This window comes from Narcine bancroftii, chromosome 10 (genome assembly GCF_036971445.1).
Source record: "Narcine bancroftii isolate sNarBan1 chromosome 10, sNarBan1.hap1, whole genome shotgun sequence".
Taxonomy (NCBI): domain Eukaryota; kingdom Metazoa; phylum Chordata; class Chondrichthyes; order Torpediniformes; family Narcinidae; genus Narcine; species Narcine bancroftii.
This window is the reverse complement of record NC_091478.1, coordinates 10,348,108-10,409,791: the sequence shown is the minus strand read 5'-3', so window position 1 is coordinate 10,409,791 and position 61,684 is coordinate 10,348,108. Positions and strand designations below refer to the sequence as shown.

Here is a 61,684-nt window from a genome sequence, read left to right as displayed (position 1 = left end):
AATATTTTATACTTTTTAAATGACGTGCTTTGTGCCATTAATCATGTGCAACTGAGTTTTGCTCATTTACCTTTCTAACCTAATCTAAAAGAGCTCCACTCTGGAAGTAACGTTTAATATGTGCGGTTCTAATAGCAGCAAGAATAATTTGTATTTATGAGGTGGTTCTAACGAAACATAAATGCTCCCAAGTGGTTCTGGGCGTAATCAAACGGCATTTGACACTGAACTATATGAGAAATCTGAAGGGAAATGACCAAAATTTGGAAGTTCATATGATTTTTGAGATGCAGAACAGAGGGTTTAGGCAAGGACTTTACAAGTTTAGGATATTTGCTGCTATAGACACAACTACTTTTGCTCAAGCCATTAAATGTGTGCATGACCAAAAGGCCAGAATTGGAGTGGAGTCAATATGCTGGGTATTATCGAGATGGAGGAGAATAAGGAGATAGGGTCCAGGGAGCCCATAAATTGATTTTAAGCAATTAACATATGAAGATTGCTTAATTGGAAATTAATATGGGCTAACGAGTGAAGGGATGAGGGGTGAGTAGGGATGTCTTTATTTCATATTTCCTTGTAGCAAAGAAAGGCTATTTCAGTCCATTTAAACCATTCCAGCTCATGGAGCAACCCTCCCCCTATTTTTCTATCTGACCTAGTTTTATGTTAACTCTGCCCAGATTGTACATCTGGGGACAATTTATAAGGCCAATTAAATAATCACCTTGTATATCTTTTGAAGAAGGAGAAGTGGAACAGAACATATTGGCAAAGCCTCTGCAGCCACTGCACGTGGATGGCAATGGCAGTCATGATGAGCCTGAAGTGTTGCAGCTATGAGGCTATATTATCTGCATTCCGACACTAGGATACAGGCAGATTTGGATGAACTAAGATTTACAGAGGGTGTAGCATCTTGGGTGTGATATTTCCAGTCAATAATCTTCCCTCAGTGTAGTCAAGAGGTAACAAAGTTTTTGCTGGTGATTTCAGTAACAGAAGAGCTGAGCTGTGAACAAACTAGCTGAGTTTCAAATAGCAGATAAGAGGAATAATAAAATGAGGAATTAGCCAACAGCATTTCTGATTTTAAAAAATGGATTCAATATTCATGATGTTGAGTTGAAGGAAATTTCTGCCTCTCCCATTCTAGATGTGAGATGAGCATTCTGATGGTTTGGAGATAGTGACTGGATCCAGGACGGTAATGGTGAGGTAGAACTTTCCCCTCAAATCCCCTTTAAAACTCATAGATCATTGTAAAAAGAGTGGATCAGAAGAAAATCTAACGCAATTGATTCTTTACCTGTGACTGGAGCCAGCCATTTGGATGACAGGGAAATGATGTCTGAGGAAGGCAGTGGGATCAATGGCTACAAATAGGTCAAGAAAACTGTAGACACCATGGTTGAAGAAAAAACTTTTACTTTTGACACCATTTCATATGATCTCATTAGTGACTTTGATGAAATATTTTGATACAGAGCCAGATCTGTAATCAAACTGGAGACAGGAAAAGGCATGTATGGATTTAAGAGTCTACAATACATTTAAAGTCTTTGGATAGAAAATAAAAATCACATTGCTTGATGTGTCTCTGATGTGGAATTCTAATTCTGTTTCTCTTTCCATAAATATTGCCTGATTTACTGAGTATTTCCAGCAATTTCTGACTTTTATATCACATTGCGTGGTTTGGTTTTTGAGGAGCTTCAATGGCAGAGTTGAAGAAGATAGGGAACAGAGTCTAAAGAAAGAAACTTGTTAACATTATCAATCAGAAAAGAAGTTAAGTAGCAAGCAAATGCTGGGATCTTGAGCAAATAAAGAACTGCTGGAGAAACTCTATGGGCCAGTGAGCATCCATGGGTAAAAGCAGTCACTCAACACTTTGAGGCAAGAACTTTTACTGAGATTTAGTCTCAATATAGAATCTCAACCCTAAACATTGACTGACCATTTCTACCCGTGCATGCTGTCTGGCACGTTGAGTTCCTCCAACAGCTGATTGTTTGCTTTAGTAGAAGGCAAGTTTGGTCGAACATGCCAGACAACTTCTAATAGAAAGATGAACTAGCAAGATAGGGTCGGGACTTGAGGAAGACATAAATTTACATCAAGCAGCGAAGGATCTTGGAAGTTTAGTTTGGTGGTCTGTATAAAGAGAGAAAAATAGCAGTAGAAAGCTGAAGCCTCAACCTCAATGAAGTTTGTGAACTCTTCACACAAGATAGAGGCAGAAGAGACAGCAGAGAGGGGAGTATTTGTGATAGAGAAAAAAAAATAGTTCCACTATGGGCCTTCTGACAGTACCATTGGGTGCAGTTTGTGTGTGTGTGTGTGTGTGTGTGTGTGTGTGTGTGTGTGTGTGTGTGTGTGTGTGTGTGTGTGTGTGTGTGTGGTAGTGATTTGGTCAACTGGACCTAATTGTAAACTGGAGATCCACTGTATCCATCCATGCCTTATATCTCCTTTGGACTTGAGGGGTGGGAGATGTTAACCAATCTAAATGAAGCTGCAAGGGTAAGATGATTTTTTCCATATATATAGAAATGTGTGTATTTAAGGTAGCATACATCTGAACAGATCAAGTATTTGGAGAAATTTTGTGGTGATTCGAGGACTGAATTTGAAAGTGAGTGTTTAATGGAATTCAGAACAAATGCTTTCCAGGAAAAGCACCAAAAGAAGTCGGGGGGTGGGGGGGGGGGGGGGAGTTGATGTGTTCAGACACCAAGAAGGGATTAAATGAATCATATATATTTATGACATGGAATTCAGCCTTAAGTCCAGTCATCTGAAAATGGGGCCATTCCAGTTTCTCCCACTTCTCATCTATTCAGTGACTACCCTTGTCATGCATGTGTTTTTCAAATGTTCATCTATCCAGACACCTTTGAAATCTTTTCAGGACTTCTGACTCAACCATGCCTTTAGGGAATGACAGCCCAGTCACTTTTTGTATGTAAAGATATTTCCTCATCTCTTCTCTAACCAAGTCAAATCTGTTTCCTAGTTCCTTTGGCAAGGGAAATAGAATGTTACTGTTCATCCTGTGCAGGCAGCTCAGAATGCAGTTCATCTCAAATCAGTCTGCTGTATTCCAATGAAAACAACCACCACTAAGCAAGCTCTCCTCATAACTGTAATTCTTCAATTTTGGCAACGTCCTCACAAGGTCAAAGGGATGGCCTTGAGATGGGAATGGGTTTGATACATAGGACTAGGTGTTACAATCCCTGACGTTTCAGTATTGGTTAGAATGATCCTCTGGAAATTCGCACCTCCTATTATGATATTGATTGGGAATCAGCATTTAATGCTGATTGGTGACGTTCAATCTTTCACACACCCCAGTCACAATAATGATTATCTTCCCAATCATTTACTCAGCCAGTTTTACATCACACTACAACATCACATTAGATGTATGCCGCAGTGAACGGATAATGTGAATTTATATATACAGGGTTCAAAAGAGTCAGATCTTTATTGTCTATTTGCATTTTAAAAAGATCCATTAAAGAGATTCATTAATACGTGTCCCTGGTATCGGGTCATTGGGTACAGGACTAACCTTTCGATTTGGGGAATTGAGGCCAGAACAGGGTCTGGTTTGATTTCTCATTAAGAGTGAAGCAGGCGAGTAAGGTATTAATGACACGTGCTGAGTGTTTGGCCAAATGCCTGGGTAACGAATAGGGTATCTGTTTCTTTTCCTTCTGATCGAGCAATATGAGGAGGTAGGGTGTGCGAGCGTTTGGAACGATGGCAGAAGCCATATTCCTTCCTCCTGTGGTCCTCCTTCAACGTCTTTTTCTTTCCAAAACATAACCAAACTTTAAACTCATACTTTGAGATAAATTCAAAAGTGGAAATATTCCAAATTCAAATCCTATGTACCATAAGCGAGAGACTAAATAGCGAATAAGGTTCCACCATAAATACTATGGGTTTTTTTAAAATTGCAAACTAACTACACCAGTTAGTTATACGCTGAAGAAATAACTCAACAATCGATGTCACGCACTATGTATGTACGCACTGTTCACCATAGTGTTTGGGAGAATGTCTTCAGGCCATCAATAAACAAGCCTCGTCAACGTCATTTCATAGAACTAATCTTTCACAGCCAAGTTCGCCTTGTTTGCGTTTTGGTGCGAAATACACCACGAGAACAAGAGGAGAACCCGTCTTCTGTCAAGTGTTTGATGATTGAGCTTGACAAATAATATCGATGTTAACATTTTTCCTCTATGCATTCTCCTACTTATTCAAGGCTCTCATTCTGACCATTCATCGTGGCTGAGGAACATAATGAAATAATATTTAATAATTCACAGGGAATGAAATTGTTTCGGTCGGATATTGGCTTTTGCGGATAAAGGAATGATGACATTGCTATCGCAAGCATTTTGAACCTTCCCTAATAATGATTATGGTTATTATAAACTTGGAATTATGCACAGTTAATTGTGAATAATTATCCACTATTATTGACAAAATATGTCATCTTATTTCTGCCTTGACTGCCAAGACTGGTAATCACCATATCAGCCATACTGCGCTTTATTCCCCACCCCCACCCCCATCGCGGATAATCAGGAGACATCAAGATTTCTATCACTGTGGCTTTAACAGAACGCTCACGCCTGTATAGATGGCTTAATATTAACATAACCGCTGAAATTATTGAATAGGTTATCTCAAATCCATTTAGAAAACTACTTAAATGTCGCCGCATAATCATTCCGAGTGAGAGCTGATGTGCAAAGCCATGGGATTATTGCCTTTCCGATGCCAGGTTGGCCTACAAACGTATATTGCACTTCCGAAACGTTTAGATCTGAAATTTTAAGGGGAATAACGACTAAATCTAAAATAGAAAGCTCATCGGAGTATAAATATATCCAGCGGTTAAGATGGACACAACATGGTATCTGCCACAATTAGATTAGATTGCTTGCTGTTCTCTTCCAATATTTCATGGCTTTATTTAAGACCTCCATTTTTTTCTTGCCTTCTCTAACATCAATTATAGTTTAATTTGCTATAATTTCATCAAACTGACACAAAGGGAGGAGTCGGCTGACCTTTTCTCTCTCCACCAGCCATCTCCAACTTGGGCAAGTAAACACACCTCTGCTATAGATTCCTTTTATAAAAAGGTTGGTTCAAACAAAAACCTTCTGAAGTCTGGGTTTTGATACTGCCTTATTCATTCTACACAAACCAGATAAACTTCCAACGTAGATTGCAATTCAATCGTTTGATGTTTTAAGATGTGATTTGCATTTCCGACATTATCTTGAACAATGAGTCAAGGTTTCCAGTGTTAAAATAAGATGCAACGCGATTTTTCTCAATATTTTTTTCAGGCATCTGCTGAGAAGCCATATATCTCGATTGCAAGACAGCTCATTTAAAGAATTAGAAGGATAATTTATTCCTTCCCTCTTTTAATTCTAATTTTTAATTAGTCTTGTAATAATTCACAAGTTTAATAATACCGACCTCATTTTCGTCGATCTATAATATTGAGTTGGGAAGCAGAATTCCAATTTCCCTCATGATCTTCTCCAAGTGCTTTAATTGTTATCGTCAACTCGCATATATTGCGTTAATAATCTATTAGAATTTAGTTCTCTTTCTACATCAGTCTTGAACGCTGAGAGCTGGCTTGGTTTGGAGTTTCGACATTTACTCAAAAGTGGTGTAAACTTTTTAATTTCATCCCAAATTTAGGAGTTGGAGAGCCCTTCCATACAAGAAATATAATAGGCTCTGGTTTGATTTTTTTTAAGCCATCGTAGCAATGCATGAACTTGTTTTGATGTTCCGATATTATTCTGAGTACTCCGTGGGAAAACTTTTCGTCCCTATTGCACGCAATGTCAGATAAAGTAAAAGACAGGGAAGTACGCGTTGGTAACTTACAATTGAAGAGATGGCGATACAATAAACATATATCGACAGGGGGTGCTGTATAAAAACCATGGTTTTTATAAAAACATCCGGAGTTAGTTCTGAATGAATTTTACTCCGTCCCAAAGTAGAATTATTTTTCGGTTGCTGCATTCAGCAACTTGCTGTTCAAGAACAATGTGTTCACTAAAATTAATAGAGAAGTTAAGTGTTTACCATTTGCAAACTTTAACTTTGAAAACTATTAACCTTTTCCCAACCCGCGATTTTGCCAACCAATGTGTGACTGCCGAATCATCGTAGATTGAATAGGCCGAAGGAGGAGGGTGCGGTGAGACAACTAAACAGTAAAGAAAAATGAACTTCCTGGGTACGGTTTCAAACTCTCACTGCGGCAGGCAAAAGGTTAATTGCCATTGGCTTCGGTTTCTGTGTCTGTTCAGGGACGCGGCGTCATCTCTTTAAAGGGAAACATTAAAAAAAAGAGGGATAAAGAATCATTCCCTAAAACGATATAAGTCTTCAACATTCAGTGACAACACCTAAAGTATCAAGCAGCTCGTTTATCTCTTGTTGCAAGACTTCATATTACAAAGGAGCTCCCCGATGATAAGCATCTGCCGTCAGAGAGATTGACTGCCCTGATGGACATGTTCGCGGTTTCTGATGTCTTCTCCTCAGGGGTTGTTTTATGACCTCGAAATGTGTACCTCTCTGATCTGTCTTCTTATAACCTAAAGGGGAATAATTAGCAAAAAGAAAATCAGTTTGTAACACAGGAGAGGGAGAACCTGATCTCCAAGCGATATCAGAGCGACATTGCATTCCTTTAGTGAAAGTCATGTAACTAATAAGATATTCGCTGTTTGAGGGGGAAAAAAACTATATTGTTCCATTTGGACAAGTCGCAGTATTTTTAGGTGCTCATTGCCACACTCGAAGAAATCAAATCAAAGTCATCCAGTTGTGCATTTTAACGGAGTTGTTCCATTTATGTTAGGGGGTTTCTATGGAATTTGCGTAACATTTAAAAAATATATGGTTCAACTCAACATTTTATATCCGAAATTAAATTAAAGTTCTCACACAACGAACGTAACTTGTATTTCCTTTAATGGCGAGTGCAAGATTGTGGCGAACGTTAAGCTGGACGTCTGAATCCGCGTTTTCGAAGAGAATGATTCAGGTGATTTGAGAATTTTGCATTGGGTGTCTACCAATATAAATCGTTGGGGTGACGTTAAACAGCATATAAGCATACAAATGAACCATTAAAATGAGCCAATGAGTATCGGTGACTTAAAAGTAACAAGTTCTTCTCAGTGGTCATTTAGCAACAATTGTTTCATCAATAAATAGTCACTGAAGATCGCTTGATAAGTTATGTAAATTATTACAAAACTTAAACAATACACCCGTTTAGGGTCAAGGAGTTACACCAGTTGAAAGCATAAGTATACGTTAATTAGAATCTAAAATAAACTGTACGTCTGAGAAAATAACACTTTGAGAGCAACTTGAATCGAAACTCTAGGGTAGATTTTTCCGCTAATATGTTTCCAAAATAATCTGTTTCATAGCATTCATTAAATCATAGATTACTCCCTTCGGTATTGTCCGAGATGCTACATTAAAACAATTGTTCATTCCAATAATTCTCAGCACAAATACGTTAATGCTGATAAAAACATATTTTCTTCTTAACATAACAATGATTTATTCGCCCAAAATATAGATTATGGAGAAGTTACCAAATGTAAGTAATAACCAAACTATTCCCAAACCAATCCATGTGTGTCTTTGCAAATTGAGTAATATTTTGAAGTTAGTTATTTTCGCTATTTCTATCACGAACGTACATAAAACGATGAAATTCCTTGCTTTCAACAGTTCTTTCTGGCTTGCAGCTTTGGATAAATAATGGGAAGAGAACGTCAATATTTCAGATTTGAAACTTGTTGGATATTTTTTATCGGTAAGTTCGTGGCCTTTTTCTTTAAAGTGAAAACAATTCAAAATGAACTGAATCCATTTTTTTTTCATTTTGTCCATTAGTGCCTATTGCATATTTCTCTATTCATTCAGCGACGACTGGCTTTAAATAACTGACTGAAGCCTGGTGTTCTCTTTTTTCTCCCTGCATGTAATCTCATGAACGGAACCCATCCTCTTTCAGTTCGGCAGGCAAATTTGTGCAACTGTAGAACAAAAGAGCGTTATAGTGTTACAGTAATGGAACCTGAACTTTAGAAGCACGTCCACTCCCTTTTAAAATGAGTATAAATACGACATTGTCCTCTGTGCGTGTAGGTGATTCTCTTTATGAAAGACAAATTAATTACAGATGCAAATCATGAATTATTCCGGAACCTGTAGGGAAGTGAATTGTAGTTGGAATTATCGTTGCAGTGGCTACCTTTTACTGCCCTGTGCATCGTTAACTTGTATGTTTATATCTAAAGTTATGTACCTATGACTCATTCCCCCCCCCCCCCCCAACATATATGAAAAAATGTTATTTTTCTCTCGGATGTCATACCACGTAGTATTGTTTCATTTGAGTCGATTAGAATGGGCAATAAAGAATTTGTAATACGTGCTGAAAGATATTACGTAACCCGTTATTGATATATGGACCCAGTAATCATCTTGTTAAACCGGTCAATAGATACCTGGCTCATGAGGCTGGTCACTAACACTAAGACAGACGAAGGTGGAGTGTTGTCATTGAATTGAATGAAACGGACGGTAACAATGGATAAACAGCGAAGGTCAGAGGTAAAAAAAAATGTACAGGGAAATAAAGATGGGTGGTTCAATGTCCACGCACCCTCATCCAATTGTGTTAATAGTTCTTAGTGGGATAAATTATCCGTATTATAGAGAAGAGCTGGGCGGTTGCAATCATTGCCTATTATATTTTGAAGGACCAAACAGCCAATTTGACGACTTCAGTCTGATTAAATAACTAAACATGGTGCAATGAATTCAGTTTTGAACTACACTAACAGAGTGAAAATAAAGGTAAACTGACTTGAAGCCTTAATTAAATCTTCCTAAACCAAATTTGCTCAAAGTTCCCTTAACCATCTGGTGAGACGTTTACTAAAATGGGCCGGCGAGTCCATGGAATAAGCGGGTTGTTTTGAGATTGCTGCAGTGTCGAGGGAGGGAGGAGGAAGAAAAATGTCAGTCCTTCGACTCTCATTTGCCGAAGTGATATAAAAGTATACAAGTACATCCAAAGTGTTCGTGCAACATTTAGAGGGTTTTGGTTTGCAGTCTGATTTTCTCCTCTTCCTGAATCGTGGTTCTTCTAAATTAACTCTAACATTTGCAAGTGTTTAAATTGCAATTTTTCTATTATTGAGGACGGTATATAAAATCACATTTCAATATATTCGGTGTGTTTGTGTTTTCTGTCATAAATGGTAAGAGCTCCAAAGCTTCACGACTTTCGTTGGGGGGGGGGGGGGGAAGGGGGTGTCGAGGAGGATGGAATGGGGTAATGACGGTTAAATCCCATCAGGCAATAAGTGAGAATGGTTCGTCGCTATTAAACGAACTCATGAGAAATACAATACAACATTAAAATGACTTATGCGAAATCCTGCTTGAATCGGAGGTGTCACAGCATATCCGTTCTACTTATAAATCTTCATATACAAATTGGGCTTCAATAATAAAATTATTGCTATTTCTTGCAGTGCTACACTTCATAAAATCGCGATTTAATGTGCAATATATCCCTGGCATATAATACTTTATCATGAAACCCTCACAAATTGAACGGCTCTGTTTAAAATCGCATGGCACATTGCAGACATCTCTTTCTGCATCTGGCTGTTTCATACGCGGGTAAGCTTTATTTTCTGTGTTGCACCTACCAGCCAAGGTAGAAATTTGACTTAAGAAAAACAGTCTGTAAAACATTTTTTTTTTAAGAAACAAGGCTGTTTTCACATTGTAAAATGTGTTGCCTCAATAGGCAACCGTGTTGAGGCGGTCGAAATGACAGGAGCAAAAACCTCTGCGCTTTAAACAAATTTCCCCCATAGATGGAAATGAAATAGCGCTTTGTGCCAATGGACAGGAGTAAGTCATTTGCCTACTGGTCGTCTAGTGGTGGTTTGCAGGACGAGTTTCTTTTGTGGTATTAGTCTCGTCCTCATTTGCTGCCTAATTGGACTATATAAAGCCAATAACAGGCGAGCTCTTAAAGCCTTAAGCGAAGCGCAAAGTATAGGGAGGTGGACTCATTATATGCCATCTTTTTTTTTCCTTCGGTAATCCCATTTGCCATTGTGCGTGCCCAATCGCGTATACTTTCTGCATTTAACTTGTATGACATTTTTATTTCATCATTATCATCCGCCGTCAGATTGACGCTGAATGCCTCCTATTCTGTTCCAAATTGCCGTGGATTTCCACTGTACCCTTATGCAAAAGTTTGGGGCGTTTTTCTGAACTCGCGGGATTCTGTTCAACACTACTGTTTTCCTACCAGCCTCTACGAGGTTCGCCCTGTTTATGATCGGAGCCAGGTCACCATGCCCGAGACAGCAGCGCAGGAGAATCCCTCTCCTCCCAAAGAATCCTCTTTCTCCATCAAAAATCTGCTGAACTGTGATCGAAAGCCTTCGAAGCCCAAGACTTTGCTCTCGGCGGTGAAGGGGGTGGTCGAAGGTGCCGCTTTTTCCTTGCCTCACTGCAGAGACCCTGGTTTCCCAAGGTTTGAAATCCCGGCGCAGAGGTTTGCGCTCCCGGCGCACTATCTGGAGAGGTCGCCCGCCTGGTGGTATCCCTGCACGCTGTCACCGGGAGTCCACCTGCCGAGGACAGAAGGTAAGGGGTCTTTAACCACGTTGTTCTTTCTGATGTACGATGGTCTAATCTTTCAGCTCTGCGGCACTTCTAACTGGAATCCCTTTTCATGTTCCCATCGCAGCTGTAGAGAAGGGCGGCGCGTGTGCCAGAGATTCCTCCCCAGACAGAGACTCTCCAGAGCCGGTACTCAAAACCGAGACTGATCACAAGGAAAAGGAAGATTCCAAAAGTCTGGAAGAGATCGTGCTGGAGGAATCTAGCGACGCCGAAGAACAAAAGAAAGACGACAACAATAACGTAGACTGGAAAAAACGGGTAGAAAGTCCAGAGAGGAAGCCGTGCAGGAAGAAGAAAACGCGCACGGTTTTCTCCAGGAGTCAGGTTTTCCAGCTGGAGTCGACCTTCGACATGAAGCGCTACCTGAGTAGCTCGGAGAGAGCGGGACTTGCCGCCTCTCTCCATCTAACTGAGACACAGGTTAAAATCTGGTTCCAGAACCGCCGGAATAAATGGAAAAGGCAGCTGGCTGCCGAGCTTGAAGCGGCCAACCTGAGTCACGCAGCTCAAAGGATAGTCCGGGTGCCCATTTTATACCATGAGAACTCGGCCTCGGAATCTGGGAGCTCGGGTAACGCACCAGTCACCCAGCCTTTACTAACATTCCCACATCCAGCCTATTACTCTCATCCTGTAATCACATCCGTACCCCTCCTGCGGCCAGTCTGAATTAATTTTAATATTAATCTTGCATTACTTTTTTTTATTGTAAGACGAGACCGTGTCGTTTTGAAGTAACGAGCCACAAGACCAGCTGTATATTTCCAGGTTGCCCATATCCTCTTGCTTCATTACCTCAGTCTTGGTTTATTTAACGTTTTATTTAACTTTACGTTTTAATTTTGTGAGCTCAATCTGTGTAGTTTTGAGGGATTATTCCTGGAGGAGGATCTGCTGTAAATGTTTTTTCTTTAAATTTTATTTGTAAGTACTAAAAGGAGTCGTGAAAAATGTTGTTCCTTATATTGGTTTCACGTACCTGTGCAATATTGTACTATAGAAGCTGAAGCACTGCTGAGAGGGAGATCACTGCAAGTTGCATTGGCCAAAGCTGAGAAGCATATGAGGAATAGCACTGGGAATAGTGAACATTACCCAGGTTCTGATGGCAAGGCGCTTTAACCGAAGGACAATCAGAAAAAAAAATTAAGGGTCTGTTTATTTATTTAACAAATGTACCCTTTATGTGGTGACGACGTATTTTAACTTACCTGGATTGTAAATTCATTGATAGAGGTCGTAAGATTTAGGTTCAAATATCTTTCCCAGGCAATATTTTGTGTATATAATTTTGGATTGTTTCCCCAGCTGGAAGATAGTTACTTGCTGCGAAAATAATGGATGTTCTGTATGTTTTAGCAAAAAAAAAGAAATAAAATATTGGCGTTTTTTTTTGATATTGTAATGCCGGATTTTGTTGAACAGATTTGTTGTGAACTAAAATAAAATGTGAGCATTCCTTGTTATTCAGTTGTGTTGTTTCATACAACCACTGGCTCAAGAGTGAAACTCAGTCTTTGTAAATAAAGCATACAAGTTCCATTTATGGCCAAAAAAAACCCCACATACATTCTCAGATGTTGAATTGCGATGAAATGATAGGCTTAATATATCAAGGCGCCCGTACTTAAAGACAATTTAAAGGGAAACCAGCCAGACTGGTATTTTAGACAATGTGCTTGTTCTCTTATCTGGAAAAATACTTCATTGTGTCTTGCAGACGAAATACTATCTCAACTTTTGAATAATTATTACTAGTCTTTCATATTGATCATTAATTATTACCCGACGTTTATTGTGTTATATTTTATGTTCGCCGCTGACTGTAGTCCTTTTATTTTGCAACAAAATCCCATTTAAAATTGTAATCTTCACAATATTGAAATTTAATTAAATTCCCTGCAATTAGAATGTTTATTTTAAAACGGGGGATGCTGGAGAGGAGGAGTGGGTGATAGGCAAGGAGGTATTGATTTATTAGCCAAGGGCTTGCGGAACTGAAACTGTAAGTGGTTGTTAGAAGAATCACCTGTGGATAAATGTCTGTCGCAATAGTTGGAGCAGCGAGACACTTCACTGTTAAGTGCCTGTACACACAAAGGATAAGAATATATTTAATTATGCATCAAATAATTCTCTTTATGTTAAGTGACAGTCATTGCTATTGAAAGCGGAGCTCCAAAAGTAAGAGGACAGTTTCTAATCTAACAAGAGTGCGAAATTTCAATGGCAGATTCTAAACAATGTCAGATTGCATTACTGAATCAAGCACGGGCCGCCCGTGTTTAATAACCCCTTGATTGGACAGATAAATCCATCTGTTTACACACTGAAAATATATTTTAACTATTCCAACTTTTGCAGAAGGTCACAGATTAAAGTCCTTTACAGTCGAACAATTCAAAATAATTCAATTTGTATTTTTATGGTTGATGTAAAAAAACAGTAGCGGCTATTCTGATTTCGAGATAGGGCTGCTGTTAGTTTTATCGCTTGAAATCCTTTGCCAGATGATTCGCAAGTGAAAAGTCGCTAAATAGCTGTTCCTGTGCTTTGATTTGCTTTAATTTGTTATGCACAGAAGCTGAAAATAAACACAACGCTAAAGCCAAAATATGTTCCCCTTTGTATAAAGATGCAACAAAATCGTACCTTGCATTGTTGGTGATACTAACTTTGTGATATTGTCACAATGGACTTTCATGCCGTTTATACAGTAAACATGAACCAGTTTTATCAGCAAAAATTCAAAAGTATTTTCATTCTATATTGAATATCATGAAAGGACTGTCCATCTTAATCTGTTCTCTGCCAAAAGCTGATCAGACCCATAAACAAAATTATATAATATCTGGGTAGTATTTCAAATGTCATAGTTGCAAAACGTTTTCTCACTAAACTGCACAAAAAGGCGGAGTACCGGCTACAAATTGGACTTTACTAATACAATCAGTTCCACATCTGATGTTTCCTTCATCCAAAAAAACTCGACAATACTTCCCCATCAGTTTAATTTTGTTCTGTTGGTGCAGATTTCGAATCTGTTGGCTACATGAGCTTTCCAGTTACCACTATGCTTCACCCTCTCTCACCTCTTTAGTCCGGACAATATTTAAAAAATAAACTTGTAGCCATTACGATAATGTTTTAAATTACAATGAGCTTGTTAAGACACACAGCAATGTGATGCGATAAGATTTAATCACGCTTTTGTATATAGGGGCCACTTCACATAGGCTTAAACCGCCCAAGCCAATTAGAATAAAAATATTACAGCAATGCCCCGCTCTTAAAGTGTGTCTTGAATAATTTTTTTGCGCGTCGCCGTGTTCCTTTTACATGGGCGCATTTTGATTTTCACAAGAATCCGACTTTTCACATTTCTACACCATTGAAGTAAGTCCATTATTTTTCCTTATCTTTTATTACTCGCCGCTCTACAATCCAACCAAAACAGAGAAAAGCCAGTAGGCTGATTTTTTTTCCTCCCTGTTAGACTTTACTTCTCTTTTCCGCCGAGTTGTTGGTCTGTAAATCGATGACTGTCTGCATAAATTGGAATAGTTAAAATATACCTTCAGTGTGTAAATACTAATTATATTTCCCAGCCATAAAAGTAATTTTGCTGAATCGGTAGGTAAACCATCGGCCAGGTAGAACGATCGAGGGAAAATAGTATTTTGATGTGAAAAGCGACTTTAGTATCCTGCACAGACGAACATTGAGATTAGAAAGCATTAAATTTTTACCACACCTTCCATTCAAAGCGAATACCTTTTTATTGCTATTTAAAAAATTATGTTATTTTGCCAAACTTTTTGTAACAGGAAATAAAAAAAGATGGGAGGTGGCTTAATTCATTGTTTTATGTAAAGTAAGAGACTAGTTATACCATTATATTGCAAAAGCATGTAATATGTAGTTTATAATCAAACAACATCCAGTTTTAAAGACCACGCTGATGTGTACTTGGGACAAAGAAACCATTGTCATTCAGTGGCGTCTCAGAAATGAGAGATCACTAACAGTGCAAAGACTAAAGATAAATTTGAACAGTCCCTGCTTAACACTTAAGCGCTCCAGTTTCCAAATCTCTGCTTTTATTTGGTATATTGTGAACTCTGCTCATTTCTGTAAATATGGCTGCTGCCCTGTTTTTACCCGACACACACATGTACTTCTTTTATTTGGGTCAAAACACGGGGAACTTTTGTATAGCAAACACTCCAATCATTCCAAACAGATATAACCTTTCAATCCCTTCCAAGAATGGTCTACAGCAGCCCCACCATACAGATCAGTTATATGTGAGCTCAGCACGGCTCCAGCCGCCTGCGGCTATTTTACAGTTTAACAACTGCACTAATTTGCGTCAACTCCCAATAACCCTAACCCTTTAACTCTGGCACTGATCTGTTCCATTCTTCTAAAGATATCTCGCAACTTTCCGAAAGGAATCTACACTTAGCAGGTCAGTACGATGCGTTTGAAAACTTATTTTTTTCGGGGAAAAAAATATTTAATAAAGCGGACGAACGAAAACATATCTTCGACACGATCGCTGTCCTTTATTGACGAGAGCGATGCAAACGCACCGAGGGGCCATTAAAGAGCATTAATAGATTGGCATAGCATTATGCTTTAGTTCGTATTGATCGCAAAATGTCTGCAAAATATTGTTTCAATGTGATGCATTGTTCGTCCCGCGCTCCTGGATTTTTGTGACCTTGATTTGTTTCGATGAAATTAGGACATCTTCAAACTTCACCCGAAAACTCTAAATTTACGGTGAGACTCGACGTACTTGGTGAAAAGAATGCGGCAGAGATACTAAATAGCTTCATTGGCAGTGTGTCTCGTGGTCCCTCGTATCTTGTAAAGACAGCCCCAAAATCAGTTTACTCAGCAATTAACGTTGATTCGCTGTTGGCAACGTTTTCGCCAACATCATCACTTGTCCACAATAAACAGCAGATTTAAAGAATATACTTCTCGATAGGTAACCAGTCCCTCGCTCTACCTGGTGGAAGTGTGACCCCTTGCAGTACATCACTTGGGTCTTTTTTTTAAAGAAATGCGGTTTAAAGAATCCTTTGCACCCTCTGAGTCCCATTCGCCTTAGTGATGGAGTGTAACCATCAGATTTTCATCAAAGTTCTATTAAGTGAAACATAGGTTGCAGGGCACCTCTGATTGAAACAGTTTAAATTTTAATTGTGTTTTTAATTTGACATATAGTTGCAGAAAGGAATGACACTGCACGCTACGGGGCGGTCGATTTTCTTAATTCATCCCCGAGGAATTGATGAGTCTATCAGTCCAGTAGATTGGAAACCCATTAACGCTCTATGGTTTACGCGTCTTAGGTTGTTAATTGGAACTTGATGGATTGTGGCCCTTTGATGGGCTATGCTGATCTAATCTCGATGACTTCTGTTTTCCAATAAATTACACAATTCATTTTCCAGCCACGATTACATAAATTGTACACCTCCAGGCTCCCGTGGAATAGGGAGCCTTTTGCAGCCCATTGTGAGATGTCATTTGTACCAGAAACAGCAAGATTTTGAATGAAAATCGAAACATAATCAACGTTTATACTTAGAAAATTTATTGATATCATTTTCTTTGGTAATTTCCTTATTTTAAAGTTCGACGCGCCATACATCATAATACACACGTGTAAAGGACTGTGTTTAATATTTATCGAAGCTTGATTCACAGATCAAACTTGTTTATGACTTCATCTGTCACTGTAGGTGGAACCTTTGCAATATTATAGGCAGTCAGGAGGCTATTTTCGAGGAGCATAAACCTACCAAAGATCAATTTTCATTAGGGACAATGCGCGCCTGACATTTTCTATACATTTTTGAGATATGTAGGGGAGAGGAGTGGGGAAAGAATGCTTCCATTTTCTGTGCTCTCACAAACTGTGCTTATAAAGCATTAAAGTCATGATACAGTGGCAGTGATGACAGGCCCAGATTTATTTGAGGTGCGTTTTCTCTAACCGGATTACAAAAGAAAATACCAGGTAGCCCCTCAGCTCCACGGGCGTGATCCTGCATAATTAAGAACATCACGGATTCGTTTTATAATCTTGAGAATTCTCTTTGAGCAGATGCGGTCATTTAACAGGCTCCTAAACAGTTAAGCTTCGTAAAATATGCCTATTTAATACGTCAATGTAGATTTCACGCCTTATCTTTATTGCCTCAAACACGGGGTCCTGCTTGGTTGTCGGCAATCTATCAGATCGCTAACCGTTTGCTTCTGTGCACATAGGCCCAGCGAATCTGGATTTTAGGTGGGTAACTGAAAAGGAAACTTAATCACCGGGACTGTACAAGAACACCTTGAGTTTGTCCAATAGGATCACAATTCCCACGGGCAATGATCACTTGATGTCAATAGTTGAAACAAATGGATAGAAGAGGTGGATGTAGATATATTTGGCGAAATGTGCTTTGTTTTGCAAATTGCACTATCTGGAATTTCCAAATGGATTACGTTAAATCCTGGCACCTGACACCAGTCCCCAACAAGTTGTGTCACATCCGTGCTTCATGCCTACATTTGGAACACGCAGAATAACGAGGTCCAGTTTGTAACTTTCTGAAGCCGCTCCTATTTCTTTGGGTGGCTTCAATAGCCCCAGCGCCTGACTACGAGCTGAATGAAGACTGATCATCCAGCTCTCTTTGCAGGGGCGCGCCACGTTAACGAGCTGACACTATGATTAAAGCTGACCATTTGTAATGTGTCGCAACCCTGTGAAAGCATGAAAAGGTTAATGTGGTAGAACGGAGCAGGACTCTCACACCTGCCTCCCAGAGCAGGACAAGAGCGCAGCCCCTGCCAATCAATCAATTAACCAACCCTTTCCACGGAGAGCTTTCAGCTGCCAGCAAAATAATCGAGTAAACGCAGTCGAACTCCAATAAAATCGATTCCGCTTTGTCAGGGAAAGCATTTTTTGAAAGAGCAAAAGTATCAGTCGAAGTAACATTTAATTTGATATACTTAATAGGGAAGAAGCAATCTTATTAGAGTTACCTTAAAATAACAATTGTATTTGAATTAATATAAAAAGGACGCGGCCAATCGATCCGTTTTTATGAATCGAGATGCATTTGTTTTTGCAAATGTTTATTTAGTTGGGATATTCAATGGAAAACAGTCGTGAAATCCGAACTAAAATTGTACTTCGGCTCAAGAAGTTTGTTGCCTTCCAGGCTCCATTTGAGTCAGCGCGTAATTGATGGAAATGATATTCTAATATTTCAACAACCTCATTATCTTAAAGTGAACCCGACACTGGCATTTAAATCACAGCTTGGTGATTTGGGAAGGATCGTACCAACATTCCCTCCAACGTTCAGCTTCCTTTAACCAGTTACTTTAATTACTTGTCCAAATCGGACGTCTTTTTCTTTCTGAATGGTCACATGTTGATGCCTTATTTTTATTTCGCTCACTGGCAACATATCATGAAAAACTAGACAGCTGCATCTTACTTCGATCAACTAGTTAACTGACTAGTCCCTTAATTAAACCCAGGATTCAATTAGACAGTCATAAATTAATCCATTTCTTACCTCAACTAATCTTGCAGCGATGTTCGACTTTTCGTCATTGATCGAGGAATTGATTAATTTATTCATTAATTAACCGTCGGTTCAATGAACGCGAAATATATGTTACTCACGCTTGTTAGTGGTTGATAAACAAATTGAAGAGATGTTCCCTGTCTCGGCCCACAACTGCATATATGGCACAACGTAAAACATTAATTATATTTATGGTACTGCAACAATAAAGAGACATGGATATTTAACAAAATTGTACTTTACCTGCATGAATGTGTTGGCTCCTGTACACGTGGGGCTATGCTGTATTCTTTCAAACATAATTAATTACAGTCGGCATATAGAGGCCACAACTCTTGACAAAGCGTTCACTGAACGGAGAGATGTTCAAAGTACGTACTTTTTATTCAACATATTTTCCAAATGTTGTTATGGTTCCTCATCTCCCAGAAACTTAATTCAACCCATTTTCTCTTTATCCCTGATCCCACGTCTGTGGCGCATTGACGATCGATTTAAGGATAAAGGTGATGGGGGAAGGGGGGGGGGGGGTGGAAAATCATTCGATAGGCATTATTTCATTTTGCCCATTCCAATAGGAACGTCCGGTAATGGGATCTGGGTACTGGTGATCACAGCTCGATTGAATACTGATGCAAAGTTTAATTACGTTCAATTACGTTTACTAAGTTGTTTATCTTAGTTCCATTTCTGTCATATCAATAATTTGTGGAATGTCTGCAGCGATCTCGTGTTGCGTCTCTTTCGTCGTCGTCATTATGCCTGACGCCAAGAACTGAGCATCCTTGTGTGGTCGGTTACACGTGGACATGGACCCATCCAACTGCACTTGACCTTAATTTTTTTTGGCCGATTTGAAACTAAAAATCAACTTCGTCTCGCGGGCGAATAAAACTCTAGTGTCAAACTCACAAACGAAACGCGAGCAACCTTCAATTGTTCAAATTTCACATCAAGTGACTCCGGTAACTCCCATCGCGCGTACAGATTTTGCTCAAGTTTTGTGAATATTATTGCATAGATTTATCTCCAAACTCTACTATTTAAAAAAATTACCAGTAATTTCCAGGCTCCACCAGAAGCTTAAACAACCAGAAATGATCACCATCCGAAATAAATCATGGTTTATTGTTAGTCTAAGCCTAATGACCTAACAGACCAGTGACCAGAGTTAATCCAAAGTATTGGTAACCTGGGCGGGGGAATTAATTCAAAACATTAAATATCTTTCTTCTACTGATCAATGTGCAACCAGTTTTCACTATAGTCTTGGAAGACCCATCAGTTAAAGGAGAAACTTTGCAGACGCTGTGATTTTCGGGCAATACACAAAGGGGCTGGAGAAACTCAGCAGGTCACGAAGCATCTACAGGGGAAGCAAGAGGCACTGAAGGGCTCAGGCCCGAAACGTGGCTTATCCTTTCCCACCCCCATAGAATTTGCATTCCCATCCACCCCCCCCCCCAGAAATAACCATTCTATGAATCAATTCCATTATTGAAACGTAACATTTGCCGATTACACGACTGCTCCATTCACAGCCAGAGCCACGAATGTTCGCATTGACACTGTAAAAACAGAAGGAACGCCTCAGACCGAGAGAGATCTGTCAGACTGGAATGAAAAATTCTCCCAATTTTCACATGATCAAAAATACAATCGGAAGGATATTTGAAATATAGATTCCTTTTCGATTAGTTTCTTTTAAATTTTGGCATAAAGATTTTCCAAATGTTCTGACCTGTGACTATCCCACCTTATCAACTTAATCGAACTCCCTTTACAATGCTGTCGTTATTAATGGCCCCGTTTGCTGATTTCCACTGAGCACCAACTACTTAGTGCTTCAGAAGACACTCACAGAGTCAAGTGACCTATACTGCAGCCTTATCGTTCATTAAAACATAAAACCACCAAACCCATGAATGTCACCACGTGCGCTTATTGGGCCGTAACTATTGTCTCACTGTACGGCATCATTTTCTTCTAAAGTAAGAATATGTTTATAATGTTACAAACAACAACAATCAATCAGGTACTTACTTTAACCTAATCATCCCTTCGCTTGTGTAAAGTTCAAAATTTCCGCACTGACTGCTGTTTTTGATTGGCTGCAACTCAAACCTACATGCAAATCAGCCAACGCCAGGGGCTGGGCAGGAGATCAATACAGGTTTACGGGACACAGAGAATGCATTCAGTCCGTGCATGCTCAGGGAAAACGACCGCAGAACAAAGCCAGAAGAATATACGTTCACTCACACTTCTTCAAGCGCCAGTCAGGCAATTAAGTTGGTGGTTTTTTTTATGAACCCAGAATGAGCAACAAAGACGACATTACAAAGTGTCCCCCAGCCCCGATCTCCAGCTTTACCATACAGTCCATACTTGGGACCTCGTCGAAGGAAGAACGCACAGGTTGCAAAGACAATGCAAAAGTAAATGCGAGGAAGCGGTGTTTGTCGGATTCTTCGGAGGAAGAGTTAACCGAGGAAGGATACAAAGATCTCGACTGCTTCTGTTCGGACTCTGGCCCCGGAGAACCTTGTCGCACGCATCAGACCAACAGCTACACGTGTGTGAGTAAGTAAAACAAAATATTTTAAGCGTATCGAGCACTCGTCACCTCTGATATTTTTATATGTAGTTTTAGAGAGTAATTTTATTTGAAAAATATTGTTCACCTCTAATATAGTATTTAAATTGAAACGTTTAAAATAGTGCCGTAGTCCATTCATAAACGTCTCTTGCACGATAACGCCCACGAATTAGACCAATATTTTATTGACTTATTATATCAAAAACCAAACAATGAAAAAATTTGGTGGATCATTCGTACACGCTGACACGTTGGATTAATGTAGTCAGTGGAGGTATATTAAATGCATATAAAAAGCAATAACCGCAGATTTTGCTGCGGATAGGAAGCATTCACATGATTGATTTTTGAAGCCTGCAATTTGGTATTTCATAAATTCATATGACAGTTTGGGAGAAAGAATGCAAAGATTTGACTGCAGTAGATACGTTATGACGGAAGCCCAGGTACCAGACAAGGACAGCAGCCTTGACACCGTTCACGCTGCGTTGATTTCAGGCTATAATGTACTTACAAGACTAGTAGTTATTTTGTAAATTACTACACAAATGAGGAAAGGTGTTCGCCAAGTATGAACAAAGGAATCAACTACTAGCAAAATTATGACAGCGCACGTTGCGTCTACAGGTGAGATATTAAAGGTTGTATATTAATGTAGAAACAAATTACACTATGTTGGCCTATAGGCGATAATTCAGAGTGGAAACTGTTTTTTTGCCGCCCAATATTTCAAACTCCGTCCACCTATGACACCCCATAATATTTTAAAATTATATTTAATTGCACTTTTATCGTGTTTTGAGCAAAGTGTAGGTCAGGCGTCCTTGCATTCAAACGAAAAAAAAAACTAAATCAACGTACTGTGTTGTCCCATTATTCTTGGCGTATGAACAGCAAGAGTCTAATTTTAACATAAATATAGTGAAAATGTGAGTAGTCCAACACCAGTGAAATAATATCTGAAAAGTCTCATTTTTCTACATTTTAGATAATACTAAAGGAGTTGGCACCGCTGGGCAGGAAAACACGGAGAGAAGGCAGCAGTACCTGTCGCAAGATGGTCAGATTTACAAGGAAGAAAAAGAGAAAAATTGCATGCAGACATCAGACAGACAGAGGGAGACGGACAGACAAGGGAATCCGGCCAAAAAGAAGACACGTACGGTGTTCTCCCGGAGCCAAGTCTACCAACTAGAATCTACGTTCGACATGAAACGTTACCTGAGCAGCTCGGAAAGAGCCTGCCTCGCCACTAGCCTCCAACTCACAGAGACCCAGGTCAAAACCTGGTTTCAGAACCGCAGGAACAAGTGGAAGAGGCAGCTCTCAGCAGAACTTGAGGCAGCTAATATGGCCCACGCATCAGCGCAGACTCTTGTAGGAATGCCTCTAGTTTTCAGAGACAACTCCCTTTTGAGGGTTCCAGTTCCCAGATCAATTGCATTCCCAGCTCCTTTGTACTATCCAGGCAGCAACGTTACAACTCTCCCCTTCTACAATCTCTACAACAAAATTGAATACTGACATTTTCCCTCCAGGTCTCTTTATAATTGTTTAACAGTTAAATTGTATATTTATATATTATCCGTACCTGTTTAAAATATATCTTTCTTATATGCAACCACTTGCATAATTACAAAGACAATGTGCTTCTCTATAAAATGTATTAAATATACAGTGTATATATGGATAAAGTTGCAGTTTCTTATTTGATGATTTCCTTATAAATGAAAATACAGTTCATTACATTAAAATGGGCATTCCAAAATAGTTATTTCTGGATAGAAAAACAAAAAGACGATGACGCACTATAGTCACCCTCCAAATATTTCTTAATACAGCAGGGAACGACAATATATTCATCTGGCGTGAACGCATTGCTTGAATTTCGTATTTTAGCCAGAGCACCAATTATTTTTATGATGAGGGAGTTAACAGAAAACAGATGCTGCGATCTGGTGCAACAAAATCTGATGGAGGAATCAACAGGACAGACAGCGTCTGTGGAGGGAAAGAGACAGTTTACTTTTCTTGTGGAGACCCTGCATCAGGGCAGAGAACGAATAAAGTGCAGGCTGACGCTGTGCGTGGTTGGCTTTCAAAACTTCAGTGCTATTTTATTCGCAGGAAAGAAACCAACATTTATTGAATAACGGTTGTTATAGTTTTGCATCAGGAAATACAGGCAGGTGTGTGTGGCACGTATAATTCTACTTAAGGATATTTTGTTCCAAGGGAACATTAATAAATTGAAAACATGAAATTTAAAGTTGAAGTAGAGCATTGGGTGAAAGGCTGCTTAAGACAACATTATCTGAATGTTATCACCTAACCGTGGCGTTTTGTACCAAGGATTTTTATAGCTAACAGTTCAGAATCTCATCACTTGACTCGAGATCTCAAGCAATTAACCACAAACCAACAACATTGAGAGAAAAGTCAGTAACGCAATTAAAGACATTCAAAACATTTTTAAAAGGTTTTAAGTCTGGTACCTTTTTTAAAGATAAATAAATTCTGGCACACTTTCGAAGTAACAATTTTGGGCAAAGATTAATTTACGGTATAATTAAACGGTTAGAAAACGGTAATTCAATCTATAAAATCAAAAATTGACGCTACTTAATCCGGCTGCAAACATGTTCAAATCCATTTCATTATTTACGTTAACTAAATGACAATTTTAATTAATAGAACAAAACCAATGTCTGCATTGTTGAAGTAACCATATGGACTGGAATCAATTGTCCCAGATAGGCTATAAATAATATAATGTAGCAGCTCTCTTGAAAATAACTTCGAGATATGTTTTATAACAGTTTATTAACAGTACGTATACAATTTCTTGATCCTGCAAGCAATCATGGATACTGCCAGAGTAACTTTGAAAATATTTTCGTATATTTTACGCTTATATGACAAGCTAGAATTCACACATAACCATTTTATTTAGGTACAGTTCACTTAAAAATTCTAAATGAACTATCTCAATGCCATCAACTGCCAGTGAAATCATGAGGTGCGATCATTTAAAAATGACTGGTTACTGGACGTTGTACCTGCTTATGCGATGGAAATATATTTCACTAGCATAAATCAAACTGGTACAACATTTATCGTCTAAATGAAATGTAATATTGTTTAATTAACAGTTGGAAGGAAGTACTGCTGAATGTTTACCATATTATGAAATGCCTTAAGCATGTTTTGATCTTTGCCAAGAAGTTAGTGTGAACTCCCACCTATATGCTGCGTAATTGCGCACCAAATGTTCATTTAATTAACTATTGTCTCCTGTTAGATTATTCGATCATAATTTCAAATTTTGCTATGATCTCCGAAACCAGTAATAAATCAAATATTTCAGAATCAAGTTAAATGCTGCAACACACCATTATATATTTAATTTATTGCTTAAATGTAACATTTATTAAAAATCGAATACACTAAAATCAAAATTAAAAAGTAACGTAGGAGTGGGGAGTAAAACTCGTGAGATGGTTTGACTGGAAGCTGACACAGACTCAATGGGCTGAACAGTCCCATCCTGAGCTGTAACGTGTCTATACGTCACAGAATGACAGAAGTAACGACTATTACTCGTTACTATTCCCAAAATAATCAAAAAATATCCTCAGATCGGAGTGGAACTGAATATGCAAAATGGTAAGTTTTTGAAATAAGGAACATAACCTCCATTTAAATAAAAATATCGCAACCGGTATTGATATCATCTTGAAACGTTCTATTTGCAAATAATATTTCACTGCATGTGGAGAGCAAGAAAAAAAATGTGGTGTAAGGAGAGCGCCTTTTATTGGCAGAATTGAGAGAGTATCACACAAATACATCATCCATTTATTACTGATACCCCAAAAATGCGTAACTTAAAACGAAAGGTGCAGGTTTTGGTCCGATTCAAATAATGAGCATTGCCTTCCAACACGTCTTTATGAACTGCGTTGTGAATAACGTAACGTGGTTAAAATGCACAGAGGCCCTGATTATACCAGATAACACCAAAATCTCCATTTATAATGCATTAAATGTTAATTTTAATACTGTTGACACCATCCTTGTTTCCCTGTTTCAATTTCATTAAAACTTCCTCCGGAGGCGAACTCGAAATGTAGCAGCTTTCCATCAGTCTTAAAGCTCCACAAATATTAACCACCAAAGCTGCAAAATATAAAGTTGAACGGAAAACTCTAACTGACCTAACGGCTTTCTCCTGTGCAGTATTGCACTGGACAGATAAAAAGTCTAAAATTAAATCTACCCTTTGCAATTTCTCCTGCTCAAGTTGACATCCTGCAGCCGAAACCCTGACAAGGCTCCCGTCACGTGAACAGCGGGTAGAGGGACTTACGTCATACCCTGGTGCCAAGTGACGTACGAGCGTCCCGTTTCAAACGGGCCAATCAGGGGGCAGCATTGCGAGCGCGCTGCCAGGCTTCTGGTTCGGCACCGTGGCGTCGCGTTTTTGAGAGGGGAGGTTGAGGAGAAAGAAGCAGCGAAGGTAAGGTCATGGGCGGAGGGTTGGGGAGGGGGAGGCCAAGGCATCGGAAGGTCTCCGTGGCGTCGGGGCCGCAGCGGGGGGGGAGGGGGGCTTGAGGTCGGTGTAGGCCGCGTCGCTGCGGCCCGGAGCAGACCCCGTGACCGGAGGCGCCGGCGCCGTTCAGGGTTCGGTCGGCCCACGAACGCCGATCAGACCCGAGCTTGATGCCGGGGCCTCTCTTCACTGATCAGGGGCCGCTGGATTATTCCCTTTGTGGGCTCAGCGTGGTCTTTAATCACGCGGCTGTTTCAAGCCATTTCTTTCTGGGGGTTCCCCCTTTATGGGCTTTCACACAAGGCCCTTCGGACCAACTTGCCCATGCAGACCATTCGGGCCATCTCCCTCTAAATCAGTGTCGTCGCCCCCCCCCATTAATTATTACTCTGATTAGTAAGGGAAAGAAAAAGTTTGAAAACCCCTGTTTTATTCGACCCTCGTTTGACTCGTCATGTGCACGGTTTCAGAACTCCAAAGGAAACGGGCCAATGATATTTCGTCAAGCAAAAATATTTCAGTGACAATGGGGTCCTCGACCTTCCCTTACCACCTTAAGCAATCCCTTGCCAATCAGAGCACTCGTGGCATAAGCTGCTTGGACGCTGATGAGGCGCCGGCCGACGCGGCTGCGGAGAACATGCCTTTCTGTTGTCACCTGAAGGAGACCCGCGGTTCCTGTGGGTTGTGGCCCCACTGCTGCTTTCAGGTCCAACGGGGGATTCTCCGAGCCAGAGAACCCCCCCCCCCCCCTACGGGAGAACCTGGCCTGGTTCTCCACTTTCAGGTGGCCAGCCGATAGCCGCATTGGGGGAGAATAGGCGGCTTTACAGTCGGGTATTCTGGCCACCTGAAAGCAGCTATGGGGATTGCTTAAGGTAGAATGTGAGTCTAGGGGGCAGTTTGAAATCCACTGCTGTAAATTATTCCCATCTGGGTATCTGACTTAATGCCTGTTGAATGTTATAATTGTCCCCAGACTGGCAGTTTGTTCCATGTACCCACCACCTATGTGGTGAACCTTAAAAGTGTGGCTTCCAGTTTTAAGTTTTCCTACTCTGGGGGCTAATGTTATAAATGTATACCTATCTATGCACTTCATGATTTTATAAACCTCCATAAGGTCCCTCTTTGCCAATTCTCCAAGGAGAAACATAGCCTCTCCTTATAATTGAAACCTAACAGTCCTGGCAGTGTTCTTATAATCATGTCTGTATCTTTTCCAATTTAACAATTTAATTGGGTGAGTAAAACTGCACACAATATGCTTTGTGGTCTTACCAATATCCTGTACAGTTGTGACATGTAACTGCTCCTATACTCAGTGTCCTGACTAATGAAGACAATGGTGTCAAAAGCTGCCTTCATCACTGTCTACCTGTGTTGCTTCTTTCATGGAATTATGCACCTGTATCTCTTTTTACATTTACAACACTCTTGGGCCCTATGTAAGTCATGACCTGGTTTAACCAACCAAGTGCAACAACTTGTTCTTTCCCTCAAAAGTAAATACATAATACAGTAAAACCCCTGGTATCTGGCACCTATGGGGATTGGAAGATGCTGGATAAGTATTATCTGGTTGTCTAAGAATGGCTCTTACAATGCCTAACTAATACATGCATTAAGTATAAACAGTTTAAAAGACAAAAATACAATATTTACACTGAACATATTTTACTTGCATGAATGTATAAACCTTAAAGCATTGTATTTGTTTTCAGTCAGATTCTTTGAAAACATTTAACCGTCGCTGCTTCTGAAGGTTCCTCTTCCTCCTTGGAGCCTTCCCCCATATTTACAGATAAAGCCTCTGACCAGGGTGACTCTTACTAAGCAGGGATAAGGAAACACTTTAAAATAGTCACCCCAATGGTGAGTGGGATCAACCAGCTCTTCATCCTGGATGAGGCCATTGCTGTTTCACACAGCTGTATTCAAACAGCTGCTATGACCAAAGCACAAGCAAGAAGCTCTGCTGGTTGAATATTTGGTCCTATCTTTACCAAACTCCATCTTCAGAGAACATTTACTTTTACAGTTTTAAATTTCTGTATTTTTACCTATTTAATATTTATTTAAGTTTTAAAAATTCTTTTTCTTTTTTTTTTTGCTGGTTGCTTGATTCCTAGATACTAGGGGTTTTACTGTACAAAGTCCATTAGCGTTCTTTCTCTGCTACTGGTGTTTATTTTTCTTGCACCAATGACTGGAAACTTCTTCCGAGACAATCGGGGGTCTTGAAAAGGAGGACGTGACAGATGTGTTACCTTTTTTTCGTGCCCATCTGCCTTCATTCTAGAGGTCACTGCAAACATTCTTCAGAAAGCAGATGGACTACTTTGTTAAAATCCTTACCACAAGGGATAAAGGACATCAAAGAATCCCATGGGGTCAAATTATTGGATGCAATACCTTGTGTGCTTCGATTTTTGAAGGAAGTGCCTAGTGAGGTAGTGGAACTTGGTTTGAAATTTTTCTGGTGATGCACTATGCAACAGTGTGAAATGAAAAACAAGAAAATGAATAGAGTCGAAGTTTAGTAAAAGTTTTTTCAAACCGTCACACACAGCTTTTTAAAACCCTGTGTGTTCCAAATGGTGTCATCGCCTTGTGATGTCATGAAGTCACTCAAAACTCCCGAGTCAGTTCGATTAAGCCTCTGGTGAACTGCTACATGTCCCCCAAGAACCAGCGATAGGAGGCTAAACCTCTGGCACCATTACTGTCTACCACTCTTGTCAGTCATCTGCTCCTTCGCATTGGGGGTTGGAGCAAGGGCTGATCAGGGTCGAGATGAGTGGGCTTTAGTCGGTCAATCGTAAATGTCTCCTTTGTCCACTCGAGTTCTTCGGCATTGTTGGACATGAGGTTAAAGAGGGGTTTCATAATATGAGCTGCAGAGGGTAGAGAGCGACGATAGAAATTGACCATACTCTCATATTCCTGGACTCCTTTGATGGTATCGGACCTCGCGAATTTGAGGATAGCCTCCACCTTGCTAGGCAATGGAACGACACCCTGAATGCTGATCTGATGTCCCAAGAACTCTATAGAGGACTGTCCGAATTTGTACGGCAGGATTCAGTTAGCCTGAACTCCTATAGGCGGGAGCAGAGTAAACGCAGATGCTGCAGGTACTCTTTGTGGGAGGGGTTGGCGACGAGTATGTCATCCATGTATACAAAAAGGAAGTCCATGCCATGCCCTGTTGTGTCCATTAGTCGCTGGAATGTTTACAGCATTTTTGAGCCCATAAGGCATTCTCAAAAATTTGTAGAGGCCGAATGGTGTTATGATAGAGGTCTTGGGCAAATCCTCTGGGTTTACAGGTTTGGTGGAATCCACATTCCAAGTCAATTTTAGAGAATATCCTAACCCCATGAAGATTAGCTGCAAAGTCCTGTATATGGGTCACAGGGTAGCAGTCTGCAGTGGTGGTCTCGTTGAGACGCCTGTAATTCCCGTAAGGTCTCCATCCTCCCATGGCTTTGGGGACCATGAGTCCCACAGGATATCAGACCTGAGTATGATACCAAGTTGCTCCATTTTGTGGAACTCTTGTTTTGCAAGCTGCAACTTGTTGGGCTCGGGCATGTAGAGGGGATCCTTGGGTGAGGATGTGGTGTGCAATGCCATTTTTGGATGTGCGACACCATGTTTGGGTGAGGCAGTAGAGAACCTGGGAGTGAAATTGTCCAGAAACACCAAGAAGTTTGGCAATTTCTTTGTTCTCGTACTCCATCAGTGAGTGGGCTCTGAGGAAATCAGCATCGAGCAACGGCTGGGACACAGCAGCAAGAATGAATATCCATGTGAACTTTTTGTTGCTGAATTTCAAGGGTATTGTCTGAGTGCCGTATATATGAATTAGACTGTTATTCACTGCAGTGAGTACTGAACCCGTGCTCCTGGTATGGACGTCAAAGCCCAAAGGAGGAAGGACACTAACTTTGGCACCCATGTCGTCTAGAAATTATCGCTGGGAGAGTTTGTCCCAGACGTGGAGTAGGCTATTACGGTGGCGAGCCGCCGTAGCCATCGTCATGCTTGTCTGAGGGAACATTTGACCTTGTCGCTGGTACTCGTGGAGCCTGGGCCTTTGGGTGTGATGCAGCACTAATTCTGTGGGCCTTGTGTCTTGTTGTTTTGCGCACCACAGAATCTACATGGGCAGCCACTGTTTGAGGGTTATGAAAGTCTTAGTCAGCCAACATGAGGTGGATGTCTTCTGGCGAATGCTCTTAAAACAACGTGTCATTCATTATAACTCCGAAGGGGTACGGTCCCCTAGGCCATCAATACGGAGGAGCAGTGCAGCTCACTTGCGTCGGGAGAGACCATAAAACCGGAGAAGGAGGGATTTTAGGGCTTTGAACTTGCCGAGAGCCGCTGGGTCCCAAAGGAAACCCACTACTCGACTGGCCGTGTCCAGTCGAGGACGCTTACCACATTTTAGTACTTAGTAGCGTCCACTTCTATCTTGCGAATGTGGAACTGTGCCTCAGCCTGCCCGAACCAAACGTCTGGTTGAGTGGTCCAAAAGGCAAGCAGCTTGAGCAAAACCACTGTGTTCTTTATGTTGGGTCCAAAATCTGGACTGTCAGGGTCACCAAAGTAGCAACTGTATTGTAGTGCAAAATGAAGAACAGAAAAGTAAAAGTCATTTTTTCAAACAGTCACATGCAGCTTTTTTAAATCCTGTGTGTTCCAAACGATGCCATCACAGTGTGACATCATGACATCACTCGGAACCTCCCAAGCTGGTTCGATTAAGCCTCCGGTGAGCTGCTACACTGGTACCCTCCCACATTTGCTTAAAAGCAACCAATGTGACTTCCTTGTCCTAAAGAGGGGGAAATTGGGTGGGGAACCAGAAGCCAGTTACTTTATTTTTAGTCAGATGTTAGTCATTTGGGAAAGCTAAATATCAAACCTCGTCACCGAGGTTATGAAAGATGAATTGTTTTTAATGTTTGTATAAATTTTTTTGGAGATGAGACAGGCAGAGTTGATTGAGGGGAACTGTAGATGTTGTTTATCAGATTTCCAAAAAGTGTTCTACAGGGTACTAGGGCGATGCATAAATTAGGAGCTCAAGATACTGGAGGAAGGTTATTTGCATGGATTGATGCTGGCTGTCACAAAGAAAAGTTGAAATTAATGGGCCCTTTTCAGGATGGGGTACCTCAGGGATTAGTTCTTTGTTCTCAGTTGTTTATTTATATTAATAAGTTAGAGAAGGAAACAAAATTGAAAGTTTTAAAAATTTTGACGATAAAATTAAAATAGAGAGAAGGTCATGTTGCGATTGAGAGCATTGACTTTAATTGTATACAAATTTGAGTAATTGGGTGAAAACCTGGCATATAAAGTTTAATGTAGGTAAGTGCAATGTCATGTAATGCGGTAAAAGGAATCAAAAAGTGGAGAAAGGCTACCAATGAATAAAGTTCAGAGGGATCTTAGAATTGTAATTCAGGAATTAAGATAAACTCTGCTGAAGGAACTCAGTGGAGAGAGAAAGAATGGTCAACGTTTTGAATTAGAACCCTTCATGAAGATTGAGTGCAGAATCAGAATTTATTGTTACGAACGTGTAATGAAATTTGTTGTTTTGCAACGGCATCACAGTGCAAACATTTCTCTAACTCACATTTCAAAATAAATAAAATAGTGCAAGGAAAAAAAAACAAAGTGATTCATTGTTCATTTATAAAAAAAAATCTGATGGCGGAGGGGAAGAAGCTGTCCTGTGCTGCTGGGTTGCTTGTCTTCTGGCAGCTCAGTGAAGAGGACAAGAGGACATGGCCTGAGTGTTGGGGTCCTTGAGGATGGAGGCTGCTTGCTTAAGACACTACCTCTTGTTGATGTTCTCGATAGAGTGAACATTGATTCCCTTGATGTCACAGGGCAAATTTACAACCCTCTGGACTTTGCCACATTTAGAGGCGAGATGGCTGGGATAATAATGAAAGGCTAAAAGGGGCCAGTCGGGGAATAATGTCCAATCACAAAAGGTTAGCAGCATATAATAAGTAACTAAGAAATTAAATGATATTTAAATGAGTTGAGAGGGGATTTTGGCTAATATTAGGGATGAGAGTGTTGTCCTGTCATGATAGGCTAGACAATTTGGGTCTTGGAGTTAAGGAGGATGATTGATAACCTTGTTCAATATCCAAAGGGGGCTTATTAATGAAAGTCTACTTGGGGTAGAAATTTATTAGAATTCTCTGCCTCCAAATTTGCCGGAGATCAGATCATTGGATATATTTAAGGTGGAAATTTTAACGAGTTTAATGTTATGAGGAACTGGCACAGAAGAATAGAGGCAAGCATAGATCAGCTCAAGTGGTTCAAGTTTATCACCTGAATGTACATGTACATCCTCACAAAATAGCATTTCTCTGGACTGTATGCACACAGTACATAATGATAACATTTAAAATAAATATATTTTAATATTTGGGGTTTATTTACTCGGTTACAGGATATGGTTCATCAATCTCAGACTGCAGAAAGAAGCTATTTCCCAGCCTGGCAGACCTGATTTTTAAAAAAATGGTAATAGTTCAACAATATTGTGTGCTAGATGGAAGGGGTCTTTTTTAATTCTTTGAGCCCTATTTAAGCAGAGGTCCTGGTAAATGCCATCAAAAGAGGAAAGGGAAACACCAGTGATCTTTTCAGCTGTTTTGGTGATCCTCTGTATTGACTTTTAGTCCGATGCTTTGCAGCTACCATACTACGCAATAATACAGCCAAACTGGACACTCTCAGTTGTGGTCCTTTGAAAAGGTGTCAAGATGGGGCTGCATGCTGCTCCGCCTTCCTGACTAATAAGGATTGGCCATCCTTTATATGCACATTTAATTATCTAGACCATCTCTGTGCTCCCCTGGTTCTAAACAGTACAAAAGCAAAACTCAAACTGAATGTTTATTTTAAACATGCAGAAGCTAGCTAACCTTGGAATTAGCTGTTACTAGGAAACACTCATGGAATTCACAAACAATATTTGCCAGCTTCATGCAAAATATTTTAGCAAGTCATTTAGCAAGCCCCTAATTGTCTCTAAAAATAATTACTATTACAAAGAAAAAAATCAAACATAGTAATACATCAGGTAAATATTCAAAATCAAGTGAAAGACAATCATTAAAAGTTTCTGTTTCTTGTAGAAGACGGATTTTGATTATTGGTCTGTACATCCATTTGCAAGTTGGCCCCAACTCTATCCAGTGCTTGAACATGATTTCCAAGGTATTCACTTTCTTGAGGACACAAGATGGACCTTTTCTCTTTTTCTTTTGCTGAAGCTTTGGATATGATTTATTATCTCTTGTGCAGCTTCATCATCTAACTTTGGTTAAGTGTAACTTCTGATGCTCTTGATATGAATGGATGAGTCTCTTTAACTTTCACAGCAACGGGCTTGTCCACCTTTACTTTCTCTTTTGCAGTTGGTTATAGAAAAGGTAGGACTCAAACAAGATTGGTCCCTCAAATTCATTAACAGCCATTCTGACTTCTATTGTCTCTTCTTGTAATTCCATATCCAATTTTGCAGCTTCCAATTCAGTCTCATTTTCTGAAAATTTTTTTTATTAGATTCTTTCTCTGCATTTCTTTCAATTGGAAAGTAATTTTCCCGTTATCTTCTGAGAAGTTAGTAACTTGACTTGGAGTTAAAAAGGTTATTTGATGGAGTGGTACCTCTGATTTCAGTCCTTCTGTAGTTTACTCAAGATGTTTCAGTTTTTTTCACCTTCTTACATTGGTGAAATGTAATTTTTTCTCTGCATTATTATTAACTGGGTCTTCAAGGTCCATTCTTGATTGTTTTTCATAGTCAGTTGCCTTGTGTCATTAAACAATGACATTCTCTTTCAAAAAGTGAATCTCCTCCCTGCTATCCCGCCTCGCCTGCCCACCCCTCCACTGCTTTGGGGGCAGTGGGGGGGGGGGTTTGTGGGTGGTCCAACTTGTCCAGACCAGGCAAAGTCTAGAAACTGAAACAGCCTGTGACAAACCCACCAAATCCTCCCATACGTTTCTTCCCTTTGTTTTTAGTGTCCTGTGTACGTGTGCTTGCTTATATGTTCAGTGTTTAAATGGAGGCTGGGATGGAAGGGGGATATAAGGTGCTTGAACACTCTGCAGAAACTGTATATTATGGATTACTGTAAATTGATGTTGGTAACGGTTGGAGTTAAAGACTAGAAAATCATGAATAAAATATTCAAGAAAAATCAATATCCTCTTTCATAAGGCTACATCCCTTTCTTCAATAACTGCATTCATTTCTTTGGCTGCTATTCTTCCGCTTGTTTTTACGAATTTATTTACAATTCTTACTTGTCAACTGCTCTGGATTTTCTCTCTCGGTTACTTTCAAAAGTGAAAAATCATCAGATTTGTTGCCATTTTTCTGAAAATCCGTTTTGTTTCCAAGTACAAAGTTAAAACCATTTTGGTCACTGTTTTCTGGAATATCTAATATTTCTAAGTCCCTTTTCAACATTTGTACTCTGAAGGCAGTTGCACCACTAATCCAGTTTTTTTTGTTTGCCCGTTTTTAAAACCTGCTGCAAAACTTCTTTGTTGATCTTGTCTGCTGGTGCATTTAGGCTACAAAAGCTACTTTCAGATTTGTTCCGAGACATTCGTTTCATTCCTACCTCGGATTTGGCTTCGTGGGAATAAATCACCAGCAGTATTTGTGGCCTCTTCATTTTCATCCATTTTTTTGATGAAAACATTTTTTTTTTTAACTTGTTTAGGTGCTCTTGATTTACTTTTGTCAGCAAGATTTTCCCAAAACTTTGTATTTTTTTGAAGGTTTTTGGTCGTTATTGAGGCGGTCAGGAAATTCTGTCTTGAATGGTTGTTTTAATGGTTTGTTGAGTTTCACAACAGAATATCGGCTTCTGAGCAATATCATTCTATCTTTCTAATGGCTCATTGATTGTCAAGCACAGTTTTGATAGCGTAAGGTCCATCTCTCACACTCTGTATTACTTCTATTGGTTCCAGAGCCTTTGGTACATCTAAAACAATTAACATCTCTATCTCAGAGCTATCTTGTTCCTCAGATATGACCACTGATCCACATCTTTTTGATGTGGGACATTTCCTTTATGCACGGGCATAGTCTTCTGTGTGTATATGCCTGGAAGATCACAAAAATTGACGCTTTGTTTTCCACAAACTTCTAACCTTGAAACGATGTTAGTTTCAATTGCCTTTTTTTGTCCCATGGTTTTCAACAGAATCCTTGACTTTCTTCCTTCAAGATTAAACTTTTCTTAAGTGTCACTGTGCAAAATGATGTAATGCGACCTGGGTCAAAAAATGCATTTGCACATACCATGTCCCATTCTTGGTCTTGTACAGGTACTTATGAGAGTTTGAAGTTATCTGCACCGGCCCTAATAAAACCACCTGTTAATACTGAGGATTCAGCACTGTTTTCACCTGCCTCTTTTCCAGTAACCACTTAGCCTGTTTGAATACTACATTAGGATTCATATGTTGGCAAGTCTTTACAAGATCTGTGGTGGTCCTCTTGTGAACTTCTGCAAATATAAATAATTCTGGTATTGACACCCAATTCAAAACTTTTTATAAATGATTGGTGTTCAAGTGGGTCACCATCAAAAAGTGGAATCTCTCTCTGGGGCAAACCCTCCATAAGATGGCATTGGCTCTCATCTCTGTCCAATGCGGCCATCATTAGGATTTGATATCTGGGTCCTTGCATCAACCTAATCAATTCGGGATTTCTCATCTGCGGGACTGTCTCAGTTCCGTGCCTTAACCTGTCTGGTTCATGACCAAACACGTTCTGTGGTTCTATCACTGGTTCAGCCCTATGCCAAGACCTCTCTATTTCAGGACCAAGAGAGTCCTGTGATTGTATTTTCTTTTTCTGAAGTCCTTCCTCAAAATTTGATGCTTTTGATAATTTACTTAAAGCTCCACATACCATTGAGACTTCTAGTGCCTGTGACAGCAATTTTTTCCATCCAGTTCCTTTTGCCTTTTTAGTTGCACTTCCTCCATTCTTAGTTGCTTCTGTAGCTCCTCTTCTCTTCGTCCTTGCACCTCCTGAAGCTCCTTTTCCATCTGCAGCTGCTCCTCTTCTCTCCATTGTTGCACTTCCTGTAGCTCCTCTTGTCGTCGCCACATCCATGTCATTCTTATCTGCTCCTTCTTATCCAATTTAAACCGAAACATTGCTTTTTTCCGCTTTAAGGACTGCAGTGTATGGTTGGTTGAATCTTTAATTCAGTACTTGAAACTCTGGAGCTGGTTCTCGAGCTCATCTTTCTTCTCCTCCTGGAAGTATTTGGCACACTATCATTTGGTCCTCTTTCATCCTGTATGTCAGATGTTGCCTTAATCTTCATTTTGGGTTGCTCATCCTCTACACCACCATATAGGTAATGGCTGATCTTAGTTTCTATTAATATTTTTTTTGCATTAATTCTGTGGGATTTATATCCCTAACAACTAACCTTCTTATCTATATCCTCTCTCAGTCTTGCTTGAAGAGTTGCTTTGTTTCCATTTGTTCCTTTTTCTTCATCTTGTTGACAGATAGCTCCATTGGTGTGGCAGTTTCGGTGGCAGCTGCCATCTTCTGTTCAGTCGATCGTCACACTCAGACACCAAGCATGGACAGCAATCTCTCCAAAACCATAACAGTCCTCATAGGACAAGTGGCAATTTCACCAAATTGTATTCTAATTTATAAACACACAGAAGAAACTTCCAACAAGGTTACTGCTTCTTCAGTGGTCTTGATACTGTTGATGTTTGTGCCTCTTTTATCAATCTGCTCTAAATAGCCCAATTGATCAAGTTTTCTCTTCCAAATCCAATTTTAAATTTTGTATTTAATTCTGTCTTCTTTTGACTAAATATTGCAACTATCTTTCTATATAATTGGTTGGATAGTATGGAGATGCCATTGTTTTGACTCGTTAAATGAAAAGTCTGTAGTGTAGAGTTTTTCACTGTTTATTAGAACTTTATATGATAAGAACTATGTTAAAACTATACTTAAAACATTTAATAAAATGGACAATAAAATGTTAATATATATACAAAAGTATGGTCAAAAGAAAAATCTATGCTCCCTGGTTCTAAACAGTACAAAAGCAAAACTCAAATGGAATATTTATTTTAAACATGCAAAAGCCAGCTAACCTTGGAATTAGCTGTTGCTAGGAAACATTCATGGAATTTGTAAACCATATTCTCCGACTTTTTGTAAAATATGTTCGCAAGTCATTTTAACCCTTACAACAAGCCCTGAGCAATGCATGAACCTCCATGCCAAGCTATGGTTTCTGATTTGTCCTGACTGTGTAGCATTTGATCACTGCAATATCTTTTATGAATTTATGTAACTGCAATGTCTATGTAACTAGTCACTGTTCTTGTTTACTCATCAATGTGGTCTTTGTCGATGGCAGCTTTCCTGAATCCACTCCAATCCGTGGTATTATATTCAATGGCAGGGCATATTTGAGGGGTATGGTGGTCTACTTTCATATTTGCCTTATGGCATGTTCTGTAGTAGAGGGCTGGTTCTTGAGTGAAGTGGATCCTGATAGCTAAAGTACATTTTCCTGTCTTATGTATATAATGAGATATATATCTTGATGCTTCAGAGGTACAAGACAAAAATGAAGAGGTGATGCGATGGTAGATGTGGACAAAAAGTAGATATGGATAATTTAATATATAACTGCCTGTATAGAGAGGGATAATGCCTAGATCAGTCATTTTCAAAAGGGGCCACAACACATTTAAGTAAGAGCTTTGTTTTCTTTTCACCTCGTGTAACATAATTTTTTTTTTAAAGTAGTTGGTAGGAAAGAAGTATGGAAGAAATTAAAACTTGACTGCTTCACAGGGAAGGGGGTCCATAAATCTTGAGCAGAGTCTTAAGGGGCCATAGGCAGAAAAAGGTTGAGAACCGCTGCACTAGATCATTATTTACAAACCTGTGGTCCATGGTTTGTTTTAGGTGGTTCAAAGTGACATGGTAATAAGAAATATTACCAAATATAATAAATAAGTAATATATAAGACTTGGGCTCCTTCTGCCCCTACCACCATCGTTCATGGTCTGGATTTGTTATAGGTGGTCTGCAATAAATAAAGGAATACTTAAAGATTTGTGGGTGACAATAATTTGAGACCCACTGGACTAGATGCTTTGGTGACTTTGGATGGGTGGGAAAGTTGAGATAATGTGATGGCGGCAGCATCTGATAAAGGAGTAAATTATTGATCTTTGGGGCTTTTTCCATTGAGGTTAGGTGAAATACAAACCAGAGGACATGGACTAAGAGTGAAAGGGGAAAATTTTAGAGGAACATTAGGGGAAACTTCTTCACACAGTAGTGGGAGTATGGAACGAGTTGCCAGTTGAAGTGATGATGTGGGCTCATTTTTAACATTTAAGCAAAATTTGGATAGGTACACGGATGGGAGAGGTAGGGAAGGCTATGGACTGGGTGCAGGTCAGTGGGACTAGGAAGATTGGCACATATTAGAAAGATTGAAGGGCCTGTTTTCTGTGCTATAATGACCTAAGGTGCTATGGATAACATCATACATAATTCTATTAGCTGTTACCACCCATCTGTAGCATTAGTCCATGCCCCTTTATATCCAGAGGTAGCCATCTTTCAGTAGAGGCACATGATGCCAAGAAAAAGTGGACGTAGAAGTTTGTACATAATTCTTTGAACGTTTCTAAATTTTCAGTACAATTAAATGATGTTAACCTTGGAGAAAGATAAAGGACTAGAAAAGGGTGGAAATTCGAAATTGCAATCAAAGAAAGTAAAATATTGTACTTCATAATGAAATAAAAAGCTGAGCTATTAGAAATTGCATGATTTTTCTTTTGAAGCTCATTTGTCAATTTTATTGGAAAATTATCCTGTGGCTTCCAGAGAAGTGCACACAGTTAATCTAATTATTGAATCAGTACTTCCATTTTGTTATGGACCATCAGCCATTGAGTACATTAGTATATTATCAAATGTTGGTCTAAGCAAGTGCTTCCAATGGTTTGCGTAACACAGAGCTGGATCTGGTTAATTTGTGAATACTTGAACTAATTAATTTATCTGTATAATCTAGCTGCTCGGCCATGTTCACAGTACTGCAACAGGTTCTTCTGCTCAGCAAGTCTACGCTGATGTTTGTTCGTGAAGCAAATGCGTACAGCGCTACTTTGCAGGAGCCCTGAAATTGTAAATATTTGGATAAAGGGGAACTAACATGACTATATTCTGAATATATTTGACCAATACTACAATTTTCATAATATTATTTCCATGGAGATCATTTTATCTTGCACAATGTTCAATTGCAATGGTTTAGCTATTTTTCAAATTTTATTTCCAATGTTTCACCAGTTGCTTGGCTCTTTGCTGAGAATTGTTTGCTATGCCATTTCTGGATTTTTTACTTTGTAAAGTGGAATCTAATTGAGTTTTTTATTGTGAAGTTAACATTTTTGCCTCAAAATCTTCACATTCATGTCATGTATTTGTAGCCAATTTCTTCTGCATCCCTCTTTGATAAATTTCAGTAAAGATTTTATTGAGAAATGTCATTGTTTATTTTCAGATGACTGGTTCAAATGAATTCAAGCTAAACCAATGTCCTGAGGATGGAATATCAGCGATTAAGTTCAGCCCAAACACCTCGCAGTTCCTCTTGGTGTCATCCTGGGACAGCACCGTTCGTTTGTATGATATCTCATCGAATAATATGCGCCTAAAGTACCAACATTCAGCAGCTGTCCTGGACTGTGCTTTTCATGTAAGATCTATCTCTTATGTCATCTTTGAATCGTGATTAGTACCTTTGGAAAATGTTTACTAGTTTTGAGTGGAAAAAAAATGCTTTTGGTGGTTAAACTTTGCAGCAAACAAAAATAACAAGATGGAATGTTCGGACAGTCCCCTTTTTCCTCACCGACTCCTTGGTCTTTCCACTGCCCACAGGAGGAGGGGTGGCAGTGCCCACTTTGGGAATCATTAATTTAAATAATGATCTCATCGACTGTTTTTCTTCCAAAGTAGATGACATTGACATTGTACTCGATCTGCCAGTCTCCGGCCCACTCACAAACTATCTGTATCTCTGCAGATTCTCCACATCTTCCACACAGTTTCCCCATTTGGTATATTGGATACGCTACACTCAGTCCCCTCTTCCAAATCATGAAAGTGTGAACAGTAATGAGCCTAGCACTGAACTCTACGGCACTCTGCTCCCTACTGATTGCCAAGCAAAAAAACATCCATTGTCCTGAAGCCTCTGCCTTCCATTCTAATACATTACACTTAACTTTATGATCCTTATCTTTTATGCAGCAGGTTTGAAAATGTAAGCACCTCTCGGCCATTGTGCTCATTCTGTCTGAAGAACTTCATTGAATTTGTGAAACATGTCCTGCCCTTCCAGAATCTATGCTGCCTCTGCCCTCTGATTTATTTTCTGTTCCATTTGTTGGCCATCATTTTGCTGTTCTGTTTTCTTCATCTTTCACCCACATATTGAATTCCACTTCTGGGAAGTAGATTAAGATTTGAGGTGCAAGTACATTTTAGACTTCCAAAATTTATCGTTTCTTTATCCTGTCATCCTTTATTTAATTCCTTTAATTATTTAATTCAGTATAATCTTTCTAATGCATTAGGAGCACTTTTGAGAATTCTTTCCTTTGAAATTCTTCTGATGTAGTGACTAGAGTACAAAAATATAAACTGGTATTTTATACAGTGCAGACATGATGCAAAGAGGTTTTTAATTTGGATGAAATGTTAAATTGTGCCTGTGCTTTTGAGAATTTTACATTTTCGCAGTAGCTTAGGGGAGCCATGGCAAAAGAAACAAAATGTTATTGAGATAAATATAGGCATCTTATTATGTAAAGCAATTATTTTTTGGATGTTTTTGTTGAAATTTGGTTCTCAACAATACAATAACTACATTTCAAAAGATGAATTTTTTTTTGTCTGTGAAGTACCCTGAAAGATGCAAAATGGAAAAAATAAAAATGAAATGCTTGAAGCATGCAGCTTCTGTGGAAAGGGAAACTGTGTTTCGGGTTGAAGAACCGTCAGCAACTCTACCCGAATGTGTTGACTGCTTTTTGCATTTTCTTATTTCATCAATCACTACATTTCCAATTACCTGAAATGCTTGGGACAGGATGTGTTTTGGTTAACTGGATTTTTCGGATAACTGATAACTTGCTTTAAGTAGCCCAGTGGTATCAGCAGATATCAGCGGTTAAAAAAAACAAGAAAAAACAACAGGTTTTTCAAGCATGAAGTAATATTTAATTCTGACCAAAAACAATGTGATCTCTGCTTTCATAATAAGATAAATGCATAAATTTAAGAAAATATTTTTTTCAACTTAAAACATTTTCGAATAACTGAGAATTTCAGTTAAGTGGTTTTCTGATAATCCAATCAGATTTTCATTTACTGATTATTTTTCTGCTGAGCATTGAAACTCCTTCCTGTGTCTCTGTTCTAAATATATTTACAATATAATTAATGATTCAATGTTGTTTATGAAGTTTTTTGTACTTGATCCATTTTTAATTTGACCTCTAGAAGGAGAGGAATGTCCCATGCATGAATTTAGTTTGAAGCTACAAAGTGCATATCTACAGCTTGATACCTATGATGCATTGTGTGTTTGTGAATTCACCAAGATACAGGTAGCCCCTGGGTTAAATACGTGTTCTGTTATCTAGGTCTGTCTTTAACTTGAATTTGTAAGATGGAAAAAGTACATATGGTCCATATTTAGTGTCAATTAGGCAAATGTTTATCTTGTTATATAGCATATTTAGAAAAGTATATATTTTTACCTTTCAATGCATATAAAACACTTTTGAAAACATAATACAGTACATAAGAAAATCAAAGATTGATCTCTAAGCAAAGCAAATTAGAATTCTATAGCCAGTCTTTGACTACCATATCACTGTCACATCAGTTTTATTGGAAATTCACCTATAAGTGCTGGAAGCTACTTTATAAAGGATTACTTTGGCAAGTGAGTGGGGGAGGGAGAGTATATATGGATCATATTCTGTTTAGTATTCACTATATTTAGAAAAAATCCAAGAATGAAACAGGAGAAGTGAACCTTTGGAAGTTGATAGATGGTGGGTGGGTGGGGGGAAAAGAACACCATGTCAGGATGGCGGCCAGGCTGCGTCCGATCAGCGAGTGGGGATGGGACTGCGTCGGAGCGGAGAGCGGGGGGATCACATCCGGGTGAGCGGGGGTGGGATGGGGACTGTGTGGGAAAGAACGGGTGGGAGGTGCCACTTGAATTTAAATTGTACTCAACCATGCTCAAACCCGAAGTTGACACCATTCTACTTCCAGTTGACTTGCTGGTTCATAACTATGGGTTGTTCGTAAATCGGTTGTCTTCATCCTGGGTACTGCCTGTAACAAAAGAATCGGCATGACTATTTTATTAATTAAAAACTATAATTAGCATGTCTTTGAATATATGTACTTGTATCTTGTTTTTCTGTTGTAAAATAATTTGTTTTGCCCAAGAGGATTGCACAGACATTGTTTTTACACATACAGCAATCATGTTCATTCATTTTCACTCCGTACATGTTTGTGCCTGAAAATTTTAATGATTGTTATTTAGGTGGTTGCATTTTCTCTGGAGCAGCACAAGTTCACATTTCATTCTCTTCTTTTATTCCTTTGTGCATTCTCTGCTGCAGTGTCTGTTTTAGGCCTTGGGGAACTAAAAATATCCCTGTGCTGCTCCTGTGTGCCTCCCGGTAACTGACATCAGTATGACTTATAATTTTCTCCTGTAGCAGGTCATAATTTTTAAGATTATTTAGAGCAAATGGTGTGGTTAAAATAGGGTTTCAATAATGAATCGAATGCTTTGCGGTTCTTTACCAATTATTCTAAGTGCAGCGTTAGCAACTGTAATTTAAATATAAATAATTGTTTTTGAATTCTTAGTGCATGAATTAGTAGGAGATGAAAAATGTTAAAGATAAACCAAGTTTTCATGGAATCCTTTACCAGACATCAAAATTAATGATTTAGATGAAGGGATTAAAAGTAACATTAGTAAATTGGCAGATGGCACAACGCTGGGTGTCAGAGTGAAATGTGAAGAGGATGTTATGAGAATTCAGGGCGACTTGGACAGGATGGGTGAGTGGGCAGATGCGGTTTAATGTGTGGATAAATGTGAGGTTATCCACTTTGGTGGCAAGAACAGAAAGGCAGTTTGCTATCTGAATGGTGTCAAGTTAGGAAGAGCAGAAGTGCAATGAGATCTAGGGGTCCTTGTTCATCTGTTACTGAAAGTAAGCATGCAGGTACATCAGGTAGTGAAGAAAGCTAATGGCATGTTGGCCCTCATAATAAGGGGAGTTGAGTGTAGGAGCAAAGAGTTCCTTCTGCAGTTGTACAGGGCCCTGATGAGACCATACCTAGAGTATTGTGTGTAGTTTTGGTCTCCCAAGTTTGAGGAATGACATTCTTGCTATTGAGAGAGTGCAGTGTAGGTTCATGAGGTTAATTCCCAGGATGGCAGGACTGTCATATGTTGAAAGATTGAAGCCACTGCAATTTAGAAGGATGAGATGGGATCTGATTAAAGGATTGGACATGCTAGAGGCAGAAAGTGTGTTCTTGATCTTGGGGGAGTCCATAGTTTAAGAATAAGGGTTAGACTATTTAGAACTGAGTTGAAGAAGAACTTTTTTACCCAGAGAGTTATGGATCTGTGGAATGCTCTGCCTCAGAAGGCAGTGGAGGCCAATTCTCTGGATCTTTCAAGAAAGAGTTAGATAGAGCTCTTAAAGATAGCAGAGTCCAGGGTTATGGGGAGAAGGCAGGAACAGTGTACTGATTGTGGATGAATGGTGGTGCTAGTTCGAAGGGCCACTTGGCCTACTCCTGCACTTATTGTCTGTAAAAGTGACTATTCTGTATTATGATCTTTTAGCTAAATTTAAGTAGGTGCATTTTAAAAAATGTAAGGAAAGTTTTAAAACAAATACAACATGGATGGTGGTGGCTTATTGAAAGTGTTCAGTTTTTAAAATTTAACTTGTATGCCAATTTAGAAATAGAACTTGCAGAATGCAGGTCAGGGAGTTACTGGAGGGAGCAATTCTTTTTTTTAATGCTTTGGGTGGGGTTCCCCCCTCAATTTCTCTTCAATTTTCATGGTTTGAGCAGCCCCAACATATCTAATGGTGACATCTTGCACATTAGTATTTTTTAAATGCCATTTCATTTACTGTAGTATAATTTCTTCCTATTTGGAGAGGTCTTAACTGTCCTTTCTCCAAAGATCCTGCAATTCTTTTATCTCATTTTGAAGATTTGCAACATTTAATTTCTTTATCTCTCTCATCTCTTACCTCCACCTTCTCTTTTATTTTCTGTTACCATCTGCCATTAATATAATCTGCAACTAAAAATTACCCTCTTTAATACCTTTGTAGTTCAAAAGAGACAAAAATATTCTGTCACAAGATTCTGTATTTCTCTCTCCAGCCATTCCATTTTCATCTAAAATATGTTTGTTTACTGATCGTATTGAAGCATCATTGATCTGAAATTTTGATTCTTCCTCTCGTCGCAGATATTGTCTGAATTGCTAAGAATTCCCAGCATTGTTTTATTTCAGATTTGCAATACCGAAGGGTTTTTGGTTTGTGATTGGGCAACAATTAATTATTTTTGCTCCCTGCAAATAGGACCCAACTCATGCATGGAGTGGAGGTTTGGATCTTTCACTGAAAATGCGTGATTTAAACACAGACCAAGGTGAGAAATGTTTACGTTAATCATGTTCCTTAGAGATGCATAATGTGATAGAATTATTAGATGTTCTGTATTATTACATGACAATAAAGGAATTTTGAATGTCATGAATAGGTTTTCTCACTTTATCCTATTTAAAACCATCTCTTAAACTTGCTCCAAATAAAATCCCTCAGATTTTCCAGTCTGACTCCCATTAAGGTGGTGAAGTTAGCAACATTAGTGCCACAGATTCTCAGTTTCTTTTGAACTCTCTCTAGTTTAATTTATAAACACCTAACATTGATGTCACTGAATCAGTATGAGCTCAACAAAGCTCATAGTTTTTTTTAAAGTAAATTTAATGAGTGCATTTCCTATGAGATTATTCTTTAACATGCATAAGGCAAGGAATATTTCAAAAATTATTTGGATTAGTTAAATTCCAAACCATAAACAGTTTCATCTTTCACCTGCAAATCATATTTGATGCTTATTTTAAAAAAAAATATTTGATTTGCCTTTGAATTTTCTGGGTAAACAAATTGTGAATAAGAATAACTCCAGGTATTGGCAGATTGGAATGGATTAAAAATTAATGGATGACTATTTATACTAGTTTTGTGCTTTGAGATTCCATGATATATTACTGTAATGGAAAAATTAAATGTTCCTTGCATATTTTATCACTATGTTTTATCTCAAGAACCTTTTAAAATGTGAACCATGACAGAAGTGAAGTTTTAATGTTTGCTTTCCTTACAACTATATGCTCAGTTTATGACAAGGGGCAAACCTTGGATCATTGATGCAAATAGTAAAAACTCAAAAATGGTGGAGGAACTCAGCAGGTCTCATGGCCATGTGGCTTTGGAAGCCAAGACCTGCTGAGTTCCTCCAGCTTTTTTGTGTTTTTAACTTCAATCACAGCATCTGCAAACTTTCAATGTTTCACTTCATGCAAAGCATGGTTCAGTTAATTTCTTTTTTTTATATATAGAATCAGTTGTTGGTTCCCATGATGCTTCAATTCGTTGTGTTGAATACTGTCCAGAAGTGAACGTAATGGTCACAGGAAGTTGGGATCAAACAGTCAAGCTGTGGGATCCTAGAACACCTTGCAATGCTGGGACCTTCGCACAACCAGAAAGGGTATGGAGGGTCATTATAGTTTACATAAAACCTGGCTTTTGAAGACCATACAACCAAATGTATGATTGTAACATTTTTAATATTAAAAATGCAAGTTATTTAAAATGTAATGATTGAAGGGGGCTGTTTCTGTGCTGTAATGATCTAAGCCTGACTTTAGAAGTGGGTTGGATTGTTAGGCATAATAAATCTTTTGATCCCAAGCTGTATTTTCCCCCAGTGTAGGTAAATTCATAAAAGTATTTCAAACGTTTGTTTGACAAATTAAGCCATCTTAATTTGTCTAACAAAGAGGCATAATTTTGAAATTAGAGCTGGGTTATTCAGCAATGATGTCAAAGTTTCTTTTTGCATGGTGAAGAAAAATTAAATTTCTTTTACCTCGAAAAGACATTTTTCAAACAGTCTTTAGCAAATTTATTAGGGATTGTGGATACTCTTAATGATCAACAGTGATGAAATGGCAAAACATGATCGATATGAAAAATTGCTGGATGAATTCAGGAAGTCAGACAGCAGCTGAGTAGAAATGGTCAGTTATTGTTTCGGTCTGGACCCTTTATTGATAAGACTTAAAGAAAGAAGGTGATAAAGTAGGAAGGAGCTGGAGAAGGGACTACGAGGTGATAAAGACAGAAGTCAGAAGTTGGAGAAGTGGGGAAAGTGAAAGACCATGGGGAGGGGTTGCTGGGTGAAGAAAAGATGGAGAAAAATAATTAAGTTCAGGAGCAGATAAAGAGATAAAAGCAGCGGATCTCGATTGATGTGGGGTGGGGGGGGGGGGGGTTTACCTAAAATTAGAAAAAGTAATTTTCATGCCCTTAGATTTATAAAGCTATCCAGGAGGAATATCACATTTGTGTTTGGCCTCAACCTGACAAGGATGAGGCCAAGGAAAGAAATGTGATTGTAAGGAGGTGGGGGTGTTCAAATGGCTGGCTACAGTAAGTTCAAGTTTATATCCATAGGCAGTGTGTAGGTATTCAGCAAAGTGATCCCCTTAATCTGTGACGTCAACCTACGTTTGGTGAGCCTAAACTTGAACTTTCTTTAGCCAACTATTAAAACCCTTCCACCATTCCTACAGTGACATGTTGTCTTGACCATATCCATTATCAGGGTGAGTCTAAATGTAACATTGAGGAACAACACCTCGTATTCCTCCTGTTTAGCCTTAAACCAAATGACCTGAATATTGATTTTTTAAAAACTAATTAAACATAACTCCCACCTAGTCCACTGTTTCAATCTCTTCTTAACCTACTTCTGTACTCAGTATTTTCCCCCTCTTTCTAACTTCAATCCCTCTCCTGGCGGTCTGCCCCTCTACCTCTCACACCTACTGCCCTACCTCTGTGTCTTTCGCCCAGCTTCTTCACACCCAGCGCCCCCCCCCATTATGTAATATCCTCTTCCCTGTAGTCTTGATAAAGGGCCCAGATTTGAAATGTTGACTGCCCATTTCTACTCATAGATGCTGTCTGACCCACTGAGTTCCTCTGGCTATTCGTTGCTCGAGATTACAGCATCTGCAGCTTTCATGTTTCTCTACATGGACTGATTGATCTTCCTCTGCATTTGTGTAGATTTTGCTATGAAAGTACAATTGCTTTGGTACATTGAAAGTTCATCATATCTTTGCATAAAGTAATGAGTATAATAGGATTATGTTTCCGATTTCATGTATTAAAAAAAACAAATAAATGTAAAGGCTTGTTTCCTATTGTAGAATAATTTTCAAGTTAAGTCAAGTTTATTGTCATCCGATAGGACAAATACAACCCAACAAAACTGTGTTCTTCCGTCCTCAGGGCAAAACAGGCAGACACAGCCAGACATAGAACACGTACAAACCATATATATGCAGGTCAAGTATTTGTATATAGAAATGAGAGTCTTGGATGGTTAGTATGAGCAGTTCCTTTGGTTGTTCATTCTCACTGCTCGTGGGGGTTAAAGTATTAGGAATTTGAACATGTCCAGAAAACGGTGCAGCTGCAGTAACAGTCATCATCCTAAAGGAAAAAAGATGAGATGGTTTGTGTGTTCCTTAGCACTGAGGAATTTTATTCGACCTAACATTTTAAGAATCCCTTTGTTTTGGAAGGGGGAAGTTGATTCAACTCCAAGTGGAGTCTACATGCATTTGACCAACAATGAAAATAGAGTAAATTACTGGTTCTTTATTTATTGTTTTCTTTTTGAAAGCGGGTATGATGTGGAAAATTAGTTTTGTATTTCCTTAGTGCAGTGGTTTAAAAATTTTCTTTCCACTTAAATACCAGTTTAAATAATCCATATGCCATTGGTGCTCTGTGATTAGTAAGGGATTACTTAAGGTGGTATGTAAGTGGAAAGAAAAAGTTTGAAAAACATTGGCTTAGTTGAACCTTAAATATTATCAGAAAGGGAGGGATATTTTTCATTGTCTAAGTAATTTTCATCTTTTCCAAGCAATCATATGAATAAGGTTCCAATTTGTCGTTACAATGTTGAAAAATAACCTCGTAGCCTAAGCTCTGTTATTACATTGCTATTTACTGCAATATTTACTAACTGGTTATGAAGCTATTCCATTATCCTTGGTCTATTTTTTTTAAGTGAGATCTTTGTTTAGCAAAAATAGGTTGTGGTGAATGAGGATATGATTTATAGCATGTTCAGTTCCAAGAGCCAGTGATGAATCTATGACAGAATGGAGTGGAACAGACAGGCACTGTCGATGAAACTGTTTATTGGTTCACTGGAATTCATTATGGCATCAGTTTCTTTTATCTGATTGAGTAATACTGTTCCTGATGAATGTGTGCAGAGTAGACTGGCAGAATCTGCATGACCTATCAGCTCTCTCATTTGATTTATGAATGCATAGGAGTTGGGAATATCAAACTTGCAATGCGGAAAATACCCGACAGCCAGTCATTCAAAGAAGCGCATGCATTGTATATAATTTATATCAATAGTTTAGATTATAAGTTTGAATTCAGCAAAAACTGCTAATGTGTGAATATACATTGAGATGTTGGCTTTCCAACTGGAATGGCATGGCATGGTGTCTTCACTAGAGTGCATTAATTGGCTTTAGCTGTGAAGGTTCTTTAAAATTTTATGCATTAACAAATTTCCAGCAAACAAAACTATAGTAGAATTCCTTAGATTTCCAGTGGGGCATCTTATTTACTGATCTTGCACTAGAGCAGTGTAAGTGCCCTGTCACCTTGAAATCAACAGGAAGAAATGGCTATCTCATGAACTTACTGATTTAATTTTGGATTATTTTAATTTGTTATATGCAATTGTTTTAAGTACCCCAAGTGCTAAATATTTGAATTTCCAGTGATCATAAACATTGTCTTGATGACAGCTTTAACACTTAGTAAATCTTGGGATGGGGCTTCACAGATTGTCAATGACTTTCTGGAATCAGAGTTGTCCAAGTCCTTGTTGGGCCATGTTGATCAGCTTAGTCAGGGGTTATACTGGGGGGAAAAAAAGTATCTTGAGGCCTTCACAGTGATTGAATGAAGAAGCACACAATTTTCACTGAAAAAAAAATTGAAGTTCTACTTAACTGAGGCAAATTATATTCCCAGGGCATGTGAGCGTGAAAGGTCAGAATGGAGATTGGTTTGTCGGCCTTCACTCTATTCCTTAACACTCCTTGTGCATGTGGAGCATACTGCTCTGTTTCCTTCTGGCGTAAGTGTTGTATTGCCTTTAGTTTTGTACAATTGTTATTGTGGCTCATCAATATCAGGTAAATGAGTCACTATTTGAAAATAGTAAAATAAAAGCTGCCATGTTTATTCAGGTTTTAAATTTGGAACGCTGACTCTATTACATCGAAATAGATCAGTAAGAAAGGCATTTGTGCTTTTTGGATACAAGAGTTGGATATGTGTGATATCCTTTCATACTCTGATTCATAACCATATAACCCTCGACAGCACAGAAACAGGCCAGTTTGGCCCTTCTAGACCATGCTGAACATCTCCTCCCACCCATAACCCTCCACACCTCTCCTGTCCATACACCTTATCCAACCTTTCCTTGAACGCTAACACCAATCTCGCTTTTACCACCACTGCCAGAAGTTTGTTCCACACCACCACCACCCTCTGCGTGAAGAAATTCCCCCTCATGTTTCCCCTAAACCTTTCCCCTTTTGAATCTCTGCCCACTCTCAGTGGAAAAAGCCCATTCCCATTGACTCTCTCCTTCCCCCTTATAATTTTGAATACCTCCATCACATCATCCCTCAACCTTCTACGCTCCAGGGAATAAAGTCCCAGCCTCCTCAACCTTTCCCTGTAACTCCAACCCTGAAACCCCAGTAACGTTCTTGTCAACCTCCTCTGCCCTCTCCTTCCTGTAGTTCGGCGACCAAAACTGTGAGCACATCTTCAGGGTAAAAGAACCAATTTAAAACAGAGACAGGGAGAAATTTCTTCAACCAGAGGGTCTGTGGACCTTGTTGCCACAGGCAGATACTATGTCTCTGTCCTTTCTGTTGTCTTCCAACCTTCGTAAAGTTTCCAGTCTCTTGACGTTGTTTACACTCTATGCTCTGCATGTTGGTGGTTTTTAATTGAACTTTTCTACTTTGATTTAAAAATAAAATACTTTCTGTTATGACTTCCGTAGCCACAAGGATGAACTTAAATTTGCTTTATGTGCATTCCAAACTTTTATGCTCTACTTGTCAACATCTGGAAGCATGAAGGCTATTTCTCCATATTTATTGGCAACATTCAAGTTACTCTCCTGCTGTTGTCTTTGCCATTTCTGTTTTTCTTTAATTGAAAGTAAGTGTTGTACATTTTTGAGACTCATCAAGGTCCATGAAATCAACTGTTTTAATCTTCTTTGCTCTGGTCATTTTAATGTCATTTTCTCCAATCCCCAGTAGTTTTTCTGTGCAGTAATTACGAGTGTTAAAACTAAGTTTGAACTTTTAATAAAAATATTTGCTCTTCATTATCTATCACTAAGCTTTGATTCCTTGCACATCCACGTTTGGGAATGTCTATGCTTCTGCAGTATTGTTTTGCTTATCTCTATTTTAAAAGTAATGAGTGACTTTTTGAAACATTGTTTGATCATCACACATCTTATTTTCATGTACATCCTGTTTATTAGATTTCTAATCTTTTCAACGATGTAATAGGGCCTCCCAGTATCTTCACTCAACAGTGGAACTATACTGGTTAAAATGAATAAACTGCTACATTCAGGATTGTTTGAAAAAGTTGAGGTTTTTGTATAGAACATAAAGGAAGTGAAAAGATAGATGTCAATAATTAGGGTTTCCAATCTTGATGATTTAGAGGGCATGAAAGGAGATTATTTGTATAGTTCACAGAAGACATCAAATTGTGTTGATAATTTGGAAGATTGAAGCTCTGCATCATTAACACCATTTTGAATAATTTTAGATATTTGCTCAATGAATGTTCATTGATTTCTGACAAAATGTCAGAAAAAGCATCGAGAAGGCAATTAGAATGGATTATGGTTTGCTTATGGTTTTCTTTTGATTGCCTTACTGACCTGGACTCTTCCTCACCCATTTAGTTGACTGTGAGTGCTTGATATTCTCAGCCCTTGTATGTGGGGAAGGTTTTAATGGCATCAGGAGAGTGAATGGAAAAGGTAAAAAAGATCAAGGGGTGGATGTTTAAAATTCTAGGCTTAGAAAGTGCTGTAGCTGCCCCTGTACTACCTTTGTGGTCTAGGCAGACTTCTCTCTGACTTCAGGATCCTGTCTCATACCTTCCTACAAATGTGTAACATTGGTAGTCAGGAGGAGATTATCTTGAGTTGACAAGCATGTTGCTCCTCATAATCTCCAGAATGCGACTGCCAATCAACTATGCAATCTCCTGGGAGGAATGCAGAATTAAAAGCATCATTGAAGAAAAAAAATTGTTCTGCAAAATTAATCTCCAGGAAATTACATGGTAAACTTTTATCATTAAAGCAGTGCTTTGCAATGATGCTCTCACTTGAGGGTATAAAATGAAACAAGGAATGGAATTTTTACTCAAATATTGTCAGATATGGCAGTAAATAGTGGAATGTGAATCTATTAAAGACATGTATTTCAATTTATTTCTGAAAATTTTGCGAGCAAGGTGAATTCATTAACGTCAAAAATTTTAAACATTAATATTTAACCATTGTTTTAAATTAAAAACTTTATGAATGAACTATGACTGCATAGAAGGAAACTTCTAATTTTGTTTGCTGAATAATCAAATGTTACTTTAAATATGGGTTATATGCAGTTTCTTGCCTGTACATAATTTGTACAGATGTGGGGCTTGAGACATTTGAATGGAGTACAGCATTTTTAGAGTTTAAATTAATAAAGATGGTTTACTTCATGTGATGAGTCTCATTTGAAGTCTTGGTAAAAGCTAATCAACTAAAGATGGCTGCCACCAAGTTTAAGTCAAAAGCTTGCTCAATTGTCCTATCTTTCTGGGCTTGTATTTTACCCAGCAAAAAGAGTGAAAACATTCTCATTCTTGTTGCACATGATTGTAAGGGAAGATAGTTCAGCTCTTGTCTTTTGTCCCTTTCCTTTCACTTTTAGGTGTACACGCTTTCTGTGTCTGGAGATCGTCTTATTGTTGGAACAGCTAGCCGTCGTGTACTGGTGTGGGACTTGAGGAACATGGGTTACGTACAGCAAAGGAGAGAATCCAGTCTGAAGTATCAGACCCGTTGCATTAGGGCATTTCCAAATAAACAGGTAATATTACATGCTTAACAGTGCTATTGGTACTCAATTATTGAATTTAATTGTTTTGTCATTATTTTAGTTGAATGTACACTGAATATTCAACATCTGAAATCTTAGGAAAAGGATGAAAAACCTTCTGACCATTTAAGATCAGTACAGGTAGTCCTTGACATACATCTGTGTTCCATTTTGACGGACCAGTCGGATCTAGAAATGGATGCAATTCGGATGTATGTTAACCTCTGGTCTCCTGCAGTTGGGCATGTGCTGTAGTGTAAGGTTGCTGTATTTTTGTTTTTTTTGGTGGTATGTATAGATGGCCTTAAGTCGCATAAGTTGTAAGTTGGAAACTACCTGTATATCCAGCAGTTTGTATAACCTCTGAATACCCACACTTTTCCAGCTTCCCTTGTTATGTTGAATACACAGATGTGTTGGAGAAACTCGGCGGAAGTAATAGGAAGTATCTATAGGAAGTAATGATAATCGGCATCTTACGCCTGAGCCCTTCATTAGGAACAAACAAGTAGACACCTAAATAAAAAGATTGGGAAGGGGGAGAGAGGGAAGGAGCACAGGCTAGAGATTTTGGGTGGGCACAGGCGAGAGGGTGGAAGAGAAAGATGCAGACAAATGATAAGAGGAGGACTAAGCTGGGAGATAGGAAGGAGATTGAGCATATCAGCTCTGCAAATGAAATCAGCCAAACTCTTTGAGATTTGTTTTTCATCTTCATTACACTGTGTGTTTATAAGTAAATCTCTTGTCCCACAACTTTCCTGAGGTACTTTGCCCAGTTTACTTCTTAGAAAATCAATTGCAGAACAGGGATGCAATTCATTCCAGTATAAAATGTTATTTTTTTTCTTCTTCTTGCTATCCATCCTATAGGATGATTATGGTTCCTTTCATTCAGTTTGTGGGGTTTGATATGAGGAGACCCCATTTCTCAGAAAGGAACACGGTGTGAGTGAATGGATTTAAGGGCTGCACAGGTCCAGATCCACCCTCTCAACATCCCCTCCTGGATCCAGCAGCATGGTGAGGTTCAAGATGGCTGGGGGAAGCTTTGCTGGAGTGAATGGCCAGACCAAACTTTGAAGGGATGCCCTTTCCGCGCTTCATGGCACGTGTTTGTGAGGTGGCCATTGACCCTACAAGAGGATTTGTTCGGCCTTTGTTAAAGGTGGAGTCATGGTCGCAAAGGCAGGGGTAATAGGTGGAGGAGGGAGAGAGAGCACAGCAGCAAGCAAGGGGAGGAGGGATGGCTAGGTGAATAGAGAAGGAAGGGGGTGGAGAGCTGGGGGGAAATAAGACGGGAGGAAGCGAGGGGGAAAGGAAAGCAGGTTAGCAGAAACCGGAAAAGTCTATGTTAATGCCATCTGGCTGGAGAGTGCCCAATCGGAAAATTGGAGGTGGTGTTCTTCTAATTTATGGGTGGTCTTGGTGGGATAATACATGAGGCTATAGATAGATGTGTGAGTATGGGAGTGGGATACCGAACTGAAATGGTTAACCACTGGGAGGTTCCTTTCTCTGGTGTGGATGGAGCAAAGGTGCTCAGCGAAGTGATTCCCAGTCTGCGCTCAGTATCTCCAATGTAGATTTGAAAAAGTAAGTTTTGGATGGGGATGAGAAACTGCTTTTCCCCAGAGTACCAAATTTATAGAATTCTCTGTCCAAGGAAATGGTGGAGGTTACACAAATACATAATATGTAAAAAATGTGTTTTCAATGTATTCAAAGTAGAGGAAAAGGCAGGAAGCTAGAGCTTAGTCCATGACTAGATCAGTCATGATCTTATTAAATTACACATTTTTCTTATTCTGCCTTGGCATATTGTAGTTTTTGGCTGCAGCAAGTGAGAATTTTGGTGTATCTGTAATGTATGTACTTGTGTAATTGGTAATAAACTCTCATTTTATCTCTATTTAAATGTGGTATGAGGCATCCAATATTTTGAGTAAGGCCCTTATCAGATCTGTGGGCATGTAGTAAACTTAATATCAAGATCAAAATAAAGCAGTTCTACTCCTCATTCACATTTACAAGTAGTCTGTTCCCTGTACTTTTAATATTTCTCTATTTATATTTGGCTATGTACAGCATTGGATGATATACATTATGAATAGATTCTTATGTATTTTTAAATCATAAGGACATTGGGAGGATTAACGGCTTTTGATTAGTAAGATTTTAAAGCTATTTTTGTGTAATTTATAAATTTTAAAAAATATTATTTTCTCCTTTTTAGGGCTATGTGCTGAGTTCAATTGAAGGACGTGTTGCAGTGGAGTACCTTGATCCTAACCCAGAAGTTCAGAAGAAAAAATATGCTTTTAAATGTCATCGATTGAAAGAGAACAACCTTGAACAAATCTATCCCGTCAATGCCATTTCATTCCACAGCGTTCATAATACATTCGCTACAGGTGAGATGCAACTTGAAAAGGTTCTGTATTAGTGAACTTTGCTAAAATGTGTACTCTTATTTTGGTCTTGACCTGGATGGATTGTGCCCAGTTAAAAAAGTAAGCATTTTATTTTTATATCAGTGCAATCTCAATGCAAGAGCATTATAAATGCAGACTTTAATTCTTATTTTCTTTAGACTCAATAACTAGTTTTTTTAATAACTTGTGGCAGAATTGGTTTAACTGAAAACTAGTTTCAAGTGTTACTTTCCACCACATGTCTGCTGTGCTTCTAGTGATGGAGAGTTTAACGCTTGATGTTTTAAAAAAAATTATTTCCACTGTGAAATCTCAATTATGAAGTACAATATCCTCGATGTGAAATTTGCTTAAAAAAAAATTTTGAAGCATTTTAATCTCAAAAGTTAAATGTGAACAGAGCATGCTATAAATGTGGTATTTAAGTTTAGAAATGTTACATTTCTAGAACTTTTATCTGAGCAAGCAAAGAAGGCGGTCACTTTAACAGAACAGTTGTGAATAAATTTTGAGTGGGGGGGGTTTCTGAAACTCAAATTTTCTTGATAAATGGGTATGTGATTGCTGGTAGTTTTGAGGTAATTGAACAGCATATTAAGCAATAAATTTGAACGGGTTTAATTTTTAAAAATGTAGACACATACCACGGTAACAGGCCATTTCAGCCCATGAGTATGTGCTACCCAATTAACCTATAACCCCAGGTACGTTTTGAGCATTGGTTAAGTGTTATAGATCCAAACAAAAGCTGCCCACCTGCCCTCTCTTGAGCCTGCATATGGTATGTGTATTTTGACGACCTTTTACTAGCATTTTTTTTTTAAAACTTAGGTGGCTCTGATGGATTTGTGAATATCTGGGATCCTTTCAATAAGAAAAGATTGTGTCAGTTCCACCGCTACCCAACCAGCATTGCATCACTTGCTTTCAGCATTGATGGCTCTGCTATTGCAATAGCATCATCATACATGTATGAAAAAGGAGAAATAGAACACCCTGAAGACAGTATCTATATTCGACAAGTGACAGATGCGGAAACAAAGCCCAAGTGAGTTTCTCTTCAGCTGGCTTTTATCCTTGCTACCATTTGGCCATACATTTATTAAGTTTTCTAATTTCATGAAATGAATTGATGTTGAGTAGATAATACAGTTGCTGGCAGAGCTAGTATTGATTTTATATTGTTCTCCCAAGCCTTCAATATCTGTTGGGTGATAGAAGTCATTGATAAAAATGTGCCTACTTATTTTTCCACCATGTCAAATACGTCTTTTTGTAGTGCAGTTCTGCTTAGATCAACAAACATTTTGTCTTTTATGTTAGAATTGTTTTTATCATATCTTCATTTTTCTGTGTGACACTATTCAATTGTGTAAGTCTCTAATATTAAGATCTGTATAACTTAGAATTGGTCAGTTTTATAAACAGCAATAAAAAAAATGGGAATTTATGAAATATTTCAATCACACAGATATACTGTACTTGGTCTAGCTAAAAGTTCAAATCTGGGTTTTTTGTGGCAAAGGATAAAAAAAAAATCACACTGTCATCTACCGTAATTCTGCAGTTTTTAACCATTGTTAAAAAAAAAGCTTGTTTCTGAAGTTGATTGAAGTTTACAATTTTTCCTTTTGTTCACTTGTATGCATTTATTTTAAACTTTGTTTAAAATTCAATAAAGGCATTTAAAAAAAAAAGATTTAATTTTTTGAGAGGGAGTACTGCATTGAGTACTGACTTCTACATATAATATCAGCTGAATCTGAGTTGGGGGTAGCGATGTACGTATGCTTGACACATATTGATTGAAAGTTTGATGTTTGTGTCAAGGCTTTTCTTTAAGTCTATAATTTTTTTTACAATGAAAAGATTTTTAAAAATGGGGGGTGGGGGGAAGAGAAAGAGAGCAAAATAACAAAGCCTATCTACAGAATTGGAATTTTCCAATTTATTGGTAAGGTATATTTGAAGCTACCCAGTAGGATAATAGCTTGAATATCAGTGTTGCCAATCCTCATACCACATTATTAGGAGTTGTGTTAATTTTGAAAGTAACTGATTAGAACTGTTCAATTTCATATTATGCCTGTAAATGAACATAACAGTTACTGTGTCTCGTCCGAATACTCAAGAAGATCTAAGGTGTCTTGTGCAAATCCTTACAGCATTATCATCCAAAGACCAATTACTGGTAGTGACTTTGCTTTTGAGGGTGGACCAAAGGGAGGCTAAGCAGAATTTTATTGGTGTTAGATCATCTTCAAGCTATATCTGTTGATGGAACATTAAAATCACACATTTTTTTGGCAGTCTCCGTCTTTTATTTTGTCCAGTTTGATTAATAAGCCTTGGAACACTGCTGTAGATTTTTTCCATCTGTGTAATTTTTATAACTTGAAAGAATAGGCATGTTTCTTGGTTTCAAATGCTCATATCATCCTTTACACAACTAAATAATGAGTTTATTGTCATACAAGTGCAATGTACAGAATTTCTTGTCTGTTGAAGCCAAAAAGGTACATTATACTCCAATCGTATACATGAAATTAACCCAGTATGAAATTGCAGGTACACAATCCTTTATCCGGACATCTAAAATCCGGAAATCTCCAAAATCCGCAAGTGGGGAGAGAGGCGGCGGCATGAGTTGGGCGGACGAGGGGGAGAGACCGGCAGTGCAAGTCCGGGGTGGGGGAGGAGGGGGGGAGACGTCAGCACAATTCAGGTGGGCTTAAGTCTGGCTTTCCAAAGTCTGGAAAAATCCATAATTTGGAGCACACTGTCCCCCCCCCAAGGATTCCAGATGAAGGATTGTGTACCTGTATATAAAGGATAGATATTCACAGTGTTTCAATAATGCAGACTGATCTTTTGATGGTCCATGATTAGTTTATGAGAGTAAGGGGAGGTTTCAGAGTCTGATAGGCGTGGGATTAAAAACTTCTACGCTTCTTCCCAAAGTGAATAAATTGTTACCAGGATTATAGATGCCTTCAATGGAATGCAAGTTTGGAGCCTGTGATGTGTTTTCTATCGTTGCGTTGGTTTTTTTTTTTTTTTTTGCTGCACCCTTCTGCATTTTTGGACACTTGAATGGCCAAACCATCACAAAACCTCTGCAAAATTTGGTAGTATTCAGTGATGTGCCAAATTTCTGCAGACTTAAAGTAGAGGTGTTGATGTGCCTTCACAGTTGCCTCTTTGCTGGCTCCAGGAGAGATCATCTGCATGTGGGATCCCAGGAGTAGAATAGAAGATGAATCAGAATTTATTGTCATGAACATGTAATTTGTTGTTTTGTGGCAGCAGTTTAGGTGAAAATATTGCTATAAATTACATTTTTTTTTAAATTATAAAAAAGTGAGTGTGAGCAATTGCTCATTCAGAAATCAGATGGCAGTGATGAAGAAGCTGTTTTTGTGCCCCTTAGTGCTCATCTTCAGGCTCCAGTACCTCCTCTCCAATGGTAGCAGTGTGACGTCTGGATTGTGAGCTTCCTTGAGGATAGAAGCTGCTTTAAGACACCACATCTTGTCCTCGATGAAGTGACAACTGATGACCATGATGGCACTGGCCGAGTTTGCATCATTCTTAGACTTTTTCGGTACTGTGCATTGGCATCTCCATACCAGATACCGATGTTACTTGTCAGAATGCTCTCCACTTGTAAAAAAAATTTGCAAGTGTTTGGTGACATACCAAATCTTCTCAAACTCCTCACAAAGTATAGCTGCAGGTGAGACTTCTTTTTGATTGCATTGACAAGCAGGCCCCAGGACAAATCCAGGAATTGGAGGTTCTTGACCCTTTCCACTGCTGACCCCTTAATGATGTCTGGTTCATGTTCTCCTGATTTACCCCTCCCGAAGTCCTTAGTTTTGCTAAAGTTGAATGCAACCTTGAAGGTACTAACCCTATCACATCAGTGAAGATTGATGTGCAATCCCTCAGCCTCCTTTAATTTTTCAGCCGATCTATTTTAATTATGTTGGTAACCCCATTGTCTAATGGTTTTCTGTTTTACAGAAAAGCACTCTGTAAGGGGTGGTGGGTTGGAGTCCAATCTACACAAGCAGAAACTGCATCTGCTCGCTTTCCAATTTGGTTTGAAGCCCTGAACATTGATAGTTTCTACATGTTCCAGACATCTTCTTTGAACTGGGAAAATGAGCAACATAATTATAATTGCTCTTTGATTAGGTTGCATTTGGAGAGTTTTTAATATGCCATGAAGTATGGTTGCAAATCCATTACCACATTACAAAATCGATTACTCTGAAAGGTGGAAGGAGGAGAGAAATCAGCAGTGAGATAAACAAGAAGGAAATTGGCTGTGAAATCCAGATATTGGTTTAGTGGAAGTCTATAATAGGCGTACAGGAGGTTGGGTCTCCAAGCAGAGATGAGGGAGATTTAAAAAAAATAATAAAGTTGGGAGCTGATACTCTCATGAAAGTGAACAAATTCACAGGAGCACACCAAAGACACGATTTAAAATGGATTTATTGCAATGCAAAAGGCATAATAGGTCATCCAATTTGGTGTGGATTGGTATGGAAGAATGGGACCTTGTATCCATTGCAGAAACTTGGCTGAAAGAAGAGCAAGACTAGCAGCTCAGTATTGCAGGGTACAGGTCAGTATTCCTAGGGTACAGGTATGATAGAGGAGCATCTTGGTGTCTTGCAGATTTTCGTGAATTAATTTTGACTGGCTGCAACACTGTCTAGTATGGAGGTGCCAAAGCACATGACAGAAAAAGACAACAGCGTTGTAAACTCAGCCAGCACCATCGTGGTCATCACTTTTCATTTCATCAAGAACATCAACAAGAGGTGGTGTCATGTTTTTTTTAAAAAAAAAAAAAGGAGCCTCTATCCTCAAGGACCCTCTTCACCCTGCTACCATCAGGAAGTAGGTACAGGAACCAGGAGACAATCACCCAGTGGTACAAAAACAGCTTCTTCTCCTCTGCCGTCAGATTTTTGAATGGATTTAAAGGTGATCTGAAAGGCAGGTTTTTCCACATAGAGTTGGGTATATGGAATGACCTTCCAAAGGAAGAAATGAAGGCAGCACAATGTTTAAAAGGTACTTGGATAAGTATAGAGGGAGAGGGTTAAAAGGGATCTGGGTCAAATACAGGCAAACAGGACTAGCTCACAAAGGGCCTTGATCAGCATGGAGAGTTGGACTGAATTGCCTATTGGCCGTGCTGCATAATTCTTTTTCTATTATAATTCAGAAAGGAAGAAGATACATAAATTTGTCCTGAGCTCTTTACGCAGGGGCCGCAAGCCTAACCTAAAGTAGCTTCTAGTAAACAAGAAGAACTAATGTACGTCTAGAATCGTGTCATGGTTATAATTGTGAAGTTGACCTGCAGATCAGTTCCAGCAACACGCATTACATGAAGTACCTTTATTGCCATTTTATCCAGGTGTTTCTTGGGAATACTATGTAGGTATTGGCTGACATTACTTGCATGTTCTTTTAACCTTTTACATGATGCTATACTGCTACTGCTCTTGCTTTCTTTAGAACTGAATGTCATATGTTTAGAAATATGTTCTTATCTAACGGATCCTGGTTTGAGAATCAAACACCAGCTGAAGGTGTCTCACTGGAATATTGTTCGTTTGATTATGGATGTTGATTAATAAAGGCACCCTACTAAGCAGTTGGCTCAGATTGGTGCTTGCATCTGAGGAAGATAATTATGAATTTGTCCTGTTCCAGAGATTAGTGTATATAATCTCACACTAACAGTTCAGTATAGTACCAGAAGACATGCAGGGCAAGAGGCCTACCTTTGAAAGGGAAATTCACCTGCTCTTTAATGTGGATGTCGTCGTTCTATTGGCACTGTTTACTGATTCTTAGCCTGAAGTTTAGGAGGCTAGGGGGAAGTTATTTTTGAAGGACTGTTTAATCATTTTATGATTTGTAATGATTTTTGTTCAATATAACTTATAAAAAATTATTTACTTCAATTTTAATCGTTTTAAAGATCTTTCAATGCCAGCAGGTTTGCTTAGTCGAGGACTGTTGGAGTCAAGTGTGAGTTCTTCATAATGGGTCCTGTGCAAAAGTTATCCCATAAGCAATACATGTTGCATAGATGACCTTTTTATCTCTGTTGACTATATATAGATTAACCATCCTTTGTGTGAACAGCGCTGCATTGACAGTAAAGCACTTGAGATAGCCTGAGATCACAAAGTATCTTTTAATTTTACTTCCTCCTTCGCTAAGTAAATCACTTTTGATTTTTTAAAAAAACCACACACAATGCTAGAGAAACTCAACCTTTATGTAACAAAGGTAAAAATACATAACCAACATTTCAGGCTTGAGCCCTTTCATCAAGGTACTCTCTCCCTTCACCTTGCCATCCCTCATCTCTTGATCGCTGCTGTCCCCTCCCTCCCTTCTCCACCTATCATCTCCTGCCTTTGCAACCACTTCACCACCCCCCTTCCCCCCCCCACCCAATCCTTACTCTTTAGCTTGGACGCTTGCCGTCATTTTTCCATACCTTGATGAAGGACTCAAGCCCGAAATGTCGCTTATGTATTTTTACCATTGAGTTTCTGCAGCATTGTTTGTGTTTTTTTTACTTTTAACCACGGTGTGTGCAGAATTTTATTTTCTATTTTTACTTCACTTTTGATTTATTTTATTGGATTGTCACTAAGTGTTATGTCTTGTATTTTATCAATCTAAATATCAGTGGGTGTAATGGATGGGGTTAACTCGTTTATCCTGCAAATGTCTTCACTAATAAGAGTTCTACAGCATATTATCAGTACAACTCCGATTCTCCAAAATCCTCATTTATCTGAAAAAAAAATTAAAATTTCTCTTAAATTAGGATATTTGA

At 38.8% G+C, this 61,684-nt stretch overlaps 3 protein-coding genes across 4 annotated transcripts; all 3 read left to right on the top strand.

The window, feature by feature from the left end:
• Window positions 1-10,159: 10,159 nt before the first annotated feature.
• On the top strand, window positions 10,160-12,263 carry LOC138743882 (homeobox protein HMX3-A-like). Its single transcript, XM_069899467.1, has 2 exons — window positions 10,160-10,776; window positions 10,880-12,263. Exons 1-2 carry the CDS (start codon window positions 10,482-10,484, stop codon window positions 11,482-11,484), a joined length of 900 nt encoding a protein of 299 aa, XP_069755568.1. The 5' UTR covers window positions 10,160-10,481; the 3' UTR covers window positions 11,485-12,263.
• A 2,933-nt stretch (window positions 12,264-15,196) lies between these two features.
• hmx2 (H6 family homeobox 2) lies at window positions 15,197-22,704 on the top strand. Its single transcript, XM_069899776.1, has 3 exons — window positions 15,197-15,286; window positions 20,746-21,011; window positions 22,016-22,704. The coding sequence occupies exons 2-3, from the start codon at window positions 20,747-20,749 to the stop codon at window positions 22,549-22,551; spliced, it is 801 nt and encodes a 266-aa protein (XP_069755877.1). The 5' UTR covers window positions 15,197-15,286; window position 20,746; the 3' UTR covers window positions 22,552-22,704.
• On the top strand, window positions 15,197-57,110 carry bub3 (BUB3 mitotic checkpoint protein). 2 transcript variants are annotated; one of them, XM_069899774.1, is made up of 7 exons: window positions 15,197-15,286; window positions 39,242-39,436; window positions 44,403-44,472; window positions 45,449-45,600; window positions 52,199-52,357; window positions 54,603-54,780; window positions 55,633-57,110. In XM_069899774.1, the coding sequence occupies exons 2-7, from the start codon at window positions 39,242-39,244 to the stop codon at window positions 55,851-55,853; spliced, it is 975 nt and encodes a 324-aa protein (XP_069755875.1). In that variant the 5' UTR covers window positions 15,197-15,286; the 3' UTR covers window positions 55,854-57,110. The 2 variants fall into 2 exon arrangements, with proteins under 2 accessions (XP_069755875.1, XP_069755874.1); XM_069899773.1 differs by lacking the exon at window positions 15,197-15,286 and adding an exon at window positions 25,437-25,546.
• Window positions 57,111-61,684: the final 4,574 nt, after the last annotated feature.

What these genes read in the sequence shown, in the direction of transcription:
- LOC138743882 (XM_069899467.1), top strand. Translation starts at nt 10,482, where the DNA reads ATGCCCGAGACAGCAGCGCAGGAGAATCCCTCTCCTCCCAAAGAATCC. An exon ending in CCACCTGCCGAGGACAGAAG is followed by an intron (nt 10,777 to 10,879) that starts GTAAGGGGTCTT and finishes TTCCCATCGCAG; the next exon opens with CTGTAGAGAAGGGCGGCGCG.
- hmx2 (XM_069899776.1), top strand. Translation starts at nt 20,747, where the DNA reads ATGAGCAACAAAGACGACATTACAAAGTGTCCCCCAGCCCCGATCTCC. An exon ending in CAACAGCTACACGTGTGTGA is followed by an intron (nt 21,012 to 22,015) that starts GTAAGTAAAACA and finishes TCTACATTTTAG; the next exon opens with ATAATACTAAAGGAGTTGGC.
- bub3 (XM_069899774.1), top strand. Translation starts at nt 39,242, where the DNA reads ATGACTGGTTCAAATGAATTCAAGCTAAACCAATGTCCTGAGGATGGA. An exon ending in GGGCATTTCCAAATAAACAG is followed by an intron (nt 52,358 to 54,602) that starts GTAATATTACAT and finishes TCTCCTTTTTAG; the next exon opens with GGCTATGTGCTGAGTTCAAT. An exon ending in TCATAATACATTCGCTACAG is followed by an intron (nt 54,781 to 55,632) that starts GTGAGATGCAAC and finishes TTTAAAACTTAG; the next exon opens with GTGGCTCTGATGGATTTGTG.